This window comes from Eupeodes corollae, chromosome 2, assembly GCF_945859685.1.
Source record: "Eupeodes corollae chromosome 2, idEupCoro1.1, whole genome shotgun sequence".
Taxonomy (NCBI): Eukaryota; Metazoa; Arthropoda; class Insecta; order Diptera; family Syrphidae; genus Eupeodes; species Eupeodes corollae.
In genome coordinates this window covers 158,404,693-158,465,640 of record NC_079148.1, presented here as the reverse complement: position 1 = coordinate 158,465,640, position 60,948 = coordinate 158,404,693, and the positions used below count along the sequence as shown (strand labels likewise).

The 60,948-nt window shown below is 29.1% G+C and overlaps 2 protein-coding genes across 21 annotated transcripts; both read right to left on the bottom strand.

Annotated features, from left to right (window-relative positions):
- Positions 1–1,371: 1,371 nt before the first annotated feature.
- Positions 1,372–30,989, bottom strand: LOC129944075 (gamma-aminobutyric acid receptor subunit beta). Of its 19 annotated transcripts, none has more exons than XM_056053239.1 (12): positions 29,974–30,811; positions 28,263–28,997; positions 24,133–24,230; positions 23,582–23,649; positions 17,920–18,146; positions 17,248–17,330; positions 14,337–14,474; positions 13,286–13,423; positions 11,209–11,493; positions 9,085–9,284; positions 8,797–9,000; positions 1,372–8,711 (listed from the first exon to the last, which is right to left on the bottom strand). In XM_056053239.1, exons 2-12 carry the CDS (start codon positions 28,391–28,393, stop codon positions 8,547–8,549), a joined length of 1,737 nt encoding a protein of 578 aa, XP_055909214.1. In that variant the 5' UTR covers positions 28,394–28,997; positions 29,974–30,811; the 3' UTR covers positions 1,372–8,546. The 19 variants fall into 19 exon arrangements, with proteins under 19 accessions (XP_055909214.1, XP_055909215.1, XP_055909211.1 ...); XM_056053240.1 differs by having other exon boundaries at positions 8,797–8,997; XM_056053236.1 differs by lacking the exon at positions 29,974–30,811 and adding an exon at positions 30,850–30,989 and having other exon boundaries at positions 8,797–9,284.
- A 3,939-nt stretch (positions 30,990–34,928) lies between these two features.
- On the bottom strand, positions 34,929–48,400 carry LOC129947299 (glutamate receptor 1-like). Of its 2 annotated transcripts, none has more exons than XM_056057812.1 (16): positions 47,846–48,400; positions 47,634–47,753; positions 47,336–47,488; positions 41,406–41,533; positions 41,215–41,344; positions 40,631–40,884; positions 40,383–40,547; positions 40,037–40,294; positions 39,581–39,896; positions 39,420–39,514; positions 39,194–39,361; positions 38,998–39,091; positions 38,557–38,930; positions 38,191–38,435; positions 37,758–38,115; positions 34,929–37,290 (listed from the first exon to the last, which is right to left on the bottom strand). In XM_056057812.1, the coding sequence occupies exons 2-16, from the start codon at positions 47,734–47,736 to the stop codon at positions 37,189–37,191; spliced, it is 2,943 nt and encodes a 980-aa protein (XP_055913787.1). In that variant the 5' UTR covers positions 47,737–47,753; positions 47,846–48,400; the 3' UTR covers positions 34,929–37,188. The 2 variants fall into 2 exon arrangements, with proteins under 2 accessions (XP_055913787.1, XP_055913788.1); XM_056057813.1 differs by having other exon boundaries at positions 34,929–37,263.
- Between the last annotated feature and the right edge of the window lie 12,548 nt (positions 48,401–60,948).

The following is a 60,948-nucleotide window of genomic DNA, read 5'->3' as shown; positions in this document are numbered from 1 at the left end:
ATTTCGCACGAATTTAAAATTTAAATAACACACAAAGGACTGACGAATGAAACTGAACACAAAATTTCTTATTTTTTTAAAAATAAAGTGGATAACACTGCATTATAAAAGATGTAGTATATATTAAACTATTTATATACATCACAGATTGTAGTAAATTGATAAGTTTTCTCAAATCGATGATAATTTTTACTAGACAGCTACTTAATTGTTGGTTTTCAGGGTTGGGACATGCCAAAGGACTGACGTTTTAAGAACTATTTGTGTTTTTTAACAACTTGTATTAAAAATGAATTTCTGCCATTGAGTGACCAAATAAAGGTCTTTCCATTGTTTTCAAACAAATTGTAACCTCAATAAAATATAATAAGACTTTGTATATATTGGTTGATGACATCGTGTTACCCAACTTTTGTATACTCACCTATATTTACTTAAAAGTCACTAATTAATTGTTTTACATGTCATGTGAATCGACTTTAAGATATACATAGTATATACTTCGAAAATAAACTTGTGCAATTTGCCATATACATATTATTGTTCTTTCAGAAAAGTTTTCGCTTCCGTTTAACGGATGTCTAATTACTATATCTAAATGAACATTTATTTGTACTTACTTCAAGTCCTACAACCATCATGTTATTCGATCAAATCAAATAATACAAATTCGTATAATTATAATTCTTTATTTTGCGATATTTAATTTTATCAATCACAATACATCATTCGTTTTTACATAAACGATAAGATTCTTTCAAAGAATTGTTTCTACTTGGCGGTAAATCTTTTGATTCTGATTTCTTAATTATGTGAATATAACTATAAAATATATAGCATTATATAATTATACATATACATATATATATAGTTATGTATAAAATAGTAATTATGATATTCGAAAATGATTTAATTATTGGTTTTTTGGTTGTTTGCTTATAAAGTTTTTCGACTGTATGTTGTTTCTTAATTCGGGCCCCATGCTTTTTATCATTAAGACTTATCTGCTAGGCGCACCTGTTTGATTTGGAGATTCTGTTGGAGTTAAGACCCTATAAGGGAAACTTTTTGATTTCTTTTATCATATCTTTTATATCGAACATCTTTTCCGCAACAGAGGGTTCCACATATTTCGCACATTGAGGCATGAGAAAATAGTTTTTAATTTGTTGCGTAAAGTTATTACCTTCAGCTCTTAGGTTTATTTATGTATTTGTATTTTAAGTTATAGATTTGCATTCCAGCTGAACAATCCATCCATATGATTGGGCCCATCACCTTTTTTGGTTGATTGATTTTTGTAGAAAAAAAAATTCAAAAACTTACTGATTTTCCAAAGAAACTTTACTAATAAACCAAAAAAAGGAAAACTAGTTTTTCAATTTCAAATTAGTTTATTTTGCTTTTTTTATACTTTTGTTTTTTTTTTTACTTTCGTATTTTTTGTATTAAACTTAATTTTATAGTTATTTTTTCTTAAATTTCTCTTTTTCTAGTTATAATATATTGTAAGTTTTACAATGAAATTAACACAGTCAAAAATTGTGATCATTGATCAATCATTTTACATACGTACTTCTTTTTATATAGTTGTTATACATATTTATATGTATATATATTCTTTTTAAAAGTCTCTTCACTAAGAGTTCTTTTTATCGCATGGACCGATAAATATATATCTAGTTCTTATGAATTAAATTGTTGCATTGTGGTAAAAAAATCACTGTTTGAAATATTTGTGGGTACTTCTTAAAAATCATGAGCATAATACAGATACAACTCCTTTAAGTTTATAACAATATATGTAAATATTTGAAAATATTTGTTAGGTTTTCAAGTAGTTTTCAACTCAGTATAACACAAACAAAAATTTTAAATTAATTTGAATTTATAATTCAGTGAGCAGAGTTGTGAAAACAAAAATATTGTTGGGTTAAAATAAATAAAATATTATTTGCGACACGGTTGAAATGTTTATCTTAGAATTTATTCATGCCTCTTTGCAACGAGATTTTCTTATGGTTATAAATATATTGCATAGCTAATTGCTTTGAATATACAAAAATCAAGAAAATAGCTGTTCTATGTTCATAAGCAATGAGATATGCACACCTGCTTAAAGCCTCAGTTAGAATTTGAAATTGATCTTTACATTCAGAACGGATTGAAAGGATGGCATAGTGATGAGAGAATTTGAAATATAGCAATCGTTGTAAAGTAATCAAACTTAATTCAGATCGGAACCAAAATATATACATACGGCTATTTTGCTGACATTCAGGTGGCAGTGAAAGCCATAAGTTTGGCCGCATCATTCTCTGGTCCAGCAATGCAGGACGAGCTTATGAGCTTGAACATTAATCTTATGGTTACTATCATGGTTCCTAAAATCACAGATGGATATCAAAGAACTGGCGAGCTGGTCCAACACAAGCATGATATAGTTAAGTAGAGCATGAAACTCTAGTTACAGACTGGCATTAGTTTTTGTTATGATAAAGGCTTTAAACTTAAAATGAACGTCTAGGAACCCAACATTTTTAAAAATAAGGAACACACTGGTATACACTTTAAAAGTGGAAGTACAAGTACATAATATAGAAGTATATTAATCGTCAAAGAAAAACAGATGCATAAATAAATATTTGGTTTATAAAAAAATGAAGTTTTTATGAAGTTAAAGTTATAGGAACTTTTGCGATATTGATTTCATGGACGGATAAATAATATACTAAACAGATTTAAGAACTTAGAGTAAAAAAAAACTAATTAGAGAAGGAAGTTCTAACAGTTTTATGAATAAAAAAAGACACAATTGCTTTCTTACTGAAAATTTGGGATTATAGAAATTTGCTTGTGCAATACAAATACTTTATGCAATAAGGAATGAAATATCTGCTCACATAATTTTAAATTCATGTGCTTAATGTACTTATTGAAGCATAATTAAATGTACAAGTATGACTTTTCGATTTTTTGATATCGACTTCCGTCAATATAATAAGCAAACAAATAACGGAGTTCTTATTCCAATTTCCAAAAACGCATCAAATTGCATACAATCAATTAATACTATTTCCTTATAAAAAGCAAGTTCTTATTTATGGTTACAGTTTAGTTTAAAATAAATTAAATTTAAAAACCGATTGTCAAATATTTAATATTAACAAAAAGTCTATTTGAGTTAACGGCCATGCATTTTGTTTTATAATTTAACTGTATGCATTCAAAGTACAGAACTGTTTTAAGGTTTATATTACTTTTTATAATCTCAGAATTGTTTGTATTTTGTCTTTTTTTTACAATATAAATATTTATATAATATGTGAATTTGTGTCTACATGTGTATGAATATAAAAAACAACTTATTCTTCATTTTGAAATCAAGCAACGAAATTGATTCAAGTTTTTTTTAATTGTTTAATTCTGGTATTATTATATATTTTGTTTTTTTTTATAATTATATAAGTTAATTGTTAGCTATGTTTTACTTACGTGATTATATTTTAGAATTTCATGGTTTCACTTATTTTGTAACTATTTTGTGTTCAAATGTATTTATTCAATTATTTTAAATGTACATTTTTCTAATTTTGAAGAAAGTATTATTTGTATGTGTATATTTAAACATGTTATGTGGGAACACATCGGATGTATTCCCTGCGATTTGTATGTCTATATATCTAATTTTTATAAACTTAAATAGGCTCCGAAACCGTTGAGCATCCGTTTTATCTTATATTAAGTATCATTCATAATAGTTTTATAGTAGATCTTTTTTCCCGGTACCTAATGTATAAAAATAAGATTTTTTTTCGAAAAGTTATTAAATTTAGAAGTTTGATGTTCAATTCATTTAAGTAAAACTTACGTAAATAAAAATACTTTTTGTAAATAAGTCGTAGTGTAGTACTCCACAAACCTCAAAAGGTCAAGTAAATGCGTAAACAAAAATATAATTTTATAGACATCCCATACGTACTTATTTTTTTTTTAAATTAAAAACACTTCAAAATATGACAAATCAGCATAAATATTTTTGCTGTATCTTTTTACAAATAATTTCAAATAGAATTTTTCCCAAGACATGATATGGTAGAATAGTTTACCGTTCAATTATTCTAAATAACTAAGTGTTCGAGTTTAAAATTTCATTCACATCAAGGACAATATTTTTATGCAACAAATTTTGTTTCTATAATTTGTGTTTGTTTATGTCTATTTCAATATTATGTTAAATTGTTTACTACTACTCATTCCTTCTTTAGATTTGGTTGTGTTGTTTTTGTTTTTATACAAATATTAAGGGTGTTTACTTAAATAACACAAATTTTCCAAAAAAAAGAAATAACAAAACTAACTTAAGTACAAAAGAAAATTGTATGTATGTATGTTTTAAAAGTATTGCTTTTGTTTTATTTAAACACATTTTAATATTTTTATATATATTTTTTTTATTATTTTCATTCTACAGTGCGACACTTTGAAGTTCAAAAGTTATTATAATAACCACGAATCGGAAAGAGTGTTGTCACTTTTGAAACAATCATTATTCTAATTTTTAGTATTTCTTGGGTTGGCTTTAGTGTTTCTGTAAATATGATATATTTATAAAATGTATCAATATTTTGCATGCAGTCATTATACTCGTTATTCAGTTATATACACAATTTGATCTGGCTATAAGACATACATAAGCATATACATAAGGTTAAAAAGAGGGAGCATTCGAAATGTTTTCTTTGAAAATGCAATGAATTCTACATACGCACACGTTTGCAACTTGCAAAAGTTTAACACACATACCAACTTTTAGCTTCTCAAATAATCCTTAACAAATCTCGTGAAAAAAATATCATCCCGTATTTATTTTAAGGAGTCGTGATTCAGTTTTTAAAATATATGATGCTTAGGAACATTTTTCAAATAAATTTAAAATAATTTCTTGGCTCTCGAAAAATAAAATTTGAAAAGCTGAGATTGTATGGCCTTAAAAAAAATTAAAAATCAAACAAAAACTATGTCTTGAAATCTTATCTAAGATACAGAAAGATTTATTCTGTTTTTTTTGCAAACTTTAATCATTAAAAAATGTATTCAAATTAATCGAAATCTTATTTCAACAATCATATACCCGAAAAGTGTTGAATCAAGACTTGAGAGGTTACAAACCCTTTCTAAAAAAGTAGGTATGTATGTAAGTTTGTACATGCGAGCATATCATGTGAATGGTTAGATTATTACTGTGTTTTTATTTGATTGCTATTATTTTTCATTCAAGTTATTTTTTGTTTCAATACAATAAAATTAAGTAAAAATGTTTTGCGAAGTCTGTTCCTACAAAATAATACTTGATTTACCTATTTTTATAAAAATAAATTATTCAGTGTTGCTGTAGTTGCTCAGAAGATTTGTATTTATTTTTCTGCAAAATATTTATTTACACAAGTTTTATATCTCTATTTTGCTATATGAAGGTAGTGGGTTTGGATCTCCCAAGTAACATAAATTATCAAAATATGTTTTTGAAAATTATCTATGTTTAAATTTTAAACCTACCTAGCAAATGATTTGGTTATTATTATTTAAAAAAGAAAAACAATGGCATTTTTAGAAGGTGTATGCAAATTTCAACAAAAATTGGATAAAGGTAGTGCAAAATAGTGCTTTCATTTTAAAACAATATAAGTTAGTTTGAGCTGTGATATATTATGTTATGTGAAGGAGCCGAAGGAATAAGTTTTTTTGGATTTAACATATTTTTGTTCCGTGTTACAATATTAGTTCTCTAAAATTATGGCTCGAAGACAAATGACATTGTTGTTCTAAAACTAAACTTGAAAGTTTGTTTTTAGTTTTGAGAAATGGTCAAGTCAATCTAATTATGTTTTTGTTTTTGTTTTTTTTATTTAACGAGTAAATATTCTAATTTGTGTTTAGTTTGTATTTGCTCGATATCTGCAGATTGAAGAATGCTTATTTTTGAAAACATAAGTCATCTTATACATGTTTCCAAGTGATGTTATATCTTAACCTGAATAAGAGCATATTAAAAAGATCTAATTTGTCTAAATGTTTAGAATAAATAAAATATGTTTTTAATCGCATTATTGCGGTTTAGGCAGTTTTTTTTAGATTTCACTTTGATATATAGGTTTATTTATATCACTGCTGTTCAAATTAACATATATATTGTTATTTTGAAAGGATGCTAACGAAAGAAGGTGAATATACTGAATAAACTAATAATTAAACGATGATGTTGAAAAAGCGGTGTCAGTAGGTTGGATCATAATGTTTGATGTTTTATGGAAAAGGTGCTCCTTTCTTTCACAACCATCAAATGGAAATGAATAGTATGACGTGTTCTCTTACATAAATGTTTTATGGGTGAACGTATATTTTGGTTAAATTGAGTGTGCGAGAGATTAATCAACTTTGCATTTTATTATATGCTTACATATAACCGTTTACATGACCATGTAATCTATATTTTACCTCAATAATAATAAATATGTAAATATTTATTATGTTTTGAATACCTCTTTCCCTCTTGAATTTCAACTGTTAATTTGTTATTATTTTCCCTATTTTTTTTTTGCAAAATTATTAATATATAACGTTTTAGTAAGAATTTTTTTCAGTATATCTATTTGTACAATCTATAAGTACCTATATACACACTTTTATATAAATATATATTTATGTATGCATATTCCTTTTTATTTTTATTTATTTAATTTATGTATATATCTATATGTTACGTTTACGTGTATACTGAATGAGATTTAGAGAAAAGGTGCAAGATGTAAAATTAAATAAAAACAGTTCCTATATCTACAAACACTTTCTATAATGACGTGTGTTGAATGATGCGCATTTGCAATTTCGTAGTGTCTTATGTGAAAAATAAAATTTCAATTTTGGATCTTAGTTCCAAAATCAAGTATTTCATTCATTCTTCTGGATATTAAAAGGTGTGGTAAAAAAAATACAAAAAGATTTCTGTAGAGAATACTGAAAATATTATATTTTGACTATTTTTTTACGTTTTTGATTTAAAATGAATTTTTTTAATAATTTCTCTTATTATTTTAACTTGTAAATCATTTAATTCTATCTAATTTGCGTGTAGAAATATTTTCTGTTATATATTATTTCCCGATGCTTTTTAAGTAATTTTTCTATATTTATGTTTGGAATTGAACAATAATTGGTACAAAAAGATGTGATAAAATGCGTTTCTAAGAAACAGAATAAGTTGGAAATCAGCAAGAACCAAAGAGCTGATCCTTTTGTATTTATTTAGTTTTTTTTTTTGTTTGTACACTTAAAAATTGTATGTTTGTGCATTTCTAGCAAATTAAAATATTAAAATAACAAGAAATACTAATGGAATTAAAAATAAAACTAGGAAACTGATGACTGAATAAAAGTAATACAAATTAATGGGGGTACAATAAATGTATGTACATGCATAACATATATTCATATGTATTAGTAGGTACACATATGAATAAAGAAGCAAATGAAATCTTATGTTCTTAACATTTTTGTTATGTTTTATTTAATTATTATTTTTTTAAACAAATACAAAAAGAGTAGATTTACAGTTTGCAAACAATTTGTATTCTATTGTTACTTATTTGTTTTCCTTAAATTAACGTCTTAACAAATAACATATAAATTTTAAATTCATATTCAACGCATTTATAAAACCAAAATAGAACATGATTTGGATGTGCCTAGATACATTTTTGTTATTAACAAAATCGTGCAATGCAGTATTTAATTTTTTAATTCGAGATTACTCCAGAGGTAAATAAATTTGGCAAATAGTATTGGAAGCGCGAATGTTTAATGTTTTTATTTAACTATTTCTTTTTACTAATAAAAATAGAGAATCGATTTTGCGCTGTCTAAAACAATTTTAAACACTTGCTTTTTCTTCATAAATAGTATTGGTAAACCAATTTAGAATTTTGTTTGGTGCGGGCACTATAATTGTGCATTTTTTTAATAATAAAATTTCGTTGCGAGAGTCCGCTTACTTGTTTGGTTTGTATTATTTTATGACTGACAATTTTATTTAAGGGCTCTGTAACGATCTTGCTTTTTAACATTTACCTTTTTGTTTAATTTAGGAAGCGTGTTTCAGTGGTTATATCACTCGCAAATTGTCCATACGATTTATATAATAAACATGTATGTAAAAATTATTTTTGTACAATAATATTTTTAAGACTAAATTATATCAATTGTTTACAACTAAGTAATGATTTAAAACCTAGTTTTTTTCGAGTAAGGGTTTGGTGAGAACAATTATTTTAAGTTTTTTGGGCTGGTGAAGTAATTATGCGCTCAGCATCGGGAACATATTAATCTAAATTATTTTTGTTATATTTAGTGTTGATCTGCGGGTATTATTGTGATGGTAGTGTTTCAGTATTTTTTTTCTTTTTAATATTATGGATATATTTGTTTTTCGAAATCGATATTTTCCTTTTTTTAACTTTGTGTTTTTTGTTTTTAACGAACGAATAAATTTATTTTTCTTCTCCAAGTAACACTAAGTCATCAGCGACGACATCACTCACATGCAAATAAATTATCCAGTACATTAAGTTAAAGCAAACAAAACATACGGGAAAGACTATTCTTGAATATTTGTCAATGTCCGAGGGAGTAATTCCTAGGAGTTTGTTGATGTCCTTTGTAAAGAAAATTATATATATATTTTTTTAAATATTGTTTAAATACATTATATTATTTGGATGAAGGTAATTTAGGTCTTACTTTTCCAGGATGAAGTAAATGAGAGGGGACTGCACTGCCAGCTTCGGCATCTCCACCACCACCCCCGCCCTCAGTACCTCCTCCACCACCACCTCCGCCGCCACCGCCTCCAGCACTAGCACCACCACGTCCACCGTTCACAGTATTCTCTAGAGTCCCTCCTTTGGAATGAGCCTTAGGATCGTGAACCTTGAATCTCACCTCCTGGAACAAGGGTCCCACTATCGAGCAACCGCGCGTACCAACATTTTGTTGGATATTGGAAAAGCCAATTGGGCGGTTACTCACTGTTTGTTTTGGTGCATGAGGATGCCCATGGCTGTGACCATGGCCATGCCCATGTCCATGATCCCCACTTGGATTTGGATTGGGCGCTGGTTGTCCCCCTTCTACTTGTAGCTTTTTTTGCTCAGCTATTTTTTGGATCGCCATAAATCTTTGTTTTCGCATTTGAATTCGTTTTGCCATGTAACCGACGGTAGCGTATTCTATATGATTTTAATATTTTTTGATTTGATGGAAGTTAAAACAGTGAAATTAAAAGATGCAAATAAAAATGTTCTGTATTTTATAACATGTTAAAAAAAAAGTTTGATTGCGTGGAAGCAACAGAACATACACATAGTACACAAAAACAGTGTAATATCGCATTTAAAATTTTCAATTTTGACATTTAATTGATAAAAATAATTTCTAATATTCAACTGCGATTATACACGTGGTTTTTATTTTAGTAAGATTTCGCTTGATATTAAAATCAAATTAAAAAACTTTATAATTATATTTACATTTAAAATAAAATTATGAAGTGCAATAGCAGGTGGTGAGGAATTTATCATTTCCATTCGATTGTGACAATAAAATAAAAACTATAATAATTCCCAATGGTAATTTTTTATTTGAAATTATGCTAATAGCAACCGAAAAATTTAGGTTTGTCACTATAATACCATTTAAAGAAAATATTTTCGAATGGAAAGTCATTGAACAAGCGCTTGCAAACATAACCGCTGCTTTTTTATAATTTTAACTTTTTTTGTGTGGTGTATGTAGAGGTACTTTATATGCAATGCATATTTTTATTTGTAAGATTAAAAATTGAATTATCAGAATATATCATTAAAGTTAATTTAATTGAAACCGCTTGGTTAAAAACTGAAAAACGCAATCGTTCATCGCGTACATTTCTAAAATTATATACTTAATTAATAATTATGTACATATGTGCTTCGAGAATAAAACCAACAATCGACTTGAGGCTTTCAAAATTAATTAAAACGAAATAGAATTCAATATTAACAATAATGATTTGGTGTTGGGGTGAGGAAAAATACTCACAGGAAATCTCAAAATCTATGAAAGGTCGCTTTCGTTTCAAAGCTTGACTTTAAATGATGAAGGTGCATAACTGTTTTATTCTATTTTCAAGGTGAATACATTATACATGTATTTACATATGTATTTTAATATCTTCGTTTGGAAGGAAAGATTAAGTTTTTTTCTTTATATTTAGTTTGTCATTGAACTCAAATCGTTATTGATAAGAACTAAATATCAATACGGTTCTTTTTGCATTGCTATTAAATTAAGCGTTCAGCGGTGTTAAGTGCGGATCATATAGTAGGTAAGGCGTTCAGGTAAAGTGTAATATAAAAATAATTATGTAATCTGTAGGTACATATATCTGCGTATAAAAAAGCTCGGTATATTTTTGCATTGTTTTTAGCACATATCAATGAATTTGCATTAATTTTCTCAAAATGATAATATATCATTATACGAAAATTAACAATAACATACAAATACGAAAAAAGAGATTTTTATTTTGTTTTTATGCGTACGTATACCTACATACACGCAGTTATATTGTATATATATATATATACACATACATGTCTGTTAAAGGATATATATATATAATTATACATTTATCTTTATGCATAATACTTTTGTATTGTTAGCAAAATTAACTGCTGTTAAAGAAATTACGATTTATCAATATAATGCTCTGTGTAGAAAAAAAAATTGCGACATTTAGTTGTGTGTTATTTGTATCATGCGTTTCTGTGCACTTTTTTATTTAAAAAATATATATATAGGTATTTAGTCATTTAAAAATCCGATTACCGAAAGATAGACGAGTATATTTTATTAAGGTTGTCTTAACAACAGTTAAACTACGAAAATTATAATGAAATACGATTTATTATTTGAACGCAATACGCATTATTGCATAACGATTACAAAAATTATAACGATAACGATAAACGATAGTCCCTTAAAAAAATGAACGCACATACAAACGCAAGATACAAATTTTTGTTAGCTCTTAGTAATGTACTTCGATACAGGATATTTAACGGGACAGAGAACGAAAAATAGAAAATTTATATTTTTAATTGAATTGTTTACCCAGGAGACTAGCAAAAACCATAACGAAGCATGTTCCAAGATAAACATCTATTGACTTTACGTATGAGATTTTCGGTAATGCTGCGTTGGTTGATGACATCAATGTTGTCATTGTTAGCACGGTTGTGACACCCAATGCTACACGGGCAGGTGTTGCATTTCGGTTGAGCCAAAAGGATACCCATGATATAATTACGATTAGTCCAGATGGAATATAAATTTGAATGAGGTAATACCCCATTGATCTTACAAACTGGATCTCACAAGCCAATCGCGAATAGTTTCCTGAAAAAGGGAAGAAAATCCACCGAGAGAAAAGTGGAAAAAACATTAATTTTATTATATAATTATTTTTGCAATGAATTACAAACGTTGATTTTTAAAATCTAAAATCTAAAATCCAAAAACAAAAATAAATTTTTCAGTTTAAAATTCCGAATGAGTAAGAAAAAAGCATTTTTACAAAACTAATAAAAAATTGTGATTTGATTGATTTTAATGACGGATAAATAAATAAAATAATAATATATATAAATAAAACTATTTTAAAACTAGAATAAAGGTGATTTGGTATTTTAGTCTTTTTCCGGCTTTGATAAGAACAAAAAAATCTCCTTGAAAAGAAAACTGAAAATAAAAAGTTGACGAAATTTAAATATATAAAAACATGTATTCATTTTTGTGTTTGTATTATTATTAAGTAATTAAGTAGTCATTTATAACTCTTTATTAATGAGCTGAAGTATATATGTTATCTTAAAAGAACATGACTTGTTGGTGATTTTAATTTAATATAATTTATTGATAAATATTTGAACTTCCATTAAGGTATATACAGATGAAAGAAGCTAGATTTTATTTTTATTTAAATTAGGAATGAGTTATTTGTAAAAACGTTAATTAAATAAACCTGAAAACTATTTTGCTCATATATATTATAAAATAACATGCTGAAGGTAGGCTTTCGCTTAAATGGCTGACTTTTTTAGTTAAATGCAAATGTAATTTTAGTAAGTGGCTGAAATTCAAATAAAAATACGAGTAGATACTTATAATAAATTTGTTAGGTACTGTTAATGAAGTGGTAAAATAATAAAAATAATTTCAATTTGCTGCTATGTCATAGAACTTCGTATGTAAGCTTTTAAAAAGCTTAGGATATGGTTTTAAACTACAGGTACGCGTATATTAATGCTATCGAGCGATTGGATGTTTACTTGTGCTAGAGTTTATTATTACAATTAAAAAGGAAACTATTTAAACTATATATAATATTATGAACTTTGCATAGCATAATTTTAAATAAATATTTAAATTTAAATGCGAGTTAGGTTGCGAGCTTAACATGCATTGGCTAAGTGTTGATATATGTATTCAAAAAGTTGAAATTGCTCAATTTATTAATGAATTAAATATTGTGGGGAGTACTCTATAGTATTATATTGAGAATAATTCTTTTAATATACAAAATTAAAGACGAAATTTATTTATTAATCCCGAATCAAATCTTTTATTTCTCAAAAGTAATGTTAAATGAGTTCGGATTTGTTGACCATTCAAATTTTCAAATAGACCTTGAGTATCTTTAGTGCTAAAATGGAAAGAAACTAGGTTAATGAACTAACCCTCAAAAAAGAATAAGTGAAGTTTCCAAAAACTTTAAATACGTACAAAAATAAAAGTTGTAACTTTTAATTGATAAAAATGTAGGTAATAATATCAATCGATATAACCGCAACTTTAAGATGTTGTGAATTTTAAATTCACTTAATAAAATGTGACGCAATTTGTATTTTTTTCGTTAAATCCGAATATTACTTTTTACGACATTGCAAGAAAATTTTAAATTAAGAATAGGAATAAGTATTTCATATGAATAGACAAAAATTAGTTTTGTTTTCCAAGCAGTAAGCCGGTAGAGAAAAAATAACTAAAGATATTCAAAGTTTTCTTTTTATTTTAAATTTTTGTAAATGTTTATGAACCAAATATCAACATTTTAAAATGTTATGGAAGAAAAATAAATTAAAAAATTATACAAAAAACTCAGAAAAAATCGGTAACCGTCTACAGGTACCTGTGGTAAGACTGATCTCCATAGCTCTCTGCCGATGACCCAAGACCTTAAATTGGGGAAGAGATACCTCACTTGAGACACCGACTGAGTTAGGGCCTTCATTCCATTTATAACGTATGTCTCGCATAGTATATCCAACTGTATCATTACGAATTACGATACATTTTTAATTTGATTAATTTAATTTCAGCGATTTTTCAGGAGGAAAACGATTCGATGTAGCGGTAGAATTGGTAGTAGTTCATTTTGCAATAAATAAAAATATGCGTAAACAAAAAATATTTTGTGAGACTATTAACACATTTGCATTAAATTTGTTTTTGTGCTTTAAATATAATTTTTAATTAATATATTTATATAATTTACCAAATATAGATTTTCATTACATATTAATAGTCTCATTCAGAACTTCATAGTTTAATAATTAACTATTATTACGATTGTTAAAGAAATTTAATATGCAATATCCATAAAACTTACGGCTACTGTTTGTTCTTATTGGCAGTAGTAAATGGCAGGAGTGCTTTTATTTTGGATTAATTTGGCAGTAATAAATAGAGGGCACTTTTTTTTAGTTTCTAGGCTATATAGTTATATAATTTTTTGTGTCAGGTGATATAAAAAAGTATTAATTAATCCTCTTCGAAAGCATTATACATGACCTCAGAGCTACCTAATTACAATAGCATATTATAAGAAGTTATAATAACAAAATTGGGTATTAAGTTGGCACATTGTAACTCTATTTGTTCTGTAACATAAGAATGTTTATTTTAAAAAAAAGTTTGCCATGTGGACTTAGAGTATATCCCTATATTTTATACTAAAACAAGGTGCAAAAAAATTATAATTTAGTAAATATACGAACTAAAAACAAACTAAAAAAATAAATAAAAATATATTAAAATTTCTACGAAAGGTAAAAAATTACTCAACGAAAGCTTAATTATCTTGTTTATAAATACAACTCATACTTAAAGTAAAATTTAAAAAAAAAACAGGTGTTTTATTGTACTGTATTTATAATTTTGTTTGCAAGTTTGGTGGGTACCTGTGGTAAGGTTAATTTCGGTCGCCCTCTGTCTGTGTCCCAAAACGCGGAATTGGGGTAGCTCAACTTCACTGCTCATGCCAACACTACTCAGTCCATCTCTCCAGAAGTAGCGTATATCTCGCATAGTGTAACCGACTCCAGAGCCAAAACAATATATAAAATAGTGTCATTCCCAATTTGTTGTGTTATAAATTTATACAATAACAGTCTCTCATACATGATGACAACTTATTCTTTTTAAATATAGATTATCTATAATATGGACCCTGCTTTATTAACATTACAAATCTGATTATTTAAAATGTAATCTTACAGAAATATTAAAAAGTTAAAATTTCTTTGGCATATGTATTGTTTATGTTTAAACAGGGTCCCTAATTAAAAATTGTAATCACTCTTTTTAGCAAATTCAGTCTTACAGCACGAAATTCAACATAAGTACCTGATAAAATACAATAGTGTGCAAAAACAGAAGTGAATAAGCTTAAAGTAAAAAATCATAAAATATAAAAATTCAGCAAAAATAGTTCAAGTCATACCAAATAAATTATTAAGAAACTTTTTACAGAAGAAACGGACAAAACATACAAAAAATAATTATACTTAGTGTTGAACATTGTCGACATGATAACTTTTTTTTGAGTTTATTCACATCCTCATTATTTTGTGTGTTTTAAACATGTAATACTATTAAAACAAAAGTAAACGAAGCAAACACAATAATTGTAACAAAAAATAAAAGGTTATTCTAAAGTTTACAGGGTTTATTTTGGCACCAAGGAAGATTTGTAGAATGGGTGTTGACAGATATCAGATAATATGGTCATGGCGGAGATATCACCACCTTATGGAAGAATGAACAGTGTGAAGATTATTTTTTTTGGAAGTGATAACTTCCATAATGATATTAACATATTTCACACAATTTCATGCACGGTTCATGTGGGGAAATAAAAAGACAGATCTTTATGACTAGTTCCCTCATAAGCTGTTTCAAGCACTTATTCTCCTTTTGTACTTGTTACTTGTTCAAGTTGCTATTAATCTCCTTACACTTAAAAGATATCTAGGTTAAATTTCTTAAAAATAAACAGGTATTCTTTTGAAGACATGTGTATTTTTTTACCACCCAGGTAAATTTAATTTATTATTATTCTTTGTTAACACCATATTTGTACTTTAACACAAATTGAACGTTGCATTGTTGTGTCCGATTAAAATAAAGAATTGAAACAAATTCTAGTATTTCTTTTATTACAACATCACTGGGGATGAAATCGAACACTTTTTAAACCAGACTACTGTTACATTTCAGGACTCACTTTTTTATTCTTCCTACATTTTTGTTAGTATTTGATGTGATTAGATTTGATTGGCAAAATAGGTAACATAAATCATTAATGGCATAGTACTGTTTCTAACCTATAGACTTTAAAAGTTTTTGAAGTTAACATAACTGTTAATCGATATCAAATTGTAACACTTTGAAATTAAGAAAATGCATGATTAGAGGGAATTAGTAGCGAAAATTGAGTTTCACATCAATTATTTTTGGAAGGTGGGGTTTGATCTAGTCGGTTATTTTAATTCAGTTTCAGACTGTCTTATGATTTAATTAAATAGATTACATAAGAATTATTGTACTTATTCAAACGAAGTTTCAATGTCGTCGCTTAATAACCGCAAAGCGTTAAAGGACATTTAAAATTGTATTAAAATGGGCATATTACCGATTATCTGCTTATTTAATAAAATAATGCGAGAAAATTTAAGCTCAAGTAAAAATGGTAATGGCCTTAAAACAAACAATTTGTTTCATGCACCAACAAAAAGTTTATACGAAATATTAGGGAAACATATTTATTCAAAATATTGTAGTTTAAGATTTTGTATCAAATAACACACGGTGTTAAGAAGTTCGACTATATTTTCAAATTTAAAATAACCGTTTGCTTTTATTATTATTACTATGAAAAAATACAATTTAATATACTTACTTATAATTAAATTTACTTTAACATAAACATGCTATAAAACTTAATAATTTTTACATTTAATATAAATAATAGTTGCAAGTTGTGTTTTATTGTCGTTTCGCATAAGTAAATTCCAAGCAGTGCATGTATAAAGAGTGATTTAAGTGCCCGTGTTATATGAGGACTAACATATTTATGATATTGTTTGTTGTTTTAATTAACAATTCTATTCAAGAGTATCAAGTTATATTAATTTTGATAGTTTCAACCAATTTGTATTATAAAAAAAAACCTTTGCTTATAGTTACCAGTCGATATTTGCAATCAACCTTCTGCGGTTGCTGTATAAGAGAAGGCGACCGAAAACCAACCAATAAACTTTTTATTTAATAATTGTTACTCCTTAAGTACAATATAAAGTTTAATATATAAATTAATTCCATATAGTAAATGTTTCGGCGATATAAAATATATTAAATAAAAATATTTGTTTACTGAAAGAATGTAATGCTGCTTATTTTATTTTATTAGGTATGTATTTACACTTAAGTGTGTTCAAAGAAGATCATTGTAAAAGTTCATTTTAAAAAGCAGTGAAATTTGAGTGCCAGTATACTTTTGAAATCGAAGTTTTGTTATGCTAAATGCTTAACCTTTGTCATTTTAATTTGTTTTTATACTTGTGTACGATTTTGCTTTTATTTTTGCCATGTCTTAAAATAAACTAAACACACACATTTATATAGTTGTAGAGGAACAAACAGCACAAATGTTAATATTACAGAATTAATTTTTATTCTGAATGAGTTTAATATTTGTAAACATCTAAATTCATCATAATAAGATACAAGCGAATTTTATTCTCACATTGATTTATTCAAACATAATTTTAGAAGTAGAAGTTACTTTTAAATATTACAAAATATACTTACAGCTCTCAATTTCTATGTGACATAGCTGCCTATCCATGGGGAAATATTGAAGATTCATCGGACATGATGCAGTAATAGTTAATCTGAAACAAATGATATGAAAAAAAAACAGTATTTAGCACAGTTAGCATTTTGTATCTCCAATCAATCAGGATTCGATATTAATTCTGTTTTGTAAGGGTCTGAATTCAAAAGTTCTCAAATAAATTACACATGTGTTGTCCACTGAAATGATTATAAGGCTTAGATTTAACATTCTCAGCTCTCTTTGTTATTTATGTAGACAAGAACATTATCTACATTTTTTGGTAAAAGTTTGTCATAAAACTGTCGAATATTTAGAATTATCTCGCTTTACGTACAAAAAAAAAATTGTAGAGTAGTTTTTGGGAAACAATTTAATCTTTAATTTTTTAATTTTCCTACATTTGGTGTAATTAGACTTTAGTGCGTATAAATAATAAACAAAGCAATCTAATACTTAAGAGCTTAAATTTGCCAAACAAAAATTGAAAACTAATTAAAGAATATAATATCTAAAAATATTGAAATAACATATGATTGAAGACAAGGGTGTAACAGAAAGTGTGATGATAATTTTGTTGTATGTTAGCAATCTATGAAAGTGGTACAAAAATATGAATGTGAGTTAGGAACATTTAAATTATTTACCTTATACTTCTTGTGATTGATCCTGAGTGGTGCACGCGGATAAACTCATTACTAGTAGTTGCTATGTGAAAGTATGACTGCTTTTCGTTTACAAAAAAGGTGTCAGGTACCCATATATTTTTTATAAATTCTGATCCAACTGATAATGTTTCAACTCCAGGTCGTTTTTTGTACGCTAATCGAGGATCAGTCCAAAATTGACGGAAGTAAAAGTCCAATGTGAAGTCCTGCACATCCGCATTGCAGACAAGATTTTTGTTGAGAATTAAATAAAATATGAAATAACAAAATGCAACATTAGTTCATGCTGAAAAGCCGATTTACTATCAACTTACAATTGATAACAATAAATAAATCAAAAATATTCATTAGCCAAAATAAAAATTATTGAAAAATAATGCGATAGAAAAGCATACTTTCACTAAAAACTAAAATCAAGAAGAGGAAAAGTTGTTAAACTAAAAAGATTAAAGTTAGCTATTAACAAACCAAAAATTCAGTTTACAAAATTCAAATTTATAATTATAATAAAACATAACGTCCGACTTTATGGTTCAAACACTTGTATTGTACAGTTAATATTTCAAATAACAACGCATGCATATTTGTTAAATTCTGTTGAAAATGTATTTCATCCGAATTGTCAGTTGCTATATTATAATAAGTACGAGTAGCTTAGACTTATAAAAACTATTTTAAAGCTTAAATGCATCATGCAGAACAACATCCATCAGCCAAAATATGATCAATGTCTTATTAAATTGCATGCTAAATTAAAAATGCACGATTTTATTTCCAAAACAGTCAACTTATAGAACAGAAGAAACTTAACTAAGGTTTAAAATATTATGTTAACTGTTCTAAGGGCCTTTAAACACAAAACCACTGGAACCTCAAGCAGTCCAAAAGATTTTTTATATGTAAAATTAAGGTAATAACATTAAAGAAGCAATGGTTAAATAAACCACTAATTAAAAGAGTTATTTAATTTTAATAGGTAGGTAGGTTTATATACGCATTAATTTGTATATAATATTCTAATGAGGTAAATTCAGTTTTTGAAATGGGGGAGAAACAAGACAAATACAATTTAAAACTGTATACTTGAACACATGAATAAATAAAGTCACGTCGTTTAGTGACCATCAGGTTGTTGTATCCTAAATTTTTTGTATCTATTAATGGAAATATAAATTTAAGCTCTAAGAGCAATTTTGTTTACATTTGGCATTTTGTCTTCATTGTACCAAATAGAAAATAAAAAAAAACGAATATGTTTACCAGCATCTAGAAGAATTCATACCAGAATCTAAAAAAAAATATTGATTTGGTTTCCACTCGGGTTTTTTCGCCAAAAATGTATTACATTAGATAAGAATAAAATAAAATCGCTTTAAAACTCATAAATAATACAAAATAAAAATTTAGTTTTCAAACAAGAGGAAATAAAATTAAATTACAAATCAAAAATAATAGTTACCTATCATTTATTATGTAAACGATTAAAGGCACACACACAGATAATAAGAAGCACAACAAAACCTATAACGAGTTGGTATTGGTATGTATTTGTATAGATGTTTGTTTCTGTTGTAAATGTGTAAAAAATTTAAATGATTTTTGATTTTCCTCAACCGAATAGCTTAGATACATAGATTCCTAGATATTCTTGGTATTCCTTTATTAAGTTACAAAAAAGTCAAATGTCCTATTTAAATGACTGTTCTAATCAGAATAGTAACAATACCAATTATTTATCTGGCTGCCAAATAAAATAAATACATTTTGATCATTTAACTATACCTGTTTGGAAAAAGCGGGACAAACCTTAGAGAAGCCACTTGAATTAGTTTTGATTTGCGTGTTAGTAGCCTATGATGCGTTTAGAACAGGTTGATCCTTTGATTAAGGCGTTACAAGATTGTGGGATAAAATATGCAATTGGTTTTAACGGGTTAAGCTTGTGAACACTAAAAGTAGAAGCGAGTGTTCTTGTTATGTACCTCAGTTTGAAAAAGCAAATACATCGCAAAATACCTTTTTATAAGAAGATTACTGTTAGGTTAACATAAAAGAATGTTTTTTCGTCTCTAGACCGCAATTTCTTAAAAATACTATCATTATGGGTAACAACAAAAGCAACATCTGAATTTGCTCGCTGTAACTGTAGAATTAGTTAGATCATGAGTTAAGGTATACTGAGTGTCGATAAATTCTTGCAAAAGTACCTATTTATGTGGGCTGCTAATATTATATCAGGTAAAATGTATCATTTTCATCATTAACATTTTTAAAGCAAAAACAGTTCTTTCGTTGGTATATTTTTATTATTAAATTGCATATTTTTAAAGTATATTGTGGCATCGAGAAAAGAAGTCAGTACGAGAATTCATTTTAAGGCCTCTTAAGTTTTCATGTCCGTAATAAAAAAAGACTAATACCAAACAAAATACAAATTTTTAATGAATAATATGATTTTCTAAACAGCAATAAAACAAATAGTATAATATAGATATAACTTCCTTATGTTTCCTTTATAGGAAAAAAATCATGTTGTCTAACACACAGTTTTACTATAATACTTCTTCATTATATGTTCATTACTTTCTGAACATTAATAGTAGATAAATATGAAAAAAGAAAACAACAAAACTGGACCAACTGGACCCGAAAAATGCATCAATGATATTGATCTACGTTGATAGGTTACCGGAAATAGAATACGCTCTTTTCAGTAAAGATTAGAAAATAAAGAGACTTGGCCAAAACAATTGCACTGAATACTCCTATATATTTGGAGTGTAATTTCTATATCGCATTTTATCTTTTGTCAAATGAACGTGGATAATGATGAATGAATGATTTCTTGGGTGTAAAAATTAAAAAAAAAAATGTTAAGGCAAAATGCTGATCTAGAGGGGCTTAAATATGCTTTTAAATAAAGATATTGTAATTTGCCAGATTGTTTTAAAATATTTTAATTTATATTTTCTGGAAACTTGAAATTTTGATTTTGCAAATGAAATACTAGTATGTAGCTCTTCTGAAACTACTATACATACTTTCGATTGTATTTAAAAACATATGTTTCAGAAATGCTGCCTTATCAACTAATGGTACATAAACAATATCGAATTAAAAAACATTGTTACTTGAATAATATCATGTTACTGTGATGTGCTAGCCTATACATAGTGTAATAACAATTAAAATTAATGAAAATTAGGTACCTAAGTAGAAAGTTGCTGATTCGGTTCGCATTTTTAAATTGTATAGTATTTATTTTATCGTGTTTAGCAGTGAGCTAGCGAATTGTGGTTTTATTAAAGATTAAAATAAACATTTTTTTTAAATAAGACTTAAAGTAAGTAGGTAAGTTTGTAAAGTTGTGTTTGTGTGTGTATTAATTATGAACACATGCACGCAACCAGAGTATCAGGGTTGCTTTTTATACAAGAGTTTTTTGTTTAGTATTGTGAATTACATATACGCACACACGTTTTTTTGTATTTTAGTTGTACATATATATATTAACTTAGCACACGACATTTTTTATAATAATAACTTTAAAGTGTACCAATAAATAATGGACATTTAATATGTTTTTTTATTAGGCACATTGCAGATAATATGTTCTATAGGTATCTTAAATGTTTTGTTAAACACATGAAACGGAAGCATTCTATGCAGTGTTAACGATATTTATGCAAATTTGTTAAACGAAACTTTTGTAATTATTTGTTGTCATAGAAATTTCATAAATACCATGTTGTAAAGGTTTTATGTTACAATTGACACTTTTGAAGAAGCGTTTTGTTTTATTGAAAATATGAGTTCATTCAATAAATGTACATGAATTGAAATGAAATTGGATGCAAAATTACTTTTACACAGTAAAGAACTAAACAATTTAAATAAAATGAACGAAAAACAACAAAAATTCTTTGTTTCTAAAATATTTAGGTATATGAAATTTTAAAACGAAATGTAATGACGTGTACATTAGAATTAAACACAAAAATTAAAATAATTTGTAATATACTGAGATAGAGAAAGATTTTAAGATAGTAAGAGAAAGAGAGAGAGATAGCTTTTGATTTAACAACACCAATAAAAAAAATCCGATTAAATTGCATTGCTGTTTATGATAATGTCAATATGTCAACTGGTTTAACAACAAATTTTAAATACATTTTATTTATTTAAAATTTTGAGAAATGAAAATTTAAATCATATTATAATTTGAAAATGCGTAGCAATATCAAACAAAAAAAGATTATACGTCTCATTTTGTTTAATAAAATAAAAAAATGTGGTGAAAATGCAATTAGATTCCTTAAATTGTATATTGTTTGTTAGTTTTGGTTTTATTGTTACGTATGTACCATAAGAACTTCCGAAACCGAACTGATACTGAGGACATACATAGTGACTCCAACTTCCACAGGAGGACCTGGAACATATACACACGTTTTTTCTTCTAATTAATAACTTCAAACTGTTTATTTTGGTTTATAATTTGTTGTACTGTTTTAAGGTTTGTTTTTGTCAGAAAAGATAAATGTTTATATAGTGCTTGCAAATTTTAACACAAGTATTTAAATGACAATTTCCTGGCTAAGGGATTCAGGGAAAAATATTACTTAAATAAATAAAAAAGGTATGATGACGCGCGAATGAAAACCAAATCAATCTGCGTTATTTGAACCTCGAACATACTCGTCACAATGTTAAAACCGTTTTTTGTTTTGTTTGCTTAAAAATAATCTTAAGGATACATAGATTTTGTTGGTACAACAATAAAATGTATCTAATGAAAGTTCTGGTTTTTATTTCTTTGTTATCTGAAGCAGTTTATTTAAGAACTTCCCATGGCGTGTTAAAAATATTCTCCCATATTATGTTCCTTAAAACACGCAAAAAGACTGCAACCTGAGGATGGATTCTTTTTGTTTGACAATTCCTACATATACATGAATCGATTATGTGGTTCTAAAAAACAAAGCTGCTTTTTGTAAAGCATTTTGTTTCCTTAAAGACCTCTATTAAAAATACATGAAAACCATTTTGATATTTGCTTTAATGTGTTTACTCTTAACCATATCCCAACATAGGTGAATTGGTATATATATTATATATATATATATATATTATTTGTTATAATAGCTAAATGAAATTAGTATAATAGTTTCAATTTGGTTGGTGATCTATTTAACCTTATAAGACAGGAAAAAAGGAGGTTAAGGTCGTCAAACATGTAAAAAATCGGTTGTGTGTTAGCTACGGAATAGTTTCAATTTCTAAAAGAATATGAAAAACAAAAATGTTTCTACTAACATAAATAACATAAAAGTGTCCCTACATTTCCATAAGGAAAAAATTAGGTATTGTGCCCTCAGGGTACTAAATGTAGCAACATACGTAAAGTCATGTAAGATGATTACTAATAAAGTGGTCAGTAATACAATCAGATTAAAGACATCAAAAAGAAAAACATCAAACAAAAACAAATTAAGAAACGATAAATCCAAACAAAAATATTGTAATAAATAGAATAACAACTCTTTAACAAAAACCAAAAGTAAGTCTAGTTACAAAAAATCAAGAACAAAAATATGTTTCGTGTATGAACAAGGTAAAAGGTACATGGTCTAATTTGTACCATTTTCACTTCAGACAGCGAGCTGATCGATAGCACATACATGGTGACGCCAACTTCAACCGGAGGTCCTGAAACACGAATAGAGTTTATAGCTATTCTTTCTTGTTTTGATGTTAAATTTTGAATTTTATTATTTAACTGCATTCGTTCCGGGAAAATAAATAAAAATATATCTAACTAACCGTAACGTTCGATCTTTACCCATTTAATTAAGAAAATTAAATAAATTATTGTGTAATCTCTTTTTTAAATAAATTTACCAATTAAAAGCTCACTATATCTCTGATTTTTCCGTCCAGATTTTGTATTCTGAACCCAAAATTAACAAAATTTAAATAAATCCAAAAATGTAAAAAAAAACAAATATTTATCAGGGTATTCTTTTTAGTTTTAATTTTGATTCATACTACTGTTAAGCCTGGTATAATTTTTCTTCATACTAATTTTTATTTATAGTTTTGTATTATTTTTCATTTATATGTATTTACCTACAAATATAGATATCACTTTTACAACTTGTTATATTACAATAATTCCTTAAGAATACATACCTCCATAATTTGGTCTTACTCTTTTGTCGTAGCTTACACTGAAAGAATCCAATATCGCAGATATGTTGACATCACCCAACATACTTCCTCCGCCAGTTCTGAAATCGATAACATCATTATGATTTATTAACTTTATTATCAAAATAATTTGTTGAGGCATAAAACATAAATGGATGTTTTTTTTATTTAGTTTTAATATATTTCGTTTCAACTATCTTGAAACAATATTTATAATATAATTAACAAATTGAAGAATCTCATGGAAAATTTGGCTAAAAATTCACTGCAAAAAATTGCTTTTGGTGCAAAGCCATCAGGGCTTAAGGTTTGCCAAGCATAGTAAATAACATATATAGATTTATAGATTTACATGTGTAGATTTATATCAGAAATTTTGCATTCAAAACAACAAAAGACAAATTAAACTTTTGCCCTGAAATCCAAAATGTTGCCTGAAATTTATTGTACCTACTACGTACTTGTTATACAAAATATTTGGGAAATCTGTTATTTGATTGTGCAACATAATTTTGCATCTATTTTTGAAATGAAAGCAATATATTTATAATGTTTCGAATGGATAAAATCCAGTATTTACGTTAAGGAAAAATACGTATACATACGTTTGTACTTAGTGTTCTAGGTTTTCTTTTAAGCAAAGTAAATAAATGTCAATTCATATTCTGAAATATCATAACCTCAACCAAGTTGCATGGAATTATTTTGGAAAATAAATGAAAAAAAAAACTTCGAACACACCCAACTGGAGTCCATTAAAAAAAAGCTTTAAAAAGCTTTTCAAGGGGAATTCCTAAACTTGTTTTCAAAAACCGAAATATAAAAAGAAGTCAACAAAGCAAGAATAATAAACAGAATCACAAAAAATAATACGGAAACATTTCCTTGTGATTTAAAATGCTAAAGCAGCATTAAAAAAATTATTAAAAATATTACTTACAAAATAAGTTAAACAAAAATTCCTTATAAAATCATATCTTTCAGTGTGCAACTGTGCATGCAATATTTACATGGATCGATTTATTTTTCTCAAGAAAACGCAAACAATGTGGGCCCCGAAACTCTACCTCTCTTTCTCCTTTTACTCTGCTATAGACTTAATTACTGCTATTCTTGGGAAAACGATGTTTTAGTTTAAAAAATGTATAAATTTATGTATTTATATGGGTCGATTTATTTTCTCCAGAGAACGCAAACAATGTGGGTCCCGCAACTTTGCCTTCTTTCCTACTTTTACGCTCCTATAAACGATTTTTGCGATTTTCTTAAAACTTGTGAAAACGATGTTTTAGTTTAAAAAAATACATATATACGTTCAAATGCGGTATGGTACCTACACAGTACATTTTCGGACAACCATAACTGTTATTATTACTATAGTTTTCGTAAAAGTTATCCAAAATTTCAATACATTAAATTCGGTAAAAATAAGACATATAACATATGTATATACATATTAGGTTGCAAAAAATAAAAAAATATGCGTTCAATTTATAGTATAATGAACGCAACAATACTATGCTGCCACACATGTTATTAATGGGGAGTGAACGTGACCCTACGGTGGCGTAGGGCTTAAAAATTATCCTGGAAAATCTGCCTCACTTTAATCACAAATTCTGACTAAGTTGAATTTTGGCAAAAAGCTTCATTTATGTTGCCTTAACACTTTCCAAAAAGTGTCCTCTTTTTTGACCGGAGGCCAAATCACATTTTTTCAAACTGCTCAAAAACTATACCGTTTTTGAAAACGTAACAAACTTGTCTATGAAATCATATAGGTATTTATTTCTTAAGTAAAAGCAGTCCAATGTTTACTTTTTCGTTAAGATAGGGGCAGGAAGATTTTGTATGTGCTATTTCAAATGGCTATAGGGTTCCTTTTTAAAAATGCCTTAAACAAACTATCCTATTATATCCTAATTAACAATAAGTTCACTATTTTTTAAAACAAATTAAATCATTATTTCATTTATCAATGTTCACATTTTTAAATCAGCTTTCAAAAAAAAGTTCGAGAAAAGAAAAACACAATTGTTCGTTTTGGTTAATTTTAAGACTTATACAAAAACAGTTATGAAATTCGAAACCAATTTATATTTGATTTTAAGTCATAATATAAAAGTATAGAAACTAGAAACGAAACAACTTTTGGCTGAAATGTCCCTTACAGTTTGCTGAAAAAAACATGAAAATTTACTTCCTAAATTAAACTTCTGTGTATGTTCTACAGAAAATAATTCTTTAAATATAATTTGAAATTTGTGTTGTGCTATCATATCGAACCCTTTATTTACTAAGTCAGCAATAGCTACTGAAAACAATTTCGAATTCAAAACACGAATTTCTTGTTGTTAAAGGTATATAAACAGATGAATTATTTAGCCAGTTAATAACTTTATAAAAAGCAAAACATTTTTCCTTATTAAAAAAAATACGATAATATGATTTGAAATTTCAAATCAGCTCTTTATTTAAGTAGTAACTGGAACTGTGCGATATACTCAATTCTTAGTAGCAAAACTTAGAATCTAAGTTGAGAAATCTTGTACACTTTTATGAGGATCCAAGGACACAACTGATCTTCAACTGAAAAATCTCTTGATGTAAACATAAGTCATAAGTATGTAAACTCTTATCTAGTACATTCTCTTTGTATTTGTTTTATGTACATGTTTAAAAATAATGTCCATAAAAGAACTCAAACACAAAAATATACTATTTCCTAGTACACGACACTTGGCCATTTTTGTTTAATATTAAAATATACAATGGAATTAAATGTTTATTTAAAATAAAAGCTTGCTATTTTTTGAAACAAGTAGTTATGAAGACGAAGAGAAAAGACTGCTAAGGTTCAAATGTAATGACAACAATTTAATTAATAAAATAACATTTAATTTTTTTTCGAAACGGGAAATCTTTTCCATTCCAAAAGTTATGTGTCAAATTCAATATTATTATTTATAGGTATTACATATTCAACCTGATAAAGCAAGACTTTGTCTATTCACTACGGGCGGAAGTTGAACAAGGCAACAATTTTGTAAGGTCTATATATCAGTGCTACTTCAGAATAACAAATCATTTTAAATTACTGCTCACTAGCTAGGTTATATCGACTACATAAAATTCAAAACATTATTCATCAAAATGTATAACAAAACATAATATAAATAACCAAACAAAAGTTCAAATTATTTGTGTTACAAATTTTAGTACGTAATGGCAAACTAATTATTTTATATAAATGAGCTACACTTTTGAATAAGCTGGTCTATTTAGGGACTTCCACAAATATCACAATCTGAGAGTACTAATTTTATTCATGGAGCAGTTTACTTTATGGAAAAAATAACCAACGACAAACAATCCACACATACTTTACTCGTAACATACCTATGTATTTCATGTAGATATAAGGGCAAAGGTAAAAGGAAATGTATCTAAAACGTTGGGTCAATTGAATATAAGTTAGATGTTGGGAATAAGTTTTATATAACTTATAGAGAAGAGAATTTTTTCAATGTAGTAGAATAAAAGCTTAGAAAAAGCTCCTTAGTCCTTGTTCAATAAAAAGAGAAGGAATAATATCCCAAATAACTATTGTTAATATTTAAAAACATATTTGATTGATCAAGATATTAAAAGTAGGTGCCTTAAAGTTTCTAAATGAGCTGTTTAATCGTCAAACTGTAAAAGCATTAAGTACTCGTATGAGCAAGCTGCCAATAACACTTGACGTTTGCCACATATAAATTTCAAGGGGACATACTCCATAAAATACGAGAAGATGATTCTTCAGATAATTCACTAAGAAGAATGAAAAAATGTTATTTTTGCATTCCCTTGACTAAGTAGGTTCTTAATACATAATTGAGTTTGAAGAGATTCTTAAGGGTGTCGAGGCAAAGTCGATATCGAAAGACTTAAGAACGAACGATCATAAGTGGAAGGGCGTTGGAATATGGTAATATTTTGCATAATATTGACCTCAAAAGAGGTGTTGTGTTTTCCTGCTGTTGTTCTTGTGGTTACTAAATAAGGACATACATACATACTATACTCGTACATACAAAGGAAAATTATTACATTCAAGGTTTAATACTCACGCTGCATCGACTGAAGCCAATTTTTTTGAAGGTTCCTGCAGTATGAAAGCTAGGTTAAATGCTACCCATAGAGTAATTAGTCGAGCTCTTGGCAGCGCTATGCTAAAGTTTTCTATTATCGATTGACTCATTTTAATATTTATTTGTATCCCTATTGTGTTTTCTGTGTTTTAAAGCGAGTTGAATAAAGTTTGGAATAGAATTGGCTGGAAAAGGGATATGCCTCAAAAGCCCTTTTGTGCTGATGAACTGTTTCCACTTCTCGATTTGGTATGCTTGTACGTCGTCGTCTTCTTTGGTTACTCTGTCTCCAACTACGTATCACTGTATCCCTTATACAGTACAACAACACTTTGTCATCCAATTACGTTTGCCCACAAGTTCATCTCACCGCCTGCAGGTTTCCAAGTTTATTTTAGTATTTGTGTTTGATAGGTAGTACCTGGAATTTTTAAAATTCCCCATCTTCTTCTTGTTTTTGTAATCCATTTTTTATCATATCACTTTTCGTTTTTGAATTTGAATTTAAATTTGAATTCGGAAACGATATCGGTATCAGAATCGGAATCTTTTGATTTAAAATAAGTTTTGTTTTTGTATTTATGTAGCAACGTTTGTCTATGACAACTCCTTCAATTGCATCACATATTCCAGATTAAACATTTTAAAACACTTTAAATTTTCACCATTAAATCACTTTTTGTGTCAGTTTTTCATCAGAGTAAATGCTAAACACTTTGAGAAGGGCAAACGAAATAAGTTGAAGTTTATGAAGAATTGGTTAGGACATTTTTTCCAAAAGGAGGACAAAGAATAGAAATTAAACCTGGGCGGGACACATGAACACAAAATTTATGGTAGGTGCTCAATATACATACAGCTGAGAGTATAGTAACAAAGCAGTACGCGAATAATAGTATTTGTGAATCTAAGGTTGGAGCTTTGCAATAACACATAAAACAGATGAATAAGGTCATTATTATATTTATTTTGTGTGTTTTTGCATTTATTCTCAGATTCGTTCTCTCTTTGTTATCTTTCATTTTCATCTAGCCTTTAAAATAAGGACTAACGACAAAAAGCTTTATATGCTATAAAAAAATCAAAGAGAGAATATTTGTATGCTTAAATTTTAGGAAGGTAGTGGTAATATAAATAAAATATATCAAAGGAGAATAATAATGAAAACATTATAAGAAAGGTAGTAGGGACACCAAAATGTGGGACTCTTTATGTAGGCATGCGCTCCGCTTTTAAGTTATATTTTGAAACTGATATCCTTCGTCTTTGATATGAGTATATATAAAATCAACATAATATGGAAAAAAATGTATGTTATTCTATAAAAATCTTTCCGTTGCTGATAAATTTATTAAAACATTTTCAGATTTTTATAAAGTTTTAACTTTCACTTTATATAGGTAAATAGTTTTCATTTGAAATTGCATTTCATTTTTATTTAATTTAATTTAAAAAAGGGTATTATGTATGGATTTTCTTTACAAAATTTCACTACGTAATTTTTACGATCATAACTTTATGTTTTCAGATTTTAAAAATATTATGTTTCGCTTATAAAATAAAATCAAAAACCTTTTTAATCACTTTTGAACATATCTATTAGCTTTTTAGAAATTTGGTTTAAACATATTTTTATAATCGATTTCGTTTAGATTTTTTCACGGTTGAATTATTTTTCCATATACATTACCGAATAATATGTAAATTATTTGTGAATATAATCGAGTTTAATAAAAGTTATTTACTTTTATATTTTTTAAATCATTTTATTTAATAAAACGATTGTTGTTTCACTGAATTAAACAATTTTTTTCACTTTACTAAAGGATACATTTAATATTTCTGTTTCAAATAAGCGAATTTGCAGAGACCGACTGCCCCAGAACTTACATCACGAAGAAATTTCAGGGTGCGACCAGGCAAATTTTACTTTAGTCTCCCGAACGAAAACCTACACAAAAGCAGCCAAACACACAGATAAAAACTTCTACAACCAAAAGTATCCTTCTGCTGTCTCAATATACACAATAAGAAATGCGGCGAGGCTGCTATCACGCAAGCACAATCAGATACTCAATGTTATGTACTGTACACTATACCATAGGTACTCAGGACTCAACTTCACCATTTAAACCAAAACATCTTGTTTTCTTCTTTGCCATCATTATTATCATTGTCACATTTATGATCCATTCTATTGTTAGAATAAAGAAATGTCCTGTATTTGGTTAGAAGTCGAAGACGAACAGTATACGCACATCCTTTTGCATTTATACGATACAAATATGTTAGTGTTATTTTTTAAAATGAGTAAAAGCTTATATTTCATGTTATCGTCGTCGTTGCCTAGAGCTTTAACTTCTGCGAATCTACGAACAAATCGTATAGAATCCCTGGATTCAGGAATACATCATACGCCCTTAAACCGAAACGAAAATCTTACACACAGTCTTTCTTTAATTGAAATTGAAAATTAATAAGTATAGTTGACACAGTTCTTAGCGAAGACTTTTTGCCTTTTTCTTTTGCCTTTGAATAGGTTTGGTACGTGGTTCTAGTTACCTACTGTGCAATATTTGTCAGGGATAGAATTTGAATGCAACAGAAAAGCGAGGCAAACGTCGAGTTTTCTTTAGCACAATATTTTTGTATGGTCAAGCGTCAAGGAATCTTGTACGTGGTATTCCCTCTTCCTTTCACTTGCCACTTATGCTGGGTATTACAATACAACTCCTCATAAATGTTTAAGGAATAAGAACGCGCAAGCGTTTAACCCGGGAATTTGGTTACGGCGAGCTCCCAACAGAAGCAGCTCTCAGCGAGACTTTTATTGATTTCTTCCACTGCAAAACACTTATTCTATGCACAGAATGTGCTTGATAATATTTGTTTGATAATAACAACAATTTTGTTGGGCCCATCCTTTTTGAAAGAGAGTGTGCAGGTTGACATACATATTGGGGTGTTTACATATACTTGGATATATCCTTGGTCCATACTTTTTGATGACGCTAGTTGATCATGATGATGTTTTTTTTTGTTCTCATGATGGTGTTCAATGTTCATGGTGGTAAGAAAGACCATGTGAGTTGCCTTCTATGACGTCATAGAAAATTTAAAAACTTCAAGTCATAAGCTGTAAGAGAGAGTTTAAGCTCACGTTGCTATGCTACAAAGCAAATCCCAAGGTACCTCCAAGCTTTCATTTCATAGTGTTATTTGTGCCTACAAAATAACATTTTTTCCCATTACAAACATTTAACATCGAATCTGAAAGTGTCTTAAGTAACAGCATTGGTAGCCTTCAATTCTTATTAAAAGGATGTTCTTTTGTACCTATTTTTAACTTCTTGCTTAGGAATGTTTAAAGAAGATGTACAATGTTTTTTGTATTTGGGTGGAACCTTAAAGTTGCAGTCCAAAAAAAGAAGGAATTTTAACTTCCCATAACCAAAGCTTATTTTATGGAAAAAAAGTTGCTTTCGTTAAGAATTAATACTTTCAAATTTGAACGTCGGATTGTGGGAAAAACTCGTTTTCTCCGTGTTGAAGCAATGTCCTAATTTATATAAAGTTAATTTAAGGCATGTTCACATTATTGTATATATTTATCTGACAACCACGGCTAGGGAACAAGGGCGTAAAAAGAGTTGTTAACATTTTATGACCAAATTGATAAATATAACATCTAATTTTAATTAATAATAATGCTTGTTCCGTTTGCGGGTATGATGCGTGATATTTGAACATCAGAATCAGTGTAAGAAAACACACATTTTCCCTATTAAGGAAGTGAAAATCCTAAGTTATCGCCATAACAACATCTGTCGGGTTGAGAGATTTATTTGTATTGTTATCTTCTCCACCCAAATTTCACAATTATCTAAAATTTTTCTCGCTTCACAACGAAATGTATACCCTTACACCGAAAACCTTTTATTATTAAATGCAAAATGTTCGTTAAATAATAAAATCAAATTTGTTTCGTTTCAAGCGCTTTGTTTTCTAGTGGTTTCGCTATGGCACCACAAAATTGATACTTCTCTGATTTGTTCGTTAATGTTTCATGACGAATCCATTAGTGCAAAATGTAGTAACCCTTTATAAAAAAAAAGGTTAGGGAATTTTCGAGTTTATTATGAAGACAATTACGGAACATTTGCACCATACAATTCCATTTAAAAAATAAGTTTCGATTTTTCCATTTTCTAGAATTCTTAAGATGGTTTTATAAAATAATCTCCTAGAAATTATGAATTACTTGTTCACTTTAAATTCCCTACATAAATAAGTAGATGTTATAATTATTTTTATTTATCAAAAATTATTTATTCTTAATGGAAATTGTCATTTTTATTGATAAAATTAGGGCAATATTTTTTATATATATTTTTAAATATTATATATAATATTTAAAAAGAAATAAGTATCATACTTATTATAAAAAATCAACTCTTAAGATGTGTTTAGTACTTTTTACGTACCAAAGTATGTATAGTTTTGTGGGTGCAAATTTCATCCAGTTGAAAGGAGTTAATTAAGCTCTTAAAGTTTTGGATGTGCCAAAGCAAAGTCTTTTGGCTCAGATAGTGTGTAATATATTGCGCATAATAAAGGTAAAGATTTTATTTTAAAACAAACTGTAAATAAAAAGCAAGATAATTTTCTAAAAAGTTAGCCAGGAAAAACAAACTTGAACTTTATTTAAACTTGGACTTTTCAAAAGCTCCAAGCTCATATAAATTCCTGCACTTTCAAAATATAAAACTTTTATTAATTTTCTTTGAAAGGAGTACACTTATGTCCATGACTAAAACAATTGAAGTTTTTGAATAATTTTTGTTTGTTATAAATTTACTAAAATTTTCGACCAGATTTTGGTGCAAAAGGTAAATATTGTATAAATGTATTAAATTTCTTGATGCAGGAATAAATATTAAAATTTTCTGATTTTTAGTACTGAGTGCCGAAATATGTACATACATACAAAATGAATTCATGATGGGTACAATAAAGTGTGTGACGAGTAAGGAAAGTGAGTAAAATATACAAAGTTGGAACCACTCCATGATTATGATTTTATCCAATTCATAAACTACAGAAATATTTAGTTTACTTATTTTGTTAATATCTACTTACGAGTATTGTATCTGAGCTTCTATGCTTAATAATATGAAAGCGAAAAAAAGCTGTGGCAGAATAGCTTTTCTTTGTGGCAAGTTCAGTCTTAACTCAAATACATTACTGAGTGCAATAGTTCGTACACATCAGAGTGCGGCTGTGTAGAATGAAACACCCTTTTTGTAGATAATGACTTTTTGTTATCATTTCAAACTAAACAAACAAAACTAAAACTGTAAAAGCTTGTCAGAATTTATATTTCAATTTGTTACCATGATCCGCACACAGGAGCTCTCAGGTACAGTGGGATTTGCACATATAAAACATGACAATTTTTGTAAAAAAGTAAATAAGAAAACAGTGGAATCCTATACTGTCCACAAAACTTAGGCTCGGGACACGGAAATTAAGTCCATATATTTTATTTTTCCAAGCAGATATTATGTCTTTGGTAGTTATGATTCTTAAAATCAGATAGCTTAGACATAGCAACGAAAAATAATTTGTTTTTAGACTAATGAATCGCCAACATAATTTTTTGTGATTTGTTGAAAAAAGAGTGATACTAAAAAGGTTTTAATTTTCTACTCCTTATGTAACCTGAATATTATATTTATTGACACAAATCTAACGAAATATTAAAATTGTTAATGCAACATTCAAAATGAAATTTAATAAATATTTAACAAATTCCACTTTAAGATGTTTTTTTTAAAAAGACCGAGTCTTTTTTTCACATTTCCTTTCTTGCTCATACATGTTAATATTTTTGTATATGTAACACTGGAAAAATAAGCTACTATTTTTTACTATTTATTTTATTCTATATTTTGTGACAAAACTTTCCCAAAAAATCGACCATCTGTTAAAATGGTACTAAATTTGAACATTTTTGAAGTCAGAAATACACAGAAATATAGAGTGTACTATAAACTTAAAAAATTGTAACCAAATGAGCACAGAATATGTTTAAAGAGTTTAAAATTCAATGTATGTAAACATGAAAGATTTTGTAGCCTCAGGAGAAGAAACAAAGAAGAAATAAATAATAGAAGATTCAAATAAGAAACTGCAAACCTAAACGTAGACCTCAATCCAAATTCTTATTTTGACTTGATAAACAGTACAAAATAGTTTCATCTTCCTAAGGTCTAGTAGTATTTTAATGTTAACAACAAGTAATTAGTCTTATAAAACAAATTTATATGGTCCTTCGAGCATCATAACTCCTCCTATACAAACTTGCAGGTATAAAACAGGCCGTTTCATATTTCTGAAGGAATATAATCGTTACTTATAGTACTGTTTTCTCATTTGCAATTAAAATTTCAATATTTATGTGTTGTTTCCGTTTCCGTTTCCGTTTCGGTTATGCATTATTAAAATTTCCATTTTAAGAAAATATAAAACAGCTCATTTTAGACTATTAAAATGAAAAATCTCACGCTGTTTTGTTTTCAATATGAATAATTGTTTTGAACTTTTTGAACCATAGGTTTGGTAATAAAAATGCAATTTCCAATTTTGATTTTGTTATATTTTTTTCTTAGGTAGCAACATTAAAAAATAATTTAGGTTAAAATCTTAAGAGAACAAAACAGTATTTTATAATTACAGATTTTGATTTCAAACATATACGTATTTAGTATGAAGATCAGTTAACAATCAGGTTTCACCAATCTTGAAATATTTAAAATTCACTTAAAAAAGAATAAACCAATGTAAAATATTTCAACGATTATAAAAAATAGGAAAAATTGAACATTTTCTGTACATTAAAAATAACAGTGATATGCTGATATGGTCTAAGCATATTCTTTTAAACAGACATTTTAGATATTCTTGCGAAGATTATTTTATTGTAACATGAACACAATGCACAAGATTTCTTATATTTCCTTTTTAATTTTATTAAAAGTTTTTCTTAGTGGATTAGTTTTATAGTTTGTATATAACAATTTTTCCTTATGACTAAATTAATCCTAAATACAAAAAAGATCGTATTTTTTGTGTGAGTGTCTTAGATTTTTCTTTACTAAATTTTTAACCCTGGATATGATGTTAATGACAGCTTATATGTTTTCTTTTTTTTTTTTGGTTTATTTTATGTCAAAATTAATGTGTTTAGTTATAATCATATTTATAATATAGTTAGGTTTTAGTTGAGCTATGGTTGTTTATCAATTCTACAAATTACACCCTATTCCCAAACCACTTTGATTGGAATGATTATTAATTTTTTGATTTAGTTTTTATTTTTATTTTTATTTTTACTTTTGTTTTTGAATTTAATAGTAATTTATTTTGGTTTTGGCACAATAAAAGAATATGTTTCTATTAATTTGATGGTTTTTATCTAATTTTAAATTAAACAATGGGTCGATTTTAATAAAAATTATTCCAAGGTTATCTAGATTTCTGTTTAATGGACAGTATGAACTGAATATTAAGTGGACTATGTCAAACCGTTTTTATTTTATGTAATAAATAAAGGAAATTATCAAATTGAGCTATATGTACCTATTTATTTAATTTACTTAGTCTATTATTTTTTTTATAAAAAAATTAAATATTTTTATTACCTATGTACAAATTTAAAAATAAATTAGAATCATTGTTATGTGTTTTTAAGTAAATGATTTATTGATTGGGAGCTAGCGATAAATTATATTTTTAAAAATTCGCCACTGTATCAGGTTGATATGTTTAATGGAATCAATGATTTTTAAAAACATAATAGTGAAGGGAAATGGTGCATGAATTGAATCGATAACTTATATTTAATGTGCAATATATTTTTTAATATCAAATAAAACGGCCTGGGTTCAACCTAATACAAATCAAACTAAAATGTGCAATTTATATCAAATCAAAGTATTTACTGGCTCCCAATCTATCGAATTTGATCTAGAAAATGATAATACAAAAAAGTACGTATTATATTAACTATATTAACCTAATCGTGACTGTAGAATTGTTTAAAATAAAATCAAATCACGCCATAAATAACAAATGAATAGTAAATAATAATAACAACAATTATTTTTTACAAGTAAAATATCTACAATTTTTTGTGGACGCATTGCAATTAATTTGATTTTCTTGATTGAATTTTTGATTTTTCTATGCTTTTACCTTTTCCTTTTTCCTTTGCCAATCTCTTGTCAAATACATTATGGAATGTTTACTATTTTGCAATGACATGCTTTGTGCATCCGGTTTGTGTAAATATTGTTTATTTAAGTGTTAATTCAATTTAGTTGGCACAGTATACGTTTAAAACAGTTAACATGATGATTTCCGGTCATAGTTTTCTCACTAATTGTGGAATTCTACATACATTTCATTTTAATAAATTACATATACTTAAAACAATTATTGTAAAAAGATATTTATTTTTCTTTTTTCGAATTATTTTATAACTTATTAGTTTTATAACAATAGTCAGTTCTTCTTAATCTAATTTTAGCAAAATAACGTCAATTTCACATTTTTGATGTGTTTTCATTTATCTTATTTTGCTTTTATATTTATTTTTGAAATGAAGGGATGCTTTTTTAGTGTATGGAGTCATTAGTTGATACATACTTTCAGCATTAGTTTACTTAGCGTAGGGATTACTTATATCAGGATTTCGAATTAGGGTATTACTTTGATTTCCGACTGATAAGCTTTCATGGTTGCCAAGCATTTTCTCAGTCTCCTGTCTACTGTTAGCCATTATCCTTCGAATTGTTGGTGCGCAAGGAGTGCGTCAAAGCCGTGACTCCTGCGCATGCTCACGTCAAACCTGACCATGTGTATTCATGTGCATTGACTCCGTGTCGGAGGTGGCGTTTATTTGTGCTGGCGGGTAGTACTGAAAGTTAATGCAATTTGAAATAACCTGTTATTAATTAGATGTTGTTCCTTTAAGGTCGTTCGGTATGAAATTATAAATAGAATATGCAATTTTCAATTTTCCAATACAAAAATGTGTCGAGACTAAAACGATTATTTTTTGAATGCAGTGAGAATTGTATTGTCTACAAAAATGAAACTATAGTTAGTCGGTAAACTTTGAAAAATTTGTAACGAAAATAATAAAAGTTGAACTCTTGCATGTACGTTACATTATATGAGAAGCATCACCATAATTTTTGAGGTTAAATTTAAAAAAATCGTTAAAGCAAGTTCGAGAACTATTACTAAAAGTACTTTGTGTTTTAGTTCAATGAAATGAAAAATCTTATTTTTAACTTTATGCAAATATACGCATGAGCACATATTCTATAAAAACATCACATACATACATATGCATTGTATGCAAATTTTGTCAATTTAAATTCGATTCTGCTTTTATAAAATACTTACCCCGACTCTACCATTGTCATAATCTCTGCTGGCTTGAATTGTTAATTTAGCCTTAGAGTGCATTGCATCTGATAGAGAATTTCTTTGATGGCGGCCTCCTGTCGCCGATGATGAAGACGATGAGGAGGATTTACTCTTAAAGCAGAATTCAATTATTGCTACAAAGACTGCCACTAGGAGACCACCAATTAATATATAGAATATTCCGGCCACATTACTCAATGAAAGTTCGTTATGCGAGGTCTCTTGATTGTCTTTGTTCAGATTGCATTCAGTCTTATCATACCACCACTTGTTACGCAGTTTAATAAGCTCACCATTTTCTTTCAAAGAAAGCACAGCTAAATTAATTGGATCTCTGAAATACAGTTAGATTAAAGTTGAAAAATTGTAGTTAGATTATTTGATAAAGCTATTGATAGAAATTTCTCACTTTAAAGGTGATCCAATTGGAGTGGCTATACCAAAACCTTTGGTATCTAAATTTCGCCCCACTTTCATTGTATCGCATGGTTCCCGAGCATTAACATATTCATTCTTCGGTGACTCGACCAATAGAGCGTACTTTCCTTTGGATGTTCTCACTCGACTTATGCCCTCATCGTAGGTGTTAACAAAGACATGTTTTCTGGAGTTCATATATTCCCACATCTTATTATGCAGACCGATCTGAGATCTCTGAAAAAATGCATGACATTGACTTTGATTATAGGTACTCTTAATAAATAGTGCAATACAAATTCTTCAAGATTTCATTAAGTTTAACATTTTTTTAAAATCAAGAATAGCATAAACTTACCCTGAAGAAGTCCCACGTTGAACCATGGAGCAAAGTTCCGTATTGGACTTCAGTTTGTGTAGCCAGATCTTCTGGTGAGTTTATCGGTGTTACCATCCGTTCGACTGTTAGGAACGCTGCCAAGTTAGCAGTGTATGATGAAATGAGTATCAATGTGAAGAACCACCAAACAGACCCAACAATCCGCCCGGATATTGATCGTGGGCTTATGTCACATCCTTGTTGCATAAATGCAGCCAATGAAAACCAGAATGAATTCAAAATACTGAAATCATTTACAACTACGGCGGGAGATGCGTATGCCGCTGGGGCTCCAGGTGGTATTTGTTGTTGTTGTTGGTTTGGAATTTGATCAGGATGTATATTTATAGCATCTGTTAGAATTATTTGCATATGAATTTACATACATAAATGTAGATTTTAGTTATGTATTTTGTTTACCTGAATATTGAATAAGTCGCCATTCATAAGGTGAAAATCTTGATACGAAAAACAAAACGATACTGACTCCAATATAACTGAATATGACACTAACCTAAATATATTAATAAGATTGGAAGTTGAAAAAAAGAATTTTATTTATTAAATGCATACTAAAGTAAAGTTGTGTTAATGTTAATTATAAATTTGAACTTGCCCATATTTCCTGGGAGAGAGGATTCATAAAACTGAATACACCTGGAGTCTGTTTGACTGGCTTTTTTATCATAATCGAAATTCCTAACGACATGAAGGGCTTGCTAAAATCAATAACTCTCTCACGTTCAGCTGTTATTGTCATTGGAGCTATGGCTATGTCCGCTTCCTGTAGGCAGAAGTTTTCGGTTGGTTGAGAATCCTTTGGACACAACATAAACACTTACCCTCCGCACAAGCTCTCCCACCATACCATCCCAACCACCACGCACATTCGGATTTTCTGCACCATATCCTCCATCTTTAACTAAGCGCATCTCATCTGACACCGAAAACAAATTTCACTTATAAATCCAAAATAATATGTGGAAAGAGAAAAACAACTTACAATTTATTCCCAATTTCTTTGCCAGTAAATCGGCTAAGTCCTTACAATACCCTTCGAAGCTATCGTCTTTCTTAAGCATTATATATGGTTCCTCGAGTAGTGTTGTGACAATGTATGTACGATTTTTCTCAAATTCCACAGGGGGTCGAAGGCGCACGTATTTTGCTGACAAGGGCATTAGGCCAGCCTCATCGGACCACTCAGCAACTTTAACCATTGCGCTATTCACAGTCATTTCAACAATGTGTAGAGTATAATTTTGCCTTCGGCCATCATCATTGAATTTGATGTCCCCTGTTAATCCTTCTATCTCCACCTGCAGGCGAACATTTTATACGCTATGAGTTTCTGTTATACTTTTATAAGCCCATGTTAAGCCACATATTCCTCTTCCCTCTTCCCTTTGCCCATAGCCCTTTGGCCTATGCATACAAAGTAAATTTCTTCTTTTCTTACCTTTCGCAAATATCGTGAAATTTTATCACCATGTTCCCAAGGGTTTACCCATCCTCTGGAAGTGTTACAATCCAAAGCACGTGTACTTGTTCCCACGTTACTACCGCTCGATGCTGTTGTTCCATTCGCTGGACTGGGTATTAGTGTCTGACTCCGGCGCTGGACATTGTTTCTGAACTGATCTGGTTTCTTGCGAAGGATTTTATTGAAAGCCTCAACCAGAACAAATACTGCGTCGTACATAAGAGCTGCTTGTGCCTGAGAATTTAAATGTAATCCCATCTTAAATCAATGTCCTCATGTTCCATTGTACAACTCTACATTCTTTTTCTCTTATAGTTCTTACCGAAATTGAATCCCTTCCAGCACCAACCGAGGTCACAGGATCCAGGCGCTTCCAATTTTCGTAAAATTCTCTCACCAACCGCCGGTTTGTGTCAACAATTCTGAACCCGGTTATATTAATAGCACCAAATTCAATAACTTCGCTCTCCCATCTATCGTCCATAACCTGGATTTTTGTTTTATATTTTTGTATTTTTGTTTATGTTTATTGTGCTACTTTTTTGTTCTCTATATAAATAAAAATCTTACCAAACCACTGAGCAAATAGTGGTATGTGCGTCTGCCTAGTGCAATATCCCTGACATGAGTTATGAGAATTTCTTTTGCCATTTCCGTTGGGCAATCAAGCACAATATATTTGTTTGTCCAACGACTTAAGTCCTCCAGGGTATGTAGAAATTCTATTGCCATGGTAACGTTTGCTATACGTTTGACCATTTCCACTTGAAATGACTCATTTCCGGGCTTTAGTCCTTGGTAAATTTGCTGCAGTCTCAGAAGGCCTGTTAAATAGAAATAAAAATACAAAATAAAAAGAAATGATGTAACAAGGCGATGCGTTAAATGGGAAAATATTAAATTTAAGATTGGATTAATTATATTCTCAGCCAAAAGCTGTTTTGCAGATTTTCGGATGTTTTTTTCTTATTTTTTATTAAACTAAGCTTGTGCACCATAGAATTCTGGGAAATGTTATGAGTTTAATTGAGTTGAATTGCAACCTTAGGTCGTTTATTTTGTTTTCGCTATTGTGTCATTAAAAATTGGTATTTTTGTATTCCATTAGCAGGAAGTGTTATGTATAGTAAAAAAAGCATTTAATTTATAATTACCGTCGTGTGAATCATAAAGGTATATTATTCTTTGCCAACCGTAGAATTGTATTGTGTCAATAATTGCTTGGTGATAGTCAGGTCTCATACTTATTGCAAAATCAAGAAATCCGGATGATGGTGTCAAAACCTGCAATGAAAATTATCAAAAATCTGTAAAAAAAATTTGTAAACAAGGTAAATTTTCATACTTTTTCTGGAAACCACGGTGTCACAAATGGCATTTGAAAAGTGTTGCTATATGAGTGTAATGTATCAAATGAATCTGGTGATACAGCTCCAAGCATTGAATACACCCCTCTTGAGAACTGGTTGCATACTAAAACAAGGTATTGTGTTAACGAAAATCTTTCCAGGAATATTTAATCAGTAGGTGCACTTGACAGTCAAGGGAAATCTTTGTTTTTCTTTGTAAAGTATATTTTGTATTTATTATTTTTCAAGAGATGTTTAAAAAATGTTAAAACAGCTAAGATTTGAGTTTTTGCGTAATATTTAGCAACTATAATTAGAAAAAGAAATTTGCTGTAAAGTATTATTGCTTTGGTAAAATACTGTTTTTCATTTTTTTAACATGAGCAAACGTTTTTCTATTGTTTATTGCTTTTAAATTTATACTGCTTTTCTTAATTGCAGAGAGTTTTTATGATGGCTTCCCATCGTTGGGTAGCTTTATTTATTTGCTAAGAAAAAACATAAAGTTAATAAGTTATTTAACTGATTTAAATAACGTTGAAAAATTTTTGGTTTAAGAATAAAAAAATATTTGATTGGTTTTTAAATAACATCACATTTTATTTCGTTAGTGAGTTTTACGTTTCAAATTCTAAACAACAAATTTTAACTAATAAGAAGAGTTTTCTGTAGACTACGAATTTTAATTTATAATTTGTTTAAAACTAATATCATAAAAATATAAAATGTTCTTAAAATAATTTATCAATTTATATATTTATTCAGTTCAAATTGTTTTGAAAATGGTATATTTTTAGCTGAAACAAAATAAACGTTGATATATAAATTTCGTTTTGCCAGCGAAAAAATCGCTCTTTCTAATCAACTCATATCTAATGTTCTATAATGATGGCAGTTTTGTTGGCATTTGATATGTGGAAAACCCACTACAGCGGCAACTGGCAAAAACCGAACAGTGTTTGCATACTAAAACTTAATATTTGAATAAAAATTAAAAAGTGAAATTGGTTACGAAGGCTTTCTATTAATATTTGCAATGCAAGAAGAAAATTTTAGAAACTTGATTCATTTTAGTTACTTCATTTGAAAACAAAATGTTCTTGATTGAGTGCCGCACGGCTACGTTAATTTTTTACGTGTGTATTATATTACCCAAGGTCTTTTTTAATTTTTTTTATATTAAATGAGAACAAATTAGTAAAAAAATATTGCTATACTCTTATGAAAAATGTTTGCTCTGCTAAATTCAACCTTTTAATTTGTATTTTCGACAAGAATTTTTAAAATATACCTTTACAAAATTTACGAGTGTACAAATATGTGAATTTTTTGGTAAAAACTTTGTCAGTCATAACTTTCAACTTAAAAATGATTGTGTTCCAAAACGAAAACAGTTAAGGCGTTGTACAAAGATATTACCTTAGCTGTCAACAAATGTCGAAATAAATATTATTTTTTTTATGATATCTTTAGGCTAATGTTTCAAAAGTGATATTTTAAGTTAACAAATTAATATCCAATTTTTTAAACCTTTAAACGTCTTTTAAAAATTAAAAGTACTTTTAGGACAAGATAAATTTAATTTTTGAAGAGACTTGGGATCAATTTAAGCAAAATAAACATTTATTGGTATAGGTTTTTAGATGCTATATTTCTAAATAGAACTGAAAATCGATAATTTGTCATAATTATTGAGCAGCCTTTACTGGTTTCATTACATAAACGGCAATTTTAAAGTTTAAAAATTAGGCAATAACCACGGGTGGTTAGATACACAGTACACATTTCTATTTTAGTTCGACATTTTTATAAAAAATAATCTGTAGCAACCTATATAAGTGTTTAGTTTATAAATAAAATAAATCAGGTGGATCAACAATCCCTTCAGATCTTTAGCCTAATGACTTAAAACTCTCAAACATTCTTGTGTGCGAGGAATGTTTTCAGAGATGGAAGGGACCTGCAGTTTATATGACGAATCCGAACGACTGATTTGAGAATGCAATTTTCATGACATCATGACATGAAGAATTACTCTTGGAGGATTTGTCAATTCCTCACAAGAGGCAGTACCAGGGGAAAAAGTTAGGTGGCAAAGGCAAGGATTGACCCCAACACCCCTTGCATGACAGTCCAACGCACTAACCATCACGTTACGGGTACTAATACCTGGGAAATGAATCCTAAAAATTTTGGTTTTGAGTATTTAAAATTTATGCAAATTAAAACTTGTATGTACTAATACGAATGGTTCTGCAACATGAATTAAGGAGGTATAAAGATCAGAAGTAGTTTAAACCTAAAGATTTATTATTTTTTCTTTTTATGAAAATATTAAAACAAGATGTAATGACAAATCATTTGAAAAACTCCAAACAATATCGATTTCATCATTCGATTTGAAAAGAAAGCGGAACTTTAAATTTAATAATATTTGCAAAATATCAAAAAAAATCCCTGACTCAAAAGCCTAAGCTTTAAAAAACTGCTACAGTTATCTTATTTTAGATCTTGTCCCCTATGTGATTTAAAAAGAAACTCGACTCATGTCCATAAGTTACCCACACACAGTTTTAATTCATGCCACGTCTTATTTAGTCCAATATTGAAAACGATTATAGGTATTTTTTTGCAACTTAAACTCGTAAACATGTTAGTTTATTATGACTTATGTCTTTCGCTTTTTTCGTCTTTTTTTTGAGCAACTATCGAAACATATTATAACTTTAACACATATAAAGGATGTTCCAATATGAGGTCTTCTTTTCAATTGCCCACTGTTTTTAAAATGCAGCTATTAATTAAATAGAAACAAAACACTCCTTATCAATGCATTGAAATGGTTAAAATTTATTTACAAAAATGTTTCCTGACAGTGATATTTCTCGAAGAGGTTCGCACAATTGGCCACCAACATCAGGTTTTTGACACTTTTACACTTTTTTCTTTCTGAACCACATAAAACATAAGGCCTACGCCAATGTTTTACAATTGATTTAAGGTGTTCCATATGAATTTTTTTTTTAAATTATATAAAATATACATTCGCAAATGTGTGTCTTGGCTTCATTTTATGAACAAATACAGCGGCAACTGAAAGCCAGGCCATATGGCCGATATCGTATTCCACTATCAATGACTTCTTGACAATTTGATTTCTCCTAAAAAATACTCGATTTTTGAAAAACCTTGAATATATGTATTCATAATTTTTACAAAATAAAAATACTATAGTAATTCTTTCTTATTAAGAGACTTTATAAGGTTGAAATTTGTTTGAATGAAAGTGTTTCCATAAAAAATAATTAAAAATAAACGCTTTATGAAATCACAAACAAAATTTAAAACCATTTTTCACTTTGCATTAAAATGTAAAATAACTACGAAAGTATTGAAATAAATAAAATAAGATGTAACTTCGTAAATAATTATTTTAATTTATTAATAAGAAGAAACAAGGACAACCTTTAAATGAAGATATAATTTCAATTAGTATTATAACTTCTTTCTGTTAAAACAATTTGTAAACATTTTCCTTCCTGAATTCCTCTTAAGTGTTCAAAACTATCCGTATCTGCTTTTATCAATGTTTGGAATTTAAATTTATTTAAAAGCAATTTTGAGACTTGATATTATATGGGGTTGGAAACTTAAATAATAGTTTATTTTGTAATATCATGCTAAAGAAAAAGTTACATTGCCCGTAACTTATATCAATCACAACAATATGTATATATCATGAAGTTTAAAAAAAAGATCTTAGGAAAAAGAGTGGTGGGCTTTAAAATACCTATAACTACGAAATTTCAAGTTAAAAATAACATTTTTATTTGTAAATTTAAGATGTTTATGTTTTTAAACTTAAATAAACATACTTCGGTCTTTTCTTCATCGGATTACTGTTTTTTTGAGCAATAAGTAAGCAACAACTCGCACTTTCAAGTCAATAAATGCAAAACGTATAGAAGTGTCGGAAAAAAGTTGATGTTTAACATTTTTCAAAAATCTTGAAAATGTAACATATGCACTGAAATGAGTGGAGATACTGGGTACTCAAAACTTGTAAATAAAATGACTGCAAACTATGTGTATGTATGTGTACACCAATTTATATGTATTGCAATTTTGTTTTTGAACATTGACCTTAATAACTAACTAAGTGCTGATGCATATTAATTTTGAATTTCTGAGAGGAGAAAAACGGCTACAATAAAAAAAAACTATAGAGAAAAATAGTTGGGCAATGATAAAGGTTGAAGTTTTAGTTATTAAGAAAAATTAAAATTGTTGATGAACATATTTACAGATATAGATATACAGACAGGAAATTGTCAAAACTTATGTTTTAATAACCGATATTTTAAAAATAAACACATCCTAACTTATTTATTGTATATAATTTGGTGGACGGATGGGAACTCCATGCAGTTCGGTAGATCAGAAGGGCTTTTTTTATCTTTAATAATTAAAACAAAAATATTTGCATACATTTTGTAATGAAAGTTCAAAACAAACAATATAGTATGTATTTCAAGACTTTTTAAAGATATTTTTGAAAATAAATATGATGGATTTAACCCGATATTATTAAATTTGTTTAATAACATGTACAGTTTATATGTTTGTCAAAACTATTTCTTCCAGAAAAACAAATCCACTTAAATTTGCCGATTAGCTGATTCACGCTATAAATTACAATTTATAACAAATCACCTAACACAACTATTCATGACTGTCCTAACGATTTAAATATTGAATATATATTGATTTGATATCAATATTCATTAACTTAACAAAAATATTGTCAGTACTGAACGGAAACTTATTTTTCTTTAAAGAATTGATAATTCCTAATAAGCCTTACAAGTTTCATACATTAAAATAAATCCCAGCTTAGCTTTTTTATGGAATAGAACCGTTTTTATCAATGTTGTCTAAGATAATACAATTTATTGTTTTAATATATGATGAATAATATTTTATTTTCCCATTTTTTATTATTTTGTTCTCTTGATTACGATATTTTTAATTCTCCATAATAGTAAAATAAAAACTGTAAGCTTTCATTTTCCTAAAGAATTAGATTATCATTAGATAACTTTCAAAACACGTCACTATTTTACTTAGGTTTTTAAGGCTTTAATCTAAATAAACTCATGACACAAAATAAACATTATGTTTTTATTAGGATCAGAAAACGAGCCAAAATGTTCATAAGTTACAACAACACATTTTCTAAAATGATCGTCTGCCTGTACCGCAGACTATAATGAGCTGCGAATGTCTGCTATGACAGTTTTACTTGCCATAAACTCCATAAATTGTGCCGAAAAAAAGTAAACAGTACAAAAACATAGAAATTATGAACTTATTATATTTTATTATTTCAAAACTCGAACTGAAAATCAAAAAAATGGCCAATTCATATTTTCTTCCGTACCGCAATGTGTACGAATAGTACTAATTATTTTTAATGGTGCCCTTGGAAACCAAAGTCTTTATTTTGTTATTATAAGAATATCAAATTCAAGGCTCCTACTTTTGAGATTGTGGCAGTTTTTGCTAAGAAAAAAACACAAAGTATTTTTGCTCCAATAATTTTCTTTGCTCACCAATTGTTTTAAATAGAGATCTAGTAAAAAGTTCTATGTTCTATGTTTTAAATTTTGTCGTACTGTTTATCCATTAGAAAAATGATACCTAACTATCAAAATTCTTAATTTTGTCTTTTATTTGTGTATTTAAATAGTTTTAATGTAGTTTTTACTTAAATTATTAAAAATAGTTTTACAAATTACTTGCAAGATACATAAATTGACTTTATAATCAAATTATGCAAAGCTTTGTTTAAAATATAAATGAAATGTAAAAGATTTGAATCCCTTGACCGTCAGTTACACAGCTTTTATATTTTGATAAGGCATACTTAATCGAGAGAGCTTGAAGGCATCAGCAGTATTAATTACGTCCACATATGCCTGTAACTCAAATCTCCGTGAAGACACATTCAGGTTATGATTCAACATGGCATACTTGAAAGCAGACTGAACTTCATCTGTTCCCTGCTCGAAAATAGCACCTACACACCAAAAGTAATAAAATCCATAAATATGTAAATCCATATGCAGCCGTTGTTTGTTATAGGTCTACTCGAAACTCAAAACTCATATTCGATAGAGATAAATCCTTTTGAAGCAAAGGCATGACATTGTGATAAAACTTACCAAGAGGAATTTTTTCTGTCAACGATTGTTGGGCAACTGTACATTGTATCCAAAAAGTTGCAGGTAATATCCATAGTGTAACAAAGGTAATCCCATAAAACATTTTCGGAACAATATGAACTAAAAGAAAGATTTTTATCGAACCATTCACAATCATATGTAGATACTTGCACAACTCTTTGTAACAAATAAAAAGGCCAATATACACTTACACTAACTCGTCAAAGACCAAGAGCTAGGGCACTTATAAGACTGAATTTCTACGAGTGAGAAATATTTTGAAAAAACGTATAATAATATTACCCCGCCACAGGAATTAAGATTCATTTGGATTTATTTTAACGGCTCAATAGTAGAATTTCTTAATCACTTCCTTTTGCTTTCCGTAACGAGGAAAAAAGGGAATAATCAAAAAATCATGGCCGACGACGTGATCTTTCGATTCGATTCGATACGATTCACTTCGCTTCGATTCAGTTCTTCACTCACTTTGCGCTATGTACACATGATTTCTTTAACTTTTTAAGGACTTATAACAAAACATATGATTGCGGCATCCTTTCGCGAACACCTTTGAGCCATATCACTGTAATTATTGCGATAAAAGTATTTCCTCAAAACTTTGGAAAAGATTACGTTTCAAAAACTCGCACCGCACAGATAAGGTTTGATTTTTTCTCGTGTACTTAATAAAAAAAATATATCCTTATTACAGAATGTGTTTCTCATTAATATCACAAAAAACCGTTTCGATTTTTTTGGACTGCCGCAGCTCACGTTCGAATATGTACTAAAAGTGCCAAAGCATCTCAGTTCAAATTTTACCCTAACTAACAAGTGACTCCGCATACATAATCCCCAAGAACTTTTTAAAGTTTGTAAAAGATGCTTTTGCTCCCAGTGATGATGTCTGTGATGCTAACTTCTGTGTGAATCCTTGCGTTTGGCTTTTGTTTCCTTTTACTCTTCCTTTTATTTGTATTCGTTCACGAGGACCCCCTTTTACATCGTAACAAGTGATTCAAGTTCCAGTGGGTGTGGGTGTGGGTGTGAGAGTGTTGTCAGTGATGCTGGCGAAAGTAGGACATTTAAGAGATTATTTCTGTCAGCTCCTGTGCTGCGCAGGCCTTCTTGTTACTGACCTAACTATTGAGGTATTATGGGTAATTTTTGCAGTGGTTACTCATTTTTATGGATTTGCCTCTTTGAAAACTTTGCTTATTATTTTCTCTTTTGTAAAACCTTCTAAAAGAGCATGTAAAACAGGACTGTTCATTCTCATTGAATGTTGGTATAACATACTTATTTTAGAACTACTCTATATATGATATATTCTTATTTCTCAAAAATGAAACACATCATACACTCTCCTACATATATTTTGAGTTCCCCAATATAAAAGCTTTGTTACACAAAACGATTTTATATAGAACGAAAATATTACTTTAACTTTTGGTAGGCAACAGACTTCCTATTTGTAAATATCTCTCATTTTGTATTTAATCTTTTGATGGAAAAAATAGAACTTCTCGGGAAAATAAATCACACCAGAAGTATAAAAACCGAAGAAAAAGCCAACAGAATGGCTAAGTTAATAGAAGCAAGGATAATTGTTGGGCTGCCAGGCGGAAATCCGGACGTGATGATTTTGTTTCTCACTCGTCGCCATCGTCGTCGTCGGCATCTTCTCGGCAAAATATACACAGAGTTCAGCAATTGAAAATAAAAAGATGGAAGCGATATAAGCAAATAAATCAATTTGGATAAATGTATTTTCTTGTTGAAAAACACCTAGCTTTTTATATTTTCATACAATGTTGTTCTAAAATCAATACTGATGTTTGGTTATATTTTTGTAATTAATTTTATGTCAAAAGTTTAATAATAATGATGATAGAAAATGACGATCTACATGTACAAAAGATTTATGAAACATTTCACAATTGTGAACAAAACAAGCTCTTGCTCAAACCACGGAAACAGATAGCACAAAATTGTTGGCAGTTTGCTAAAGAGAACGGTGCAACCGTTTCATTGAGGTGTATCCATAGTTTCGGTGACTACATTAAATCATTCACCTGAAAACTGGAGCATGTATAATAGTCATGTGTCCTGGAATTTTGTATACTCAAATGTATGACATTTCCGTTTCAGAAAAATACGACGTAACAATTGAGAGAATTTCATACCACATCGACCTAGTAAAATGAACAAAAAATTCACGAGCGAAGAAAGAGTAATTAGGTCCAATTCTCTTTGCCTGGACAAAACAGGAGTGCCCCAAATAAATACAATGCATTACATGTCTCTTTGCGGCTAAGACTAAAAATAGGTACAAAGGTATGAAGTTACCTAAATTTGAAGGGCTCTTGTTTATGTTCTGCAAATATAGGAAGATTTTGAAATGTAGAATGCATAAGTATTATTTCAACTTTATTTTATTGAAAGTAAACATTGCTGAAAAAGTTTTTTTTTTTAAATGATGTAGAATGTTGTTTCTAATCTTCAAAAACTAGTACTCGTATTATATAATGGACAAATCATACGGAATAGTACTTTGTTGGCGATAACAGTCATAAGTTTTGTTTGAGTTTTTTCCATCAAGTGAGAAATTTAAATTAATTGAACATATATGTTTATGTAACAAACAAATAAAACATATCAAAGAAATGTATGTTGTATCTTGGATGTAATCGTATGACTTAGCACTCTAATGCTCGGTCGGTTTTAGTTGTCCTTAAGTTTCCACAAAAGTTGACTACCTGCTGTTAGCTACTGAGAAGTGCAATATTGTTGAATGTTTGGATTAGTGCCACCTGTCATACACCTTTCAACCAAAGTAAAGCAATCCTTTAATGTATGCAAAAGGGGGTAAAACGTAAAAGCATAAAAGCAGCAAAAATGATGTGTAAAACTTTATCGTTTGCATTGAATGTTGCAGAAGTCATGATAATACTTTAATCTCTGCAATGCCGCCTGTCAGCTTTGCATATATGCAAATTTACAACTTTCTAGCAATTACAAGCTTGTGGAATGTACTTTAATTTTCTATAGCTAGATATGTGTACAAAGTACATCAGGCACCATGGGTATAAGAGCATACGAAACTTATTTCTGTGGACAATGTTATTCATTGCGAATGCAGGTATTCTTGAGCGGCAATATAGATTTCAAAACTTGGTAAATAAATTTACATATAATACCTCTTAAAATTATTTATAACATAAGCAGTTGGGTTGACTCTATATAGTATACCGACTTCTTTTGTATTGTATTCCAGCATCAGTAGATTTTATATATGAATAAATTGTTGCGTGCGCCAAAATAAACATTATATTAAAATGAACACATTATATATTTTGAAGACCTGTTCATTTTCATCCTTTTTTAATGGCATCTATTTTTCATAAAATGATGAGGAGTATCCATTTGATCTACCATAGGCGAGCACCACTCAGGGTGTAAAACTTCTGAACCTTATCCTATAGTGATTATTTGTACGTGTCAAGATTATTTTTGGTCCGATTATCTGCAAAAAGGGATGTGTGTATTCAATGCTGGAAAATTTGAATTGAAGATATTTTTAATCTAAAAAAAAGGTAGGGTCCTTAATGTTGAATGGGTGAAATCAACCATAACAAAGGTTACTGCGAAATGGACTCAACAGCAATCTCAATATAATATTAGCGTGCTGTCCGGAATAACATTTGGATTATGTGTCCGTTGGGTATTTCAATTTTATCGAAATGTTTTTTGAGCTTTTTATTTTTCAATACCTTTGGTAAGAGGGAATATTTTATATCGAACTTACAAAATTAGTAGTGCCTTGTCCATACTTAAGTTTATTATGAATAGTGGAATTTATAAATGCACTGTTTTTGGTGGCAATTTAATTAACAACCGCTGCAATACAATTTTAAATAAAACTTATACATTTCATAACTCTTAATTACTCTAAACTTCTGTATTTATGTGACCATTTTTGATTTTTTGAGTCGACTCATATATCGTTCAATTTATTTTAACTATAAGTTTAGTGATGTTGAAACCTCATCTTACAGAATTCCATGTGCACCACTGATTACAAATTTTTGCAGCCCGAAAAAGTATCTTTTATATTTTTTGTTACTCGTGTAATTCTTGTTTTTGAAACTAACAATAAATCTATAGCAAATACATTATTAAATATAGACATTGTTTACTAATGACTTCATAGATTAAGTGATGTTGCATGTATTCGGTATATCCTTATATTTACCTGTTGATGTTGATGTTGACGCCTTGATGTATAAGCCTTTGTTTTGGCGTTTATCATGTAAGCCTTTTTGATATAAAAGCATACTAAAACTTTCAGCACCACACGTAATCAATCATTGTGGTATTGTGTGCAATGTTAATAAATTGCTCTTGTTTGAAAAGTCAGTATAAATTAATGAACCTGACTTCATCCTCTTCCCATTAATTGTCCACAGAACACACATTTGTGGTCTAGGTGAATTTAGTAAATTTGCTTTAATTGCCGGCGCATAGTGGTATAAGAATCCACTAATTACTTTAAATGCAAATATTTAGTTTCATTTTTTGTTTTAAATCCTGATTGAAATTTTAAAGCTGATTAAATGAAATCAAAATAAGTCTTAAAATATACTCAATTTATGTAACTGTTAGATAAAATTTATACTTATATTGATTATTATAACTCTTAGTCTTGTCCAAAATTGGTATTTGAATTTTGTTAATTAGACCGTTACATTTGAGACCATTAATATTCCGAAGACAATAGTTTCATCTAAATCAATTAAACATTACAAATAATTTACAACTTTGGATTTTGATTTTTAGGACTTCATACAGGCCATTAAAAAGTTCAAATTAAAATAGAAAAAGATTATTTAATCATAATACTGAACTTAAAGTTTTAATAATAATAAAGATAGTGAATTGTATTTATATTATTTCGTATTGAATGAATGCAATTAATTTTGTTTTATTTTATATTTCCAATATAAATAATTTAATTTATACCCCAGCCTGCATTAGGTATTCGAGCAATTTTCATTGTTCCGCGCAATAAATCATCCACAAATCGTGTAATCTCCTTTTGTAAACGATTTATTCAAATTCCATTTCCTAATGAAAGGATTTAACATTTCATATTCAAATAATCGCTTCGGAAATAAGCTATGAATTTAATTTCCCCATTTATGAAAATAGCGTAAGAAGGACTTATTAGTCATTTTCCGCGAACAAAAGCTATTTCCTTTCCCTACAATAGAAATGCGATGGCAACGTGACACAGTGAAGTAGACACATATTTTATATATTCGCTAAGGACCTATGCTTTACATTTTCCAAAATGCAAGGATCTTGAGTTATTCTTTATACAGTATAAGTAGATTGATGCATGTGTACTGTTTTTGAAAGTCGTATAACTTTGTATTTACATATAAGTGCCACAAGGGAAGAAGAAATAATTTTCTTATTTTTTAGAGGTACAAATATTTATGTAATTCGAATAAAGCTGCAACCTGTGGCTGTGGGATATATTTAGATGGTATATAGTTTTTCAAGACACCTTTTGATTTCTCTCAAAAAATTTAAAAATTCTAGATATTATCAGAAAACTTTTTATTGAGAATTAGTCTGGACAAAAAACAAAAGTGTACAATTCTGGTAAATGACTTTTGAGTACCAAATTTTCTATTAAATTGACATTTTGTTACATTAAAAAGAAAAACTATTAAGTATAGTTCATATCTTCTTTAAAAAAAAAATATTTTATGAAAAAAGATGTCTTTCAAACAAAAATATAACAACACCTTAAACCAAAAACCTTTAAAATCTAAATAATGGCAAAATGCTCGTTAAAACTAGTGATAGATGGAAGAATAACGATATTCCCCAGGTATTTGTACAAATATACTCATATACACATTGTTACAATGAACTTGTGCCCTAAAGGCAGATAAAAGAATATTTACTTCAAAAATATGTACCTACATATATTAAAAAAGGATGCAGTTTCAAAACAGAAAACTAAAGTTCTTAGAAAGGGTATAGCTCGTTCCAATTAATCAGACCCAGACCACGCACAGTGAACGTACCACAGACATAAGGAAATCTAAAGTCATTGAGTTCAAGTAATACTTGAATGAATTCATGTGCAAATAAATCAAGCAAACTTGTATGATACTGATACAGCAATAGCACTGCTCAGAGTTTTTCAAAAATATACAAATGCCCTTTTCCTGAGATTATCTATGTGCGAACTGCATGAGTGCACATTTTAATTTGCAACCATTTTCTGAACAACAAATATTTTGTATTTAATTTACATACATAGATTGAGTATGAAAGTTGATGGTATTATGATAATCAAATTTGTATCCCATTTCTCTTTCAGGGACTTCGAAACCTTTTTATTAAACCTTATGATTTAAGTGTTTTTATTTTTTAAGTGTCTTAAGTTTTTGAAGTAAAATTATGTCTATTACTTGAGCATTATTGAAAGTATCCGTGGAGTGATGGTTGAGTGTAGGACTGTCATGCAAGATGCTTTGGATTTAATCCCGGCCTGTGCTATCTAAAGTTGTCTTTGGTCTTCCAACGCGTCTATTACCCTGGGGATTCCATTGGACCTGATGCATGATGTCTACGTCCAATTTTTCTTTTTTCACAGCTCAACCTAAGAAATGGTTTGTGGCCACCGGACCTTCAGAATAGAGCGCAGACAACGGTTAACGAAAGCTTGTAGTCTGCTCTAGATGTTGGCAGAGCATTTCCATGTTTCAGAAGCATATAACAGTACTGATTTGACATTGGATTCGAAGAGTTTCAACTTGGTGCGTAGCAATATTTTGCTAGAGTTTAATTACAGCGAATGACACATCTGATTTAAGCCGGCAGTGTGGTTTGCCATGAGATATATATCGTCAGCATAATCTATGTGGCTAAGCTTGTCAAACAGACTCCATCGGATACTGTGTCTTTCATTTTCTCAGGGATTACTCGCTGCAATAAGCGATCTCCATATGCATTCACGATTGACCCGATCAAACGCCTTCTCAAAAGCTACAAAAATAAGGCACAGCGGTCATTGGTACTCAGATGATTGTTCGAGTATGATTCGCAAGGTGTTGATGTGGTCGACGCACGATCGACCACTGCGAAACCCCACTTGGTGCCTATTAAGGGTAGACTCGATCCTGGACTTAATCCTCTCGAGAATAATAGTTGCCATTTATTTCGGAAAAATGGACAGAATTGTGATACCGCTCGAGTTGTTACAGTTTTTGTGGTTTCCTTTCTTTGGAAATCCATCCTTCCAGTCCCTTGGGTAAGTTTCACTTTCCCAGACAGCCTGCACGAGTTTAAGCAAAATAAGTGAAGCTGCCTCAAGGTCTGCTTTTAGGAATTCTGCGGAAATACCATCAAGTTCAGCTCTGCACTTTTTGGGGGACTGGTGTCAATACCCCTAGAAGATCTGCTCATGTTGTTCAATTGTGGATTCAATTCTGCATTGTGGTCATCATTTAACAGCGCACAAAAATGCTCCTTCCATCTTTGTAGCTGATCTTCTATCGTCACTAAAAGGTTGCCGTACTACGCTGTCCTTAGTGATTTTATACAGCTCCCTTTCATCCGCTCTTCCTGCAGCATGTTCCTCATTTTCCACAAGTTTGTCCACCCTTGCCCTCTTGTCACGTCTCACAACCGCTGCACTGTCTTATGAGATGCTCTATACTCGTTTCGTAGAATCAATCTCCGCTGATCATCACTTTTTGAAGTGATTCTAATTTTAAGTGTTCTTCGATATGTGATTTTGTCCCAGGTGTCTTGGGATATCCAGGAACCTCTAACTCTTGTCTGTCTGGGTATAGTTTCAGTTCCAGATTCCATGTAAGTGCTCTTAATTTGGCCCCACAAAGCATGTACCGATAAGCCAACATTTTGTATTTTCGATGATTTGTCGCCCAGTGTGGTGATAGAATAACGACGTACATTAGGGTTATTAAGAACGCTTGTGTTGAATCTTGGTCTTCTTGCTATACTCTCTGAGCGACGCTGTATAGCAGCTGTTCGTAAGCGAAGCAAACCCAGTAACAAGTGATGGTCACTACCTGCATTAGCCTTTCTTTCGTTACAAACATCGTACAGTGGCTTCCTCCATTTCTGCTGTATAATGAAGTGATCGATTTGATTTTTGGTTCGACCATCAGGAAATACCCAGGTGATTTTGTGGCATGTCTTGTGAGGACATAAAGAACCCCCAGTCACAAGTTGGTGACTTTTCTTATTTTTGAGCTTAACCTCGCTGAAATCGGTTTCCAGGATATAAGACTTTTGGTAGCTTCTTTAGTCAGCATGATGCCTACACGGTTGAGTCTTGGACCTCTGTATGTCTCCTCTTCGCAACGGACTGTTGCGCCACCTTATTTATTTGTTTTTTTATTATTAAAAGTGTACAGAGCACTATTCGGCTTCAATGCTTTTCGTTTTTTTTTTTCAATTTGTCTCGGAAGCAAAATGATATATAGTATATATAAGCAAAAAATATAGTTGAATTTCTTGGATACGATTTCTTGTTTTTAAAATCAATACTTTAAGAAATGTTGTATTACAAATATCAAATCTCTTTTATATTGATGGTTGTTTCTTTCAAATTAAAGTTATAATGCAATAACAATGATAATAAATTCAATAACTTACTTACAAAAAAGAAACGGTTAATGAAACCCGTTTATAATTATTTAATTTTCAAAGCAATGTGATAATCTACATGATTTTGATGTGAATGCATTTTTGAAAAAAAGCCTTCCCAACACACGGTTACACGGACGATAACTTTAATTATAAATTCTTTGTTTTGCCTTGTTATAATCTTATGACCTGGCAAATATCCATTTTCTTTTAACAAGCACATAATAACAAAATTTATATTAATGAGTCGATGAACTTTCCATAGGTTTTTGCAAGTCTTTTCATTTTAGATCCTTATAAGGTAGATTTTGTGTGGAAAAACCTATCCTACTCGTAACTTTTTTTGGCATGATATTTGAGGGAAGATACACAACTAAATTTTGTTGGCAAGTTTTCAATTTTTTTTATTATGATAAATGTTTGGGAAACGCTTGTGCCCATTCAAATAACCGACTATGAGAATGTCTTTTTAAATATCTTCAGAACCAATTGGGGGACATGTTCAATAGAAAAGGGCATAATGTACACATAGAGATTTGAAGTGCTTGTAAATTGCATCTTTATGGTGATATAAGACATTTTAAAACAATTATAAAAGTATTTATTTCTCATCTTAAAATTGTTATTTAAGTGAATTATATTTAAAATATTGCTTGATATCCATTTATTGTTTTATTCGATTCTTATATTTTATTTGAATGGACATAAGTCTTTCCCAAACAATAAAAAAGAACTAAAAACACAACGAAAACTACCCCACTAATACTGGTATTTACGGCGGTATCCCATCCCGACTTACTTTAAAAACAAACTTCAATATTTCCTGAATGTAATGGATGCCAATACTATTCTATTTGATTTTAATCTTTAACTCATCTTTCGATCCACCCTTTTTATACACCTTGATCGAAATCTAAATTCGAATTCAATTCTCAACCCACTCTTGTAATCATCTTATTACTTAGTTCACCATAATTCTAAGAGTTTGGAATGCATGCATTTTAACTAAAAAAGTAGGTACAATGAACGCGACCAAAGAAAAAATTGATTCCAAAGTTTTTATTGCATACATACCCATACATAGGCAAAATGCATTACAAGTTGCAGTCATTGGTACAATGCACACGGTTAATCGTCATCTCCATGACGTCACATTCATATCCACTCAAATAGTTCACCATCTTTATGTTTGTTCTTTGGGGAGAACAGTAGCATATTGTGAATTTCTTGTTTTCCCGATGGCGGTCGTCTCGTTGCTCGTCGCGAATTAAAAAGAAAAAAATTAATTAAAATATTAATATTCGATGTGCGGTATAAAAAATACAAGAAAAATGTTAAATAAGTTGTGAAGTTAAAGTTTATTAAAGAAAATATCAGTTAATTCTGTAGTTAAGTGCTTTTTTTGTAAAAACAAAATTAGAAATCTATTATTTTGTGTTTCTTGATCACGTAGATTGGTCCGTTAGTTGGTCATTTTGGTTGTAGTGTTAATTGGCGGTTTATTTAAAAATTTGAATTTGCTCCATCGCCGCTGTGCCGTCATTCATTCTGTGAAATTCTTGTTCGAACGTGTTAGCGATTGTATCGAATGGTAAATTAAAATAATTATTTTCACAGTGCGGTACAAAAAATAAATCAAAATGTAAGGAAAATGGTAGAGCTGAAATTAATATAATAAGATATCTTTTAATTCGGGAGTGAAATGCAATTTTTTTTTTAAAATGGAATCAAAATTCGATTAGTTTCTTTTTTTCTTTCGTCAAGTAGTGCGGTCCGTTATTCATATTAATTCATCACTTTGTAAAATTCATGTTTAAACGTCAATCAAAAACGTGAAAAGCCAAAATATAATTACATTTTTTTTTCAATGTGCGATACAAAAATAAAAGCAATCAAAATTTTAAGCAAATAAAGTTTAAATTAATGTAAGAAAATATTAGTTCCACAGTTAAGTGCTTTTTTTTTGTAAAATGTGAATTAGAATAAATTTGTTTGTTGATTACGGGCGTCGGTCGATTGGAGGGTTCTTTGGTTCGGTAGTGATCGTTGTTAGTATTTTTATTGTGTGATTTTTCTTAAAATTAAAAAATTAAATTTGTTCCATCATCGCGTCGCGTCGGTCGGTTTTACTTATGTTGGTAAAGAATTACATTTTTTGGTGTAGGTTGGTTGGTGGTTTGGAAAATTATTCAATCAAATGGGTATGTAGCTTTATTTATCTTTTAAAGTTTAGCTTAAACCTATTGATTAAAATTATGATTTATTAATATTCTCTGCCACTGACGATATGGTTTAATGTATTCGTACCTATATAATACATTTTTGTGACCGTTTATTGCAAAACTTGTTTGGGTAACAATAATTGTGAGATCTTTAAAAATCAGCGTTAGTGATGGAAAAGATAGGTTTTAGGTTTATATTAGTAATTTTTGGCATGACCAATCAAACATATTAACCAACTTTTAGAAACATGCCATTTATAGGAAAGGTTTGCAAACAGAGTTTAAAGACTTTCCATACGTCTCAAAAATACTAATAATTTTTCTTTCGTACAAAAAATCTGATACGTGCCAAGTTTCGGCGGTATTTTATATAGGTACTACATTACCCTAGAATCCTACCCATATTTGGAGTGGACATTTTCTAACCTGTGCCACGGCACCCTGTTTTTTATTTCAAGGTATTTTATTAAATAAAACTCCTTTTACGTTTTAAATATTTATTTTATTTACTTTTATTAATATTTTAATAGAATATCAAAAAATGTTTATAAAAACTTTTATATGTGTTACATTTAGTACACATTTCAAATATTATCAATCAAGGTTTATGGGTTAAAAAAATCATGGTCTTAAAACCTTGATATAAATCTTCTTTGAATTCATGTGTCTATGAAATCATGTGTCATTTGTTTATAATGTGCCAAAATGTATACATTATATCAAAAAATTGTTCGTATAGGTGGTTCTTCAAAATACTTGTAATAGCTAAGGTATTTAGGGGGGTATTCTTGTCTAGAGACATGAATTTTAGGTAATTTTTGAAGTGATGTAGAAAAAAGCAAGCAACAATTTTACCATCAATTTTTGTATACATTATTTATTCACATTAGAGGCATACAAAAAATATAAAAAGTAAAAAAAAAACAAAATTCCGTTAGTTATCAGCTGATGGAGTGGTGCGTCTCAAAAATTTGGTGCGTGACCATACCCACGATTTTAACTCTCCTAGAAATCCGAAATCAAAAACTAAAAAAGACTATTAATCTACAATAATGTCGCAATGTCTGGAACTACGGTAAAGTTACAAACATTTTCTTTTTTACAAAATGGCGACTGCCTAAAAAAAAAAATTTACCACTTTTTTGAACATTCTTCGATTTGTTAAAAATAGTAAAAATGAAAATTTGGGGATGGCCGTAGTTCCGGACTTAGACAAATCCCTAAAGAAGACTCTCTTAACATTTCAAGTAAATCGGTTTGGCAGAACCTGAGAAATCGTGGGTATCAGATTCAAAAAGACAGTTCTGAGAAAAACGCGTTTAAAGTACCCCATTATGTCTTTTGTTCGATTAGTTGCAGCCCAACCGATTAGGATGGCTGCTCAGCAGATAACCTTTTTTTTATAACATCCTGAAGACGATTCTTCTTAGAGAGACCTAGTTTTGAAGTGACTTCCGGCGAAATTTTGTTCCATTCTTCCAATATAACATTTTTATCCATTGTTGTTTCTATAAAAATTAAATATCCCACACCTTTGGACCCCATAGCTCCCCAGACCATTATATCCACCTCCATGTTTTACCATTGGTTATGCAAATTCTTCACATCTAATGCTGTGTTGCTTTCCTCCACACAAATCTGCAACCGTCCGACCCAAAGACATTAAATTTGCTATCGTCAATAAATAACACATTCTTCCAAAAATCATCTGATTTCGAAACGTATGCATTCTCATGGTTCAAGCGTTTTGAAGCGTTTGCCTTTATATGCCTTTGAATGCAGAAAGTTCCGAACAGTTTGAGGGCTAAGCGATATTCAATTTTTGCTTGAATGTCAGCAGCTATTAAGAGCACTTAACTTGGGACCAGCCTTTAAGATTCTTTCAATTCTTTGTTCCATATGAGCGTCTAGTATTTTTTTTTCGACCTCTTCCTGAGCTTTTATTTTTCAAATAATTTTTTAATACATATTGAACTGTAGGCCGTGGTCTACCAATAGTTGGTGATATCTGAGTATAACTTTTTCCGTCGTTTATTAGTTTTATAATCAGTTTTCTTACTTCAAGAGGTACTTTTTTATGAGAAGTCTCCATTTTCAAAATAAACTTCGCAAAATTAAAAAAAAAAACGATTGAAAAGATCAATGCACCACGGGCATACTCAGCCTAGATCTCTCAATATCATTACAGTACACATTTTACAATTAAAAAAAAAACCGTTATTTCCATTTTGTTAAAGAAGAGAGTAGTGTACGAACATTTGTTTGATGTACGAGCAATTTTTTTACATTCCTATCAAAATTCTACTAACGGTTAAAAAAACCATGAGGCAAAGCTCGAACATTTTGTTGCATTTCCTATTATACATTATAACTTTATCAAATAGATTTTTGGT

Excerpts from the sequence above, each read along its gene's own strand:
- LOC129944075 (XM_056053236.1), bottom strand. The coding sequence starts at position 28,393 with ATGAGTCAATCGATAATAGAAAACTTTAGCATAGCGCTGCCAAGAGCT. Across the intron at positions 23,650-24,132 it reads AGTAAGACCAAATTATGGAG|GACCTCCGGTTGAAGTTGGC; the intron begins GTATGTATTCTT and ends TTCGTGTTTCAG. Across the intron at positions 18,147-23,581 it reads CGCTGTCTGAAGTGAAAATG|GACTTCACATTGGACTTTTA; the intron begins GTACAAATTAGA and ends GCGGATGTGCAG.
- LOC129947299 (XM_056057812.1), bottom strand. The coding sequence starts at position 47,736 with ATGTTTTATGGGATTACCTTTGTTACACTATGGATATTACCTGCAACT. Across the intron at positions 40,885-41,214 it reads CCTTTATGATTCACACGACG|GCCTTCTGAGACTGCAGCAA; the intron begins GTAATTATAAAT and ends TCTATTTAACAG. Across the intron at positions 39,362-39,419 it reads TGGGAGAGCTTGTGCGGAGG|GAAGCGGACATAGCCATAGC; the intron begins GTAAGTGTTTAT and ends TTCTGCCTACAG.